The following is a 72,089-nucleotide window of genomic DNA, read 5'->3' as shown; positions in this document are numbered from 1 at the left end:
AACTCCTGATCTCACTACGCAGCACAGCCTGGACCCTTTGGAGGGTAAGTGGAGGCTCTCCTCTGGCCACGCTTGCAGAGAGGGTCAAGCCCCATTCCCGGCAGCGCTTTTACCCACAGGTGGCACAGGGCCACTGGAGGAGGAGGTCCCAGGCTGGGCACTGGTGCCAGGTGCAATTGCCAGATGAGGTGGGAGAGGTGGGTCTGCTGGGACCCACCTTCCCAGTTGTCCTATGCTTAGCAGTATTTAATGGCATTTTGGGTTAGTAACAAACAACACCATTCCAAATTATTTGTAGCAGCATGCATTAGTATTCCCATTAACCAAACACACATGAATTCCAAACGTTGAACAGCAAGCATAACACATGCATATTTAGAACAACAGTGGACATTCCAATAGCATGCAGAGTTGATTGGTGGCAACAGGCCATCAGGTTTGGATATGTGAACAGAGCACATGCATCAACGTACATGCAAATATGTATAAACCAACAGGACAAATGTCCATAGGAATTAATTGTGAATACATATACCCAGTTTGGTGTGGAATGGCATCATTTGTGAACATAACATAGGGGGGTATAATATTACATTAACAACTTAAAATACCTATACGTATACTGTACATTCCTACTAGATGCAGATATATATCCCCTACATGTATTAGTACAGTTCCCTGTATGTAACCTTAGAAATGTTAGTGATGGAGATGTTACTGCTACATTAATATACATTCCATTTGTATTCATATATGTTCATATCTGGCTGTGTTCAGGTAAAGTATCCTGCTACATCTGAACAGTTACGTACAGTTCTAGCAACACACTGCCATTTGTGGGATCACAAGCACAAGCTGCTCATGTACCAGATTAACATGTACATACTATACATGAAACAGCTGAGGACTATAAATATTCTTCTGAGATACTGGCATTCCCATCAGCCAGTTTATATGGGCCTAGACAACTGTGGATGTTCAGCATTTCATACAACTATACTATCTCCATAATGCAAGGGTACAACAACATATCCAAAATGTGGGATGGACACAGTCCAGGTATTGTACTTTATTAAAAACATTTCACTCTTTGGTTGTGGCTGTCTCATTCATTTCATTATGTAGTGCATGCAGTATACCTTTATTCCAGACTTCTTACACCTTTATTGGTAGCTTCAAACTCTTTCTCACACTCTCTCACTTATTTTATATTTACATCTCAGGATGGTACTTAATTCCAGGCTTTATTAACATTTATTACTGGGTTACAACAATCCTTTCAAGCTGAATCACTTATTTCATATGTCAGTATATACAAGGATGTATTCATGATTTGTCTGTCCTTTATTGATGGATTAGAACACTCATTTTCAGGCTGAAGCAGTTATCTGATATTACAATACAGGTGGAAACTCTATTTGAGACTTGTTTACTCTTTATTAATGGATTACAATACTGTTTTTCAGGCTGCATCACTTATCTGATCTTAGAATACTAGCAGAAGCTTTATTCTAGGCTTATTTGACCTTTATTACTGGGTTACAACACTGAACTCTTTTACAGGCTGTCTCATTATATTCTATAATAATACCAGCTGAATAATTACTAACCTGCCTGGTGGTGCAGCCTTACCAGCCTATCAGCATAGGCTTGCTGATTCACGGAACGAACACCTGCAGCTGTAATATAAATGAAGGGATATTGGAACATACCTATCCATACTATAGGCTAGGATAGCATTTCTTACATACTTAATTACATGGATACTTACTCAGTAGTGGGGCATTGGGCATCTGACGGGCCTCCTGGATCCATTGGTTCAGTTGGTCCTCCTTACGTCGCTTCAGGCCCGCATGATGGTGATGGACCTGCTCACCAGTCCTAGGAATGCCTGTGGCACTGATAAGATCATGTGCCAACTGGTTCCACGCCTCTGCCTTGTATGCTCCCCATTGAACCTGGCCCTGCATGAGTCGGCCTTCATGTTGGTGGACTAGGAGCCATACCATATATTTGGACTCCTCAATGCCCCACCTTTGTGCTCTAAAGCGATTGCCCTCTCCGACACCTGCCATCCTGACTGCAAATGGGTACCACAATCAGTTATGGCGAGTATTCCTGCCAATGGGGCTTAAATATGCCGCATTTCCTGCACTTTTTTGTGACTGACCATTTTTGAGAATTCTAAGCTGACTGCAGACCTGCTTAGTAATGGCTAATCAACCATTTCTAAGTATATGTATGCTAATAGTGGTTGCTTCTTCTAAGCTGTCATGGCTTAGTGGTTCTGTGCTTTGATTATGATGCACAGGGTCCTGGGTTTGAGCCTTGTCACTCTTTTATTTTAATACTGTATAGACAGGCTAGGGGGTGTAGCTGCGTTTAAGCAGCCTAGCTCTACGTTGCTCCCTGGTGCCCTACCGTGCCCTGGTTGGCGCGGCGTGCACGTCTGCGCAAACACATTGTGCTGGGTAAAGCGCTTTTAAACTTTGGGCAACTCTATTGCGCTGGGTAAAGCACTATTAAGCTATGGGCAACTCTGTTTAGCTGGGTAAAGCACTATTAAACTATGGGCACCTTTGTTTAGCTGGGTAAAGCGCTATTAAACTATGGGCACCTCTGTTTAGCTGGCTAAAGCTCTATTTAACTATGGGCACCTGTGTTTAGCTGGGTAAAGCATTGCTTAACAGCAGGCTATTCTATATCTGGGTCCTTTAAAAATGTATATTTTGTTCACTGATACATTGGCCATGTCACTGCTTTTAATAAAATTTTAATCATATGTCTGGTATTATTTCAAATACTGATTTAAACATAAATAAGAAGGGGAATGGTGGGACTCGAACCGTGAATGCATCCTCTTTGCGCATACACTCTGCCATTATACCATTGCAATTTGGTGGGATTTGCATAAACATTCTTTCTTATGCTCTTCCATGTTGGAATTGCTAACTATAGGTAAGCAATGGGCACACCCGCGCACACACGCGCAAATACGGGCAGTTATATCGTGGATTTAAAAAAAAAAAATTAAATATTTTACTTTTTATAACTGTGATTGGGGTTTACAGTGTCATGGAGTGTGGTGTTGGGTGCAAGTACATTTGAGCGAACTCGCTCTTGTGTGTTGCCATTTTGCTTTTACTACACTTGCAGGGGTGTGGACATTTAGACTGCTTGGCAGTCGGACACGCCCCCTGCTTTCATACTCGGTCCGTGTAATAGTTACGGTTGAGTCAGCATGCCCTCATGAATATTCATGGCACGCTGACATCATACCATTCAACTGCAGCCTCCAAGTAAGACTCTTTGGGCAAGGTGCTGCTGTTTGCACCTACAGAGACCATGCAGGGAAAGATCTTGTAGTGCACGCAGATGAATCTGTTGCCCAGGACTGTAGAAACAATCAAGTCTGTCATAGGGCCACAGATATTACCCAGGTTGCCGAGAAAAGAGCTGTTCTGTTTGCATTCAATGACACTGGTGTTAGAGCACCGTATGGTACTCCATATACAGTTTACTTCATTTACAACAACTGGCACGTTGTTCATAAGCATCTGTTTATATAGCTGTTAGCATATACCGTAGCAAACTCTACGGCTAGGTATTCACCAATCCTGCTGTCTGTATCTTTGAATCGCACATACCCTGCCCGTACCAGGTCATCATGCAGAACTGCTTACCACAATGTCACTATGATTTCAGAATCCTAGGGTTTGTCAGAAAGCTTAGAGAGCAGTACTTTTCCTTACATTTTTCTTTATTTGCATCTGTAAAAAATAAACCTGTGTTTTTCAGGTCTATCTCCAATGACTCCTTGGATTTACTACATGTGTATGCATGCGTACATATGTATGCATACATATGTATGTATAACATATATGTATTCATATATATATATATATATATATATATATATATATATATATATATATATATATACATATATGTAGCTCTCTCTCTCTCTCTCTCTCTCTCTATATATATATATATATATATATATATATATAGATAAATATATATACATATATGTAGCTCTCTCTCGCTGTCTCTCTCTCTCTCTCTCTATATATATATATAGATAGATAGATAAATATATATACATATATGTAGCTCTCTCTCACTGTCTCTCTCTCTCTCTCTCTATACATATATATATATATAAATATATATATATATATAGAGAGAGAAAGATAGATAGATCCCCTTCAGATGGTTTATTTTATTTTTATTTTATTTAACATTTGTTAACCGGGAAAGTCCGACTTGGAACAAAGCCAGTTTTCAGCGGAAGCCTGGGGAGAAATGCTCCAGATGCATTTTTTTTTGTAAGTGGGAGGAAATCGGAGCACTCTGAGAAAACCCACACGAATGCAGGGAGGACATGCAGACTCCACACAGAAGGCACCCCAGCTGAGATTCAAACTGGGAACCTCTTGCTATGTGGAGACAACACAACCGCTGCACCCCCTGCAGTCCCCACACCACATGCTAATTAAATATACCAACTCTGAGACTGCACTACAGTGAGGAAAATGGTAAATTTCCAGTTCCACGCTTTGCGGCGATCTCCATTCAGAATGTTTGAGGTTTCAAAACTTCAATCATATGGTCCTCGGCCATATGATGTTCGAAGATTTGGAACTTTGTTCATCTGAAGGGGACCCATATATATATATATATATATATATATATATATATATATATATATATATATATATATATAAATATATATATATATATATAAACACATTTGATATATATGTATATATATATATATATATATATATATATATATATATATGTGTGTGTGTGTGTGTGTGTGTAGAAAATGTGTATGTATTTCTCTATATTTATCTCTCTCTCTCTCTCTCTATATATATATATATATATATATATATATATATATATATATATATATATATATTTATGACTTTTTATGATAGACATATTTGTGGTCTGTATGTGCAAAAGTTCTTATAATCGAACACTCCTTATCCCTTGATTTTCAACCTTTCAACTGCGCTGCCTCTGAGATTCTGTTACAGCAGGGACTGGGAATTTACCCTTATTCCATTGTTGCATATAATTCTCAGTGTGTCTGGGAGGGGAGGTATGCAGGGGGTTGCTCCGTTGCAAAAAAAAAAAATTCTTTTTTTTAGAATTCAGTCATTCTTTCTTTAAATTCACTCTAAAAAAATCACTCCTTTGTTGTCTGCTCTTTGATGCTTTTGCTATTTATTTTAGAGTAATATAAAATTTATATATATATATATATATATATATATATATATATATATATATATAGATATAGATATATACATCTAAATATGTTCAAGTGTGACAGTAGGGACAGCAGTGCAACAGCTGCATGTAATCAGAAAGCTTATATGAGTCCAAATCTCTAGTGCTGCACAGCATCAATGGACCACAGGAAAAAAATGCAACATCAGCTGAAGAATAAGTAAATATTATTGTGCCATGACATGTGGCCACGAGTACCACAGCAACATCAGATGTGAAATTGCAGCACAGAGTATGCAATGTATTGCAAGGGCTGCATATGTGGAAATGCAGAGCCACTAATGGTGCAGACAAATAAAGCATGACAATTGTGGAATGTCACAGGTACTGCAGGAAAGCCACCACAGATTTATGAAAGTAAGTAAATAATCCACAGCAGTGGTCAGTGAGCAAATATCATCCAGCATAGTTGATCAGACATAGGAATCCATGTGTACTGTCTATGGCAGAGAGTACATGCAACAGGGACATTATATAGTATCTGCAGCACACCCAAAACAGTAGCGTGGCCACACCAGTGCCACACAATCCATGGCAGACAATGTAATGTAAGAAAGCAGCATAGGATTCAATGTCTGATGTACAAGACTACTAATGAAGCCATATGATATGTAATGAAATGTAGTGGTATGCATACACAGAAAGATGAGATATTTCTGCTAGTGTAGTACTCCAGGTAAACACTTGGATCCCGGGAACTACCACCCCATCAGTCTGATGAGCCTGATCTGCAAGGCCATGGAACGTACAATCATGGAACTTATAAACAAAGACATTGGCAACCTTCAAACACTGGACCCCATGCAGTTTGAGTTCGTGAAGGGCCAATCTTGTCACCTGAACCTGATTGACTTCTTTGAATCAGTCTCCAGAGCCGTGGACAAGGGTAAGATGGTCCAAACGATCTATCTGGACCTCACTAAGGCCTTCAACACCATCCCCCACTCTGGAATAATAATAAATAAATAATAAATAAACTTACTAAGCTGGGCATTAATCCCTACATCACTCAATGGGTTGCCAACTGGCTTACTGACAGAACCCACACTGTAAAAGTAGCAGACTCCAAATCCAGCTCCAGACAAGTGACAATTGGAGTACCTCAGTGTTCAGTCCTGGGACTGCTCTTGTTTGGCATCTACTTCTCTGAAGTACAGGCCAAAAATAAGGGACTCTGGATAACAAAGTTCGCAGATGACTGCAAACTGGGAGCCATTATTGAATCCCCAAATGATGTAGATATTTTACAAAAGGGTCTTACAGAAACAGATGCTTGGTGCAAGAGCCATGGGCTCAAGCTCAATGCCAAGAAATGTATAGTTATCCCCTTTGGGAAAAACATGTACCCATGAATTACCACATAGGTGGCAGTACACTAAACAATGAAAGTGTGATAAGAGACTTAGGGACACAGGTGGACAGTGGTCTCATCTTCGATAACCACATCGCCACAACAGTCAGGAATTCCTTCTATGTGGCACACCTCATCACTAAGGGCTTTTCTTCCAGAAAAAAGGAGGTCATTGTCCCACTGTACTCATCTCTCATTAGACCCATTATAGAATACAACGCCCCATTTGGTATGTACCTCTCAAGACATCTGCGACAACTGGGAAGGCCACAAAAATACCTCACTAAAAGAATCACAGTCCTAAAGCAGATTCCCTATGCTGACCATCTAAAAAAACTCCAACTATACTCTGTGGCATATTGTCTACTCAGAGGCAATCTCTTCTTAACATACAAGGCCATGTCAAACCCATAGCTGTTGGACATGCTACACTTAAAGAAATCCCAATCCCTCAGAGACACATGCTCCAAGGATCTAAACCTTGTCATCACAATGAACAAAACATGCTGGAGGGATAGGTTCCTGGCCCAGAGACTTCCCAGACTCTGAAAGAGACTGCCCATGCATGTCAAGCAGAGCGCCTCTTTGGCCCTCTTCAAAAGGAACCTTGATGATTGCATGGGAGATAGGAAATTCACCCAAGGGATCACAACAGTCGCCCTGCTAAACAGGGGTCCAAGGAAGTAAATACTGTGGGAAGAAATAGCCAGGGAATTGTTATGTTTAGGCTTGTATAAGCCTTAGGGCCGATAGTCTAGTACTGACCTATGAACACGTATGGATGGGAAGACTTATGGCAGCAGTTTTGATAAACATGACAATTACAATATCAGACAACTGTAGTATAGAAAGTAAATACCTAAATATCAGATACATATGTGATGATGTTTGTGTGATTACCGTACTTGTCTATAGGGACCAGACATTAGCAATCTCGGTGTGTAAATAACTACACATCACATGCTGCACTCTTGTGCACACACCACCCAATTAGCAACAGTCCAGTCCTTGTGGCTACACATAGTCAGCAGTCTGTATGCAATCAGGGACTTTCAAGGTGCATTTCATTAGAAAGATATGCATAGAGGAGGCATACAGCAGCACTGTACATAGAATAACCAGTACACCTACCACAACCATTAGTATATGCATAGTGGAGGCATACAGCAGCACTGTATACAGAATAACCAGTATAACTAGCACAGCCATTAGTATATGCATAACGGAGGCATACAGCAGCACTGTGTACAGAATAACCAGTATACCTACCACAGCCATTAGTATATGCATAGCGGAGGCAAACAACATAACTGTGTACAGAATAACCAGTATACCTACCACAGCCATTAGCATATGCATAGCAGAGGCATACAGCAGCACTGTGTACAGAATAACCAGTATACCTACCACAGCCATTAGTATATGCATAGTGGAGGCATACAGCAGCACTGTGTACATAATAACCAGTATAACTACCACAGCCATTAGTATATGTGTAACAGAGGCATACAGCAGCACTGTATACAGAATAACCAGTATAACTACCACAGCCATTAGTATATGCAAAGTGGCGGCATACAGCACACTGTATACAGAATAACTAGTATACCTACCACAGCCATTAGTATATGCATAGTGGAGGCATACAGCAGCACTGTATACAGAATAACCAGTATACATACCACAGCCATTAGTATATACATAGTGGAGGCATACAGCAGCACTGTACACCGAATAACCAGTATACCTACTGCAGCCATTACTATATGCATAGTGGAGGCATACAGCAGCAGTGTGTACATAATAACCAGTATACCTACCACAGCCATTAGTATATGCATAGTGGAGGCATACAGCAGCACTGTATACAGTATAACCAGTACACCTACCACAGTCATTAGTATATGCTTAGAGGAAGCATACAGCAGCACTGTGTAGAGAATAACAGGTATACCTACCACAGCCATTAGTATATGCATAACAGAGGCATACAGCAGCACTGTATACAGAATAACCAGTATACCTACCACAGCCATTAATATATGCATAGAGGAGGCATACAGCAACACTGTATACAGAATAACCAGTACACCTACCACAGCCATTAGTATATGCATATCAGAGGCATACAGCAGCACTGTGTACAGGATAACCAGTATAACTACCACAGCCATTAGTATATGCATAGCAAAGGCATACAACAGCACTATATACTGAATAACCAATACACCTACCACAGTCATTACTATCTTCTACACAGATGTGCATGTGTGATAGCATATATGTGTTCACTATGATAGTTGGGACATGAGTGGACTTGGGTCCTCAAGCATAAATTGTCTATAAATAAGTAGAAAAGTATATGGGAAAGGGCAGAATATGGAATTGAAAGTGACTGACATGCTGCAGTAATGTACTTAAGTGCAAAAATGCATGTAGAAATATGAAAGAAACATGTATGATAGCATTCTATGTGCACCTCCAAGTCAATAAACATATATGAACAGCAGAGTGCCAGTACACATATCTAGAGTGCAGAATGTGTACTATTGCTATGTGTACTGTGCAAAACCTAAAATATCTTTATATAAAAATATATCAGGAAGAGATCAGTGGATATTCACAAACTTATCTGAATTCCAGGCACAGTCACTAAAAAGGAAACAGTATAAAAACTGGTCAACATTGTTGCAATATAAGGTCACCACAATGTTAATTATACATAGTGACACAGTATACAGCATGACAAATGCAATCATCACATGTGATAGCTAAGGCTGTAAATTGCACCTCTGACTGCAAGGATAATACATATGAGTTACCACGATACTGATTAGAGATGTGAGCCTATTCCTAATGGCAATTGTAAAATAATAAAATCTGAACAGTGTAATGCTATGATTCTATCCCAATAGCATGGGGCCACAGAGAGCATACAACAATGAAAGCCCTATGGCACTATAGCAGTGTAAATGTACATGTGAGAGGTTGAATTGGGAAAGTGTCAACCCATATGATGTCAATAGCTACTGATAACATATTTGCATAAGCAACATATGCCATTATATTTGCCACAACCATATATGCAACAAATAAATGAAGAGTGCATGACATACACACAAAGGCATGGCAGATGGACATGCGTAAGGAGCAGACAGACAGTACTAATATCTGAGAAGGACTGCTGGTGAAGTTGACCATCCCAGAGAAGGTTAAAAAAGTTATATTGAAGGCCAGTCACATTAGTCTCCTCATCTCCCCAACATGTCCTGGAACTCAATTCACATCAGTACTTAGAGCACCTCTCATATGACTAGTCTCATCTCCCCACAAAATATAACATTCATAGGCCTAGAAACATCCACAATACAAGCAGGAATGATGGCCTGGTGTGCAGGTGGTGAAACTGTCTCTGTCTCATTCATGCCACTCTCTACTGGTGTTAGCCTATTTTGGCTTCAGAATCATCTCACAGGTAGGCCGTCCTCATGTGAGAAAACTGTAAAGAGTAGACTCTATACAGCATAACATTTTACATATATATTCATAAATAGCACGTCATACTTTTCTTTGCAAAACTGTAGAGTTGGAATGCATGTATCATGTCATTTAGAGTCTCTAATGGAAATGTACATGCAAAAGCAATGTCTAGCTATATCTATAGCTATATATGTATGTATATGCATATATATGGTTATATGTATATTAAACACATTCATTAACAGTGTAATACCTGCAGCTGGCACACTGGAGACTGTATACAAAATAAATGGAAAATATGAATGCAATACACTGCAAACCTGTATGCCTAAGTACATGGATAACATGCATTTAACTGTAACAGTTAACATGTTATGTGCTTGTGTACTGTTCATGCAAATATATATCAGAATCTGGATATGTGGCACAGTATGCTACACATAACACGTGGAATGGGCATCCACTACTGACAACAGTTGTTGTAATATGTATGATACAGGGTATTATACAATTACATGTTCAAGACATATGCCAGTGGTGGACATCAGCAGTGTTCTACATATAGAAATGCAGTTTGTACCATGTCATTTGTTTATCAAGATGGTTCAAACATAGCTGTACATACATGTTGATAGTATGTGCAGAAGAGGATAGTATGTCAAGCATTTTGTCCACACACCTACAACACAGGCAGTGTCTAAGACCACAGTTGCTTGTGCACATGTCATCCATGTAATGACATGATGTAGGACATGCTATGTAGTGCAGTAAAGGTAGCATTGCATCCACTGTCTATGACACACTGCTTGTTGTTGCACCTGCCTGCATGTATGATCCTGCAGTGTCACAGAATGCAGCTCTGCACATTTTATTTATTTATTTATTTATTTATTTATTTATTGACATTTGTTAACCGGGTTAGTCCAACTGGGATTTTGTCCCATTTTCAGTGGAGACCCGAGGAGAAAAGCTCCAGATAGTACAATAATACAAAACATTACAGTAGTATACCAGCACAGGAAACAACAGAAATAAAACTAGTCTTACAGTAGTAACAAATAGAAAACAACCATAGTTAGATGCCAGCACAAGTTTTTTTTTTTTTTTTTTTTTTCAGATACTATGTAACTGTGGTAGTGGGGATAGAGTTCAAGGTATGTCCAGGATAGACTGAGTGATTTCAATGTGGGGGGAGGACAGAACTATGTAGGGTCATAGCTGGGGCAGATTTTGGTATTGAGTAGATGTGTCTTAAGTTTCTTTTTAAATAGTGGGGTGTGAGGGATTGAGCGAATGTCAAGGGGTAGTTTGTTCCAAGCAATGGCCACCAAGTGTTTGTAGAGTAACTTACCTACTGACTTATTTGGGTGGTAGATGTCAAGCAATTGTTGATTAGAGGTTCGGAGAGGTCGAGATGGGGTGTAGACAGAGACAAGATGAGATAAAGATGGAAGGTTGGATGGTTTAAAGAGCATAGAGTGTAGCATGTGAAACTGATAGAGATGTAATAGTTGAGGGAGTTCTAGCCAGTGTAGAGACTTTAAAGCAATGCAGTGGTGTGTGTTATTTGGGGAGTTGGTGATGAATCTGGCTATTTTGTGGTAGGATTGTTGGAGTTTATTCAGGGTAGTTTTTTGGATATTTGTTATAATAGGAGCAGCATAGAGGAGTGAGGGGAGGAGAAGTGCTTGTCCTAGGGTGAGTCTAGCCTCGGGACTGAGATATTTTTTGTTTCGGTATAATAGACCTAATTTCTGATGTGTTTTCTTTATACATTGTTGTATGTGTTGATTGAATTTTAATTCATCATCGATAATGACTCCTAAGAGTTTTGTGTGGGTGACAGGTAGGATAGTTGTGTTATTGTGAGACTTAATGACAAAGGAGGATTTATGATGATTAAGAGAGTGGGGCAGGAAGAGTAAAAGTTTGGTTTTAGTAGGATTGAGAATCAGTAGATTTTCTGAAAGCCATTGTTCAGTGGAAAGTAGAGGTGTTTGGGTTAGGGAGTTTAGGTTAGAGATATTGTTGGCTGTAGAAATGATTGTGGAGTCATCTGCATATTGTATGAGTGATGACTGATGACATGAGGTGAAGAGATCATTGGTGAAGATGTTGAATAAGAGGGGACCAAAGATGGAACCTTGTAGAACACCAGTGGAGATAGGTAAGAAAGGAGAAGTGGAAGAGCCATTTATCTGATTGTTTGCGTTCAGAGAGATAGCTAGCAAACCAGTTGAGTGTGGAGGTGGAGAGGTGAAAGTTTGTAAGTTTAGATACTAGTAGTGGGTGAGACACTGTATCAAAAGCTTTGGAGAGGTCTAGAAAGAGACAGGAAGTAAGTTTATTGCTGTCCAGAGATTCAGCAATGGTGTGAGTGAAGGAGAGTAGAGCAGTAGTTGTGCTGTGAGAGGGACGAAAGCCATGTTGAGTAGGGGTGAGTAAGTTTTGATTGAGAAGGTGATCCATAACTGGGTGTGGATACATTTTTCTAGTATCTTAGATAATGGAGACAGTATGGCAATAGGTCGGTAGTTTGAAGGGTCAGTGGAGTTACCTCATTTGTGGAGAGGGATAGTGTAGAAGGATTTCCAAAGGGTAGGAACAGTAGATTCTAGTATAGATCTATTTATTAATATTGTAACTGGGTAGGCAATGGAAACAGCAGCAAGTTTGAGGTAGGTAGAGGGTAGTTTGTCAGTAGAGGGGGAGCAGGGTTTGAGTTTGAGCAGTAGAGATTTGATGTAGGAGATAGGAACAGGCTTGAAGTAAAAGGGTGTAGTGTTGGGGGTGAGTGAGGGGTCAGGTAAAGAGGAAGAGGTAGGTTGAGAGGGTAGGAGATTTTGGATGGAGGAGATAAAATGTGAATTAAGTAGGGTAGCTGTTTCCTCAGGAGTTGTGTTTGGGTAGGGTGAGGGGTTAGAGGGACTACCAGGATAGAGGATGCTGTTGAGTGTTGTCCAATATTTACGAGGGTTTAGATTATGATTGTTTTGACCAGAGCTATAGAATGACTTCTTGTCAATTATTGCCTGTTTTTTAGCAAGATTACGTAGTTGTTTGCATTTGAGTAGAAGTGGTGTTTGTTTAGATTTGCTCCTGGCTTTCCAGACACTGTCTCTTTGTTTCATGATAGACTTAGTTCCTTTAGAAAGCCAAGGAGCATGATTGGATTTCAATCGAATCTTCCTAGAGGGAGCTAGGGAGTCCAGAGTATTTAGGAAAATGCTGTTAAAAGTGTTAACAGACTCATTTAGAGGGAGTTGTTTAAGGATGGACCAGTCTATGTTTTGTAGTAAGGAGTTAAACTGTGAAGGATTAAATGTAGATAGTTTTCTACAAAATTTGAAAAGGTAAGGTTTAAGTGTGTGAAAGTTGTATCTTAGAATGGAGGTAGGGAGATGGTCACTAAGGAAGTCTGATAAGGTTGAGGGCTGGTGGTAGTGATGGGGGGTGTTTGTGAGAATCCAGTCTATTATGGAGCTGGAGGCTGAGGATTTGTGGAAGTGAGTTGGTGTAGAAATGAGTTGGTGGAAACCATGAAGATGAATACTATGTAAGGGAGAGTCAGTAGATAGTTTTGCCCAGTCTATATTGACATCTCCAAGAATGAGTGTTTCATAAGGTATGTTGAGGGTGAACCAGGATAGGATGTTTTCCAGTATGGGTATATTGTTGCCCGGAGGAATATAAATGGAAGCTACAGCTAGTTTTTGTGGGCATTCAGATGAATATTTAGAATGAGAGGTTCAGCAGGGTGGAAGTTGGGAATAGATGTGGGGTAAGGTGATAGGTTGAGGGTGTTAGACTAGAGGATGGCTACACCAACACCTTTCTTTGAAGGTCTGTCAGAGCAGTAGATGTTATAGCCAGGAGGGAGAATTTCACTATTACAGATATGTGGCTTGAGCCAAGTTTCAGATAGGGATAGGATGTCAGGGATTTTGTAAGCAATCCATGAGTGTAGCTCAGTGGTTTTATTAACTAAGCTTTGAATATTCAGTGAGTAGAAAGTTAGGTGTTTATATGGTGGTGAGTTATGAGATAGGGGTAGTGTGTTTGGTAAGTTGTTAGTAGAGAGTTCTGAGAAGGAGGTAGATAAGGTAGATGTGGGGGATGGGGCAAGGGGAGGTGTAGAGGGGCCTGGGTTGGGGTGGATGTCCCCAGAGGAGAGTAGGTCTTTTGAGAGAAGAGCAATTAATGTGAAAGGTTGATAGTATTTGGATGGTTTGGGTTTAGTTTTATTAGATAGTTTGAGAATGTGAGGTATGTGTCTTTTATATAGAGTTGAGATAGGAGTGTTAAACAGGTTTGGAGAAATGGTGAAGGAAGAAGCTGTAGGAAAGATGTAGACTGAGTGAGAAGTTGGAGAATGGAGGAATGGATATGTGAGGTGGTAGTGATAGGAGGTGGATATACAGAGTAGAGTGAGTAGTGTTGCAGATATAAGTAGATGCAACATGTTTAGTAGTTTGGATTGGGAGTGGGGAGAGGAAGTTAGGAATGGAATGTGGGAGTGGAGATAGGCAGGAAGTGGAATTGTAGTGGGTGGATTGGCAGGAAGGGAAGGGATGGTTAAGTATAAAGGAAACTGTACTGGGGGTGGGTGGGAATGGGGGTAGGGTAGAGGAGCGAACTGAGCAGGGCTGCACCAGCAAGGAAGAACCCAGTAGAAAAACAATCAATCAGTGAGAAGAGGAGAAAGAGTGAGAAAAGAGTGCAGGGATTAACTTATAAGCAGAGGTAGTGGGCCAGAGAGATAAGGTAGCAGGGGGTTAGAAGCAAGGCACAACTATAGAAGCTAAAGGGAGAGCAAGGTAGGGCAAGGAGTAAGGGGGAGTCTAGGATCACTTGCTGTGTTAGGGAGGACACAAGCAGATAGAAGGAGGTATGGTTATAGGGAAGAGAGATCTGGATTATGGGGGGGGTGCTTAACAGTGGGGAGGAGTAGGGCTGAGTGGGGGGTAGGAGGACTGAGGGATTAGCAGGTTAGAGTAGGATAATGAGGTAGTGGAGAGGGGGTGGTCAGCAGGTAAGCTAGAGCCAGCACAGGGGTAGCCCTGAGATTACAGGCAGCATAACAATGTTCCAGGTGAGTAGTACATACATTGATTAAGTCCACTAGGAGAGGACACAGTCCACAGAAGTTTGGCAGGAGGTGGCAAATCCAGGCAGTTAGGGCCAGGAGAAGATGCAAGGTAGAACAGGTAGCGTTAAGTAACTTTGATTAAGTCCACTAGGAGAGGACACAGTCCACAGAAGTTTGGCAGGAGGTGGCAAATCCAGGCAGTTAGGGCCAGGAGAAGATGCAAGGTAGAACAGGTAGCGTTAAGTAACTTTGATTAAGTCCACTAGGAGAGGACACAGTCCACAGAAGTTTGGCAGGAGGTGGCAAATCCAGGCAGTTAGGGCCAGGAGAAGATGCAAGGTAGAACAGGTAGCGTTAAGTAACTTTGATTAAGTCCACTAGGAGAGGACACAGTCCACAGAAGTTTGGCAGGAGGTGGCAAATCCAGGCAGTTAGGGCCAGGAGAAGATGCAAGGTAGAACAGGTAGCGTTAAGTAACCTGTGGCTGGATAGGCAACACCTTAGGCCTAATATAAGTTAACTCTGACTTGTTGTCAGATTGACTATACAAAATTCATGGGGGGCTGTCACAACAGATGCATGCGGCTGATGGGTGCACTTCAAGGTATGTATTAAGAGGTATAAGAAATTTTTGGGCAATATTTTTAGAAAAGTTATATATTCCAAATCACTGTTGCAGTATAACAGCCATTGCCATGACTGGTTGAAAAGGAATGTTATTTAGGGCCAAATGACTATCTATCATCTGATGTTACTTGATGAGAGGTCTCAGGCAGAAATAAAGCATCTAATATATCTTTATAAAAAATAACCCAAAAGATTATTAGAGGAATTAGCTGAGGAAATAAGAATAAGAAAAGATATTGATTGACTTCCCATTTTATATAACCCATTCATATTAAACATAGGAATAATTCTCAGGAAGCTATTAAGACACAGAATGCCAATTCTATTGTCTTGAGATGCTTCATAGACAGAGGAGAAATAAAAAGAGCGATTAAAATAATTGATTACAATTAAGTTATACTTATGTAGGGAACCACGGTCTTTATAAAGAACAGCAATGGAACTCAGCTTTGATTTTAAGTAGATCAAACAGCAGGAATATTTTAGAAATCTGTTTTAATGGAACATATTATTAAGAAGAGGGTGGCTGCGGTGGTGCAGTGGTTAGCATTGTCACCTTATAGCAATAGGTTCTCCAGTTCGATTCTCGCCTGGGGTGCTTTGTGTGCAGAGTCTGCATGTTCTCCCTGCAGCCATGTGGGTTTCCTCCAGGTGCTCCAGTTTCCTCTTACATTTCAAAGACATGCAATAGGTGGATTGAACACGCTAACCTGGCCGTAGGTGAGAGTGTGCGTGTGGTGCAAATGAAGGACCATGGCAGGGCTAGCCACCTGGTGGTGTAAACCTTGGCTCGAGTTATTGTACTGTGTCAGGGCTAGCCACCTGGCAGTGTAAATCTTGGATTGAGATGATTGTCATGATGGAAATGACACCCTGATTCCATGTGTAAAAGGGATTGAGGGTGGATGGATGCAATATATATAAATGATTAATATGTAAGTAGTTGAGATATATTGACAAGGATCCCAAGAATATGCTATCTAACTTTCCTAGAATCACTGATACATAAGGAAGATTTGATTGTGCATCTAAAGGTTTTATAAGGCATTTTACATGGGAATACAACAAATTTATGAACATATATATTCCACTAAGGGATGCAACCATAGTAATGTCTTGTAAAAACACACAACACAATGCACACAATTTACAAAAGAACGTGTTCTGGAAAAAGTAAGTATTAATGTGAGGGGGGTGATTAGGAGAACAGATAAGAATACATGGAACTGATGTGGCAGTTTCATATGTATGCCAGTATTTATCGTGGTCTCGTCGAGTGTCTATCCATTTCAAGTATTTTGAAAATGAGAGTGACACGATTATAAGTTTGTTGTGTAAATGATGAGTTTCCTTTCTTTTTGTTATGTATTCATTCAATGTGTATTAGACATACTTATAGCTATCCTGTTAAAAATCATGTCATTGTATCTTTATTAAATCTTCTTGGTCCCAGTTGGGACATTATTTAACTGGCCTGGCTGCAGACTGCCCCACGTCCATGTTGTGTCTACTAGCTTATTTCCTGCTCCCTGGACATACTTCAGTACTGCTGGGTCTGGTCATGGATTTTAAAGGTGTACTTGGGAGATGCTCATCTTTGCTTCCATCCTGGTGGTGGTGGGGTTCTTTATATATAAATATATATAAAATCCCAGTCCAGGTTAGGCAGAGTCCCTCACTGACTCTCTTCAAGAGGAATCTTGATGAGTGGATGGGAGATCATAGGTTTACCCCGGGTATCACTTCTGTGTCACTGTTAGACAGAGGCACAGTATACTAACCTCGAAAAAGGGCATAGCAAAATTAATTTAAAATGGGTGGCGAAAGCCAAACACACTCTGGCTAGGCTTATAAATGCCCTAGGGCAGATAGCCTAGTATGAACCTATGAACCTATGAACCTATATGACCTACTCACTCCCTTTCCTGCCTCCTGCATTTATCTATAATGTCCTCTATTACATCTGAGGTCAACTCTCTTCTTTGGACCACACCTTCCATAGGGGAGCATCATTAACAAACATCCTTCAACCTGGTATAGGTGAGCCCATCCCACCCAGCTGTTCAATTATTCATCCAAGCAGCTAAATGAACCCAGGCTGAACAGGCTGCAGTCAGACCTTTATTCCTATATCCCAGCAGCTTATATAACTGTAGATTTAAGATTTTTTGTGTTCTCCCTCATGGAGTAGGTATTCATTTTAGTAGGCTGATTTTAACAGATACCTATAGACTACTTATTTGATTCTTTTGAAGCAAATACATATAGACTACTTGTTTGATTCTCTTGAAGTATTTTTAATTGTTTACAGATCAAATCTCTCAATAAACAGTTATGTATTTCTCACTATGGTTCATGTTTTTTTTCATCTATCTGTTGAGAGTTCTTTATTTTCTTGTTATAAATTTTTATTGACAACTCTTACACTGAATTTTGAGGTCATGTAGAAATGTTTTTGTCTTTATAGGATCATAGGAAGTTACTAGGCTACTGGCTCTGAGGCCCTTATAAGCCTAACCAAGAGTTTAGCCCATGTTTAGACAAGTCATCACCCAATGCTCATGTCTAGCAGGACATGGATGGAATCCCAGGGATATATTTTCTGTTTCCCATCCAGTTATCCAGGTTGTGCTTAAAAAGGGGTAAAGAGGTACTCTGCTTGACATGGAGAGGGAGTCTATTCCACAGATGGGTGAGTCTGTGAGACAGAAATCTGCCCCATCAACAAGTCCTATTGATGTCACTGACCAAGTTGAGCCCGTGCGTGTGGGTTACTCAAGTGGAGCTTGACTTGCAGATATGCAGCAGTCCCATCAAGCCGGGGTCTGAGATCACCTTGTATGCCAGACAGAGGTCACCTCTGAGGAGTCTGTATGAAATTGAGTAGAGGGATAGTGCTTTTAGTCTATCTGTGTATGGTAGATTTTTGAGGCCCTGGATTCTCCTGATAAGGAACCTTGTGGTCTCTCTAGCTGCTGCATGAGCTGTGAATGTTACATGCCGAATGAGGCACTGTACTCAATAATGGGCCTCATAAGGGAAGAATACAGGGGTATTATGACCTCCTTGTCCCTGGATGAGATACCCTTACTTATGAGGTGGGCCATGTTGAAAGCCTTCCGTACAACAGAAGCAACACAGTGGTCAAAAGTCAGGTTGCTATTAACCTGGGTGCCAAAATCCCTCATGACTGATTGCATGATTAGGACATTGTTATTAATGTGTTAATTTGTGGGGACGTCACTCTCCCCAAAGGGGATGATGACGGATTTTTTGGTATTCAGCTTGAGGCCATGTTTCCTGCAGTAGTCCTTTGTTTGGGTTAGACCCTCCTGGAGGATGTCCACTTAGGGGAATTGATGACAATGCCCAGCTTGCAGTCATCTGCAAACTTGGTCAGCCATAGCCCACTGATTTTGGCCTGCACCTCAAAAAAAGTATATCCCAAATAACAGAGGCCCCAGGAACAAACCCTCGGCTACACCATTCATTATAGATCCACTGCTTGAGGTGCCTTTCCTTATTTTGACTAGGTGGGTTCTATCAGTGAGCCAGCTAGCTACCAATCTAGTAACATACAGATTGATGTCTTTTTGAGAGAGTTTATCTATTATGCCCAAGTGGGGAATAGTGTCAAAGGGTTTGGCCAGGTTAAAGTAGGCAGTTTGCACTGTCTTCCCCTTGTCCATGACTTTGGTGACTGTTTCAAAGAAGTCGACCAACTTTAACAGACATGATCTCCCACTGATGAAGCCAAACTGTGTGGGGTTGAGTGTTTGGAGGTTGCCGGTGTTCCTGTTAATGAGGTCCATGATAATCCATTCCATGGCCTTGCAGATACGGCTAGTTAGACTGATGGGTCTATAATTTCCCAGATCGGTGAACGCTCCACCTTTGTGCAAAGGGATGACAGTGGCTGTCCTCCACTCAGCTGGGATGAAGCCGGTACTCAGCTTTTGTTGAATAAGGCACCTAATGGTGCAGCGACTTCCTGCCTGAGTTCATGTAGGATGCAGCCTGGGATGTTATTGGTCCCATGGAAGCTGTATTTTGTGCCTTTGAGATAGCAGTGATGACCTGTTCCCTAAATATAGGGGAAGGGGCAGGAACTGGGGATGTCCTGATTTACTGATGGAGGGACAGAGGGGTAAAGTTTTCACTGAATGTGTCAGCCAGCAAGTTTGCTATATCTACGGCACTTGTATATGTGGTGACCTTGACCACCAGTTCTAAACAGATCTGGGTGCTACCTTTGAGATTACAGACATATGTGAAGAAGGCCTTATGATTGTCTCTAGTAAATGTGGCCAATCTGGACTCGAATTTTGCTATGGAGGATTTCACTAGTACTCTTATTAAGCTAGGGAGAGATTGCTTACAATTGGGCACCTGCTCCTTCTTGGTTCTGGACAGCAATTTTTTCTTTTTGTTCATATCATTAAATAAATATGTATCAACATTTCATTTGTGGATTTAGAAAAACTGTATCCACAACCATGGCCAAACCAGCACTGTTAATATTACATGCACAATGAGCAGCAATGTTAATCATATATGCATGCAGTTAGAAAGATTAACCACTGCAGCAGTCAGAGTAAAAGTAATCATAAAACACAATTATCAGAGAAATGTAATACATGTAAACTGATGGCAAGAAAAAAAAGGAAAAGTAGACCTCAAGGGAAACGAACCTGTGACATTCCCACTGACTGTTTCCACAGCTGTGCATTAGCAAGGTCAGCGACTGCACCAGTTGGAATAAAAAAGGTCGTAAAACACACATATCTGGGAAATGTAACACATGTGCATACTGCAAACTGAACAGTTGTAAAACAATATATAGCCTCAAGAGGATATGAAATTCCTAACCAGTGCACTGATACACTCAGCATAAATATATGAGAACACTGAACCAACAGAGGGGTCAAATAACAGCAGTAGTTGCACTTTACTTCAAACAGCTATACGTAGTGAGACTTAGCTCATTTTTTGGGACTGATTAGCCTGTGCCAAAGATTTTTCATTATTTTTGCCATAGGACATGGGCTGATATTCAGCTGTGATCGTAGATGTTTAACTTCTAGCTCTCTCTCTTATTACTACCTACACATTTTTTTTTTCGGCATATTCCATACTAGTATGCTCATGTTACACTCAATTCTCATAATCCCTTATTACTGTTCTTTAATTTATTTATTAACTTCTAAAGTTCACACAACTTTATCTGTATATTTACTTACTTCATGCCTAATACCTTGGTTCAGCAATGTATTGACCTTAGTCTTATCATATTTCTGCTTAGTTTCTTGCCATACTATGTGAACATTTCCATATATGTATTGTATTGTATTTCTGTCCATTCTATATATTCCTTTATTGCATGTTATATAATTACTTCAGAAGTATGTATACTTAAAATGTGATCTGTGTTTATCTTTGTTCTTACTATTTGTTTACTTAAACTTTTTTTTGGGGAGATTTTCTCCTCGGGTCTCTGCTGAAATAGGGCTTCTAAGAATCCAAACAGACTAAGCTGGTTAACAAATTTAAAAATAAATAAATAAATAAAATATGTTGCTCTCTGCCAACTGTCTCACAACATATAGCCACAGAAAGATGATTTTAAATAACACATTCATTTTTAGCATGTGTGGTGTTCATAGGTTAATAGGGGTTTACTAGGCTAATGACCACAAGGGCATTTTGAAGCCTAGCCATACATCCTAAATCTCTGATGAGTTCTGATACCCTTGATAAATATAAGTATGGGCCTGGGAGATGAACCATTTACAGGTTACCTGTTTGCATCAGATACATAGGTGCCAAACCATTGATGAATTTGCAGTTTCCCATCTAATTGTCCAAGTTGCACTTGAATTGGATCAGGGAGGAGCTCTGTTTTACATGGATGGGGAGCCTGTTCCATAGATGGGGTAGTTTCTGGGATACATACCTATCTGTCCAGCAGGTCCTATTTATATCACAGGCAAGGTTTAAGTCTTTAGAATAAGTAATAATGGTACTGTTTGTTTTGTGGATATGCAGGAGGTCCATCTGAGTGGGGTCTGACAATGCCATGTATGCCAGGTGTAGATCTCCCCTCAAAAGCCTATAGGAGACAGACTACAGTGATAGGGCCTAAAGGCAGTCTGCATAGGACATATTACTGTATTGTTTTAGTGAGAAATCTCTGTGGATGTTCCAGTTGTTGGATATGCCTGGTTAGGTATATACCGAAGGGGGCATTGTACTCAATGATAGGTCTGATGAACGCCGAATGCAGTGGAACAATGACTTCCTTGGACTTAGATGCCATACCTTTGTTTATAATTTGTGTTTATTTCTGACCATGTCACGGACTGGAAATGGGAGTACAGGACAAACAGATCTAAAAAGGGGAAGCAAGCAGATAGCACAAAACAAGGTGAGCAAATATGGAATGAACAAGACTGAGGTAGAACAAAAGCCCATATCTCTCAAACCTCAATCCCTGGCATAATTTACATATTGATGGTAGGGGGTTCTTCTTTCAGAGAAATGGAATTAAATCTCTACCTATGTCACTGACGTACTGTAGACCAGAGAATTGACAAAACATGCCATAGAAAGAAGCACCACTAGAAAATGCGACTGGAAAATTATTTTTAGGGCACATGATAGAAGGACCACAAAAGTACATCAAAATGAGTTTGAACCCCTGCCTTTGGCAATGCCATTCTCTTGACCAGTGCATTAGGAAGTGAAGTCATACAAGAATTTATAATGAAGAAGTCAGAAAAATACATTGAAGAGAAATGTTAGAACAGTGTTGAAGTCTGTTAGTGAACATTAGAAATCAGCATGCCACCCATAAGGGGATTTCTAACCTTTTGCCAGTGTATTGACAATATACGCACATTGCCACATGAGTAGAAAAGGCAATGGAAGCAGTCACAAACATGCTTCAAAGGATTTGAACCTCTACCAGCCAAAAATGATATTCTATAAAGCAATGTATTAGCAAGTAAAGCCACAGAAGACCTTATCGTAATGTAGTCAGACATCACACATTACAAGGGAGTGTTAGAACAGTGTGAAACACTGTAAACTGAGCACTGTTAGCAGATAAACCTCAGGGGATCAAATTACTCCTTCTAGTTTATTGACAATGTACACATCACTGTAAAACTGTTACATGCATGCACTATTTTTACCCTTTTTTCATATATGCATTGTATGTGGTTAGTGCTTGGTACAAGCTTCTTGTCAGACTGCAACAAAGTAGACCTCAATGGATTTGAACCCCTACCCGCTAACTGATATCTCCCAGATCAGTGCTTTAATAAGGGAAACCAAAGAAGAACTTATAATAAAGTTGTTAGAAAATACATATTTCAAAAGAGTGTTAGAAAAATGAGACTGAGAAATGAGCACTGGCAAACAACATATAAACATATGGAGATCAAAACCTTCATGCTAGTGTATTGACTATGTAAACATTACTGGAAAACTATGACATGCATATAATATTTTTTACCTAAGGGTTGCCAATAAACAAAGATTTCAAAGGAGTGTTAAAACACTGTGCAAGACTGAAAAATGAGCAATATTAGACATCATATATAACCATCAGAGAATCATAACCCTCTACCTAGTGTATTCACTACATACACATCATTTCATTGCAGCTATAAGCCCCCAAAGCTGTTACATTGGAACTATTAACTTTATTTTATTTTAGTATTGCTTAGTGATGCATATCAACAGTCAACTCAGTTATGAGATGGATGCCAAGATGTTAGCTTTTTCAAAGGATTTGTCTATTTTTACCATAGGAGGAAAACTGCTATTTCTTTATGTTTATACATGGACAGTGTAGTTGCGCTCAGCCAGCTGTTGCCCAATGTATGGCCATAGATACATGATTGTTGTTGTTTTATAATGGGCTGGATTCACGAAGGCTTACACAGAGTCTAAGAGTAGTGTAAGACTCCGTGCAGCCTTCACGATCCAGGAACAGCCCAAAGTCCGTGTAAGAGTCAGGCTAAAACGGCTCTTACACGGAGTGGGCGTGGCTAAGCTAATCAGCCCACTTGCAGCCGAATAGCATGCAAATGAGGCTGATTAGCGATCCAGGAAGCCAAGAACAGCCCGTGTAAGAGCCATGTTAGCTGCAGAAATGTACTCAGTTGACAACTGAGTACGTTTCTGCAAACACGGCAATGGAGCCATGTCAGCTCCACATAAAGGGTGCATATGTTATAGGCAGCATGCCAATGGCCAAATATGTGGCCATTGGCAAGGCAACCCCATGCAAAAATATTAAAAATATAATTTTTTTTTTCGGCAATTGCCGATGTGTAAACCAGCGCAGCCCCAGCGGGCTGCGCTGCATAAAACATAAAAACGAAGGTTTTAAACCTACAAATGTAGGTTTTATGCAATACATGGAATGTCAATGGAGGGACCAGCATAGGAAAACCAACATGGCCACCGTGTAGTGGTTGCCAAGGGGGGAAGCCAAGTCTAAGAGATGTAATTAAGCATTAGTAGGCAATCTGATGCAAATGAGGGTAAGGATACTGAATTCCACTGTCACATAGCAAATGAGCACATTCTGAGTAGTGTAAGCGTTACAGAAGGGGAAGGAACAGAGTAAGAGATAGGTGACATCACAGGGGGGAATGGTAGAAAGGGATGGAGTTCATTGGAAGGTAGAGTTACATGACAGATGTCAGAGAGATATCAAGGAAGGAGGTGTGCCACTAAGTAAACATGAGAAAGTCAAGAAATGGAAGGTGTACACTGTTGCCTACACCAAAGTTTCTTGCTGGACGGTATGACTTGCGTGCGCCATGAAGCACCAGTAAGGCGGTGCGCGTGTAAGGCAGTGTACGCAGCGTGTAAGGCAGACTAAGCATGTGGGAGCGTGTTGGGAGATGTTTAACACCGTTTGCTGGCGTGCAGCGTTTTAATCGAATAAGCAGATCCAAAACTGTGTAAGTATGTGTGCGCGCGTGTAAGCCACTGTGAGCGTGTTTCTGCTGGTTTGCACACGGCTCCACCCTGAGGAAACAGAGAGGAAAAAGGAAGCAACAGATGTACTAGGAAGTTAGCAGGGAATACTGCTGGAGCTAGCAGGTGAAAACAATTAGATGCAGGCAATTACACAGGCAGAATAATAGGCCAGCCCAGCACTTAAGGCTCTGCAAACAGCAGTGCAGAATGTTTCTCTCAAGAGACACTGCAAGACAGGAGTTAAGTTATCAGAAGTGAAAACTGAAAAAGCTGAACTCAGAGCAGAAATGTTAGGGGCTGCCATAGCTGTCATAATGAGACATAGGCGACTTGCTGAGGGTGGTGACAATGCAGATGGTGCCAGACAACCCGCAGTGAGGAGACGGAGAAGAGTGTACAGGCCCAGGGTCACCTACCACGGGTTACATGAGCTGGAGATAGTAGAGCGCTATAGAGTGGACAGAGACCTCCTGCAGCAAATAGTGGAGCTGTGCAGGCCACGCCTCACACACAGAACCAACAGAGGGGAACCCATCTCAGTGGAAACCAAGGTATGTGTTGGCCTAAGAATACTAGCAACAGGTACCTTCCAGAGACCAACTGGCGATATGATGGGGATATCACAGGCATCAGCTTCCAGGGTACTGCACCAGTTCCTGGATGCCATGTCAGCACATGTCGGTGATCATGTATACTTCCCCAATGCCCGTGAGGTATTGGCCAGCAACATGTGTCTCTTCCAGCAAATAGCGGAATACTCTGAGGTACTGGGTGCTATAGACTGCACGCACATACGCATCAAAGCACCAGCAGGAGAGTGGGGTAGGGCCTACATAAACCGCAAGGGCTTCCCCTCCATCAACTGCCAGGTCGTGTGTGATGCCCAGGGCATAATAATGAATGTGTGTGCTGGCTGTCCTGGGAGCTACCACGATTCCAACATCTGGCATTTGACGCAGCTGTACCAGACATTTGCCAATGGGGACATCCCGCACGGACACCTAGTGGGGGATGCAGGATATGCACTGGAGCCGTGGCTGATGACACCCATCAGAAACGCACACACACCTGAACAGGAACACCATAATGAGGAACACGCACAAACACGTAATGTAATAGAGCGTGTGTTTGGGCTGCTCAAGTCACGGTTCCGGTGTCTGGACACATCTGGTGGAGTCTTGCAGTACACACCAACTACATGTACCCAAATTGTCATGGTATGTGCTATGCTACATAATATGATCTTGCGAAAACAGCTGCAGCAGGACCAGCATAAGGCTGGGCCAAACAGCCCCCCACCATCGCCAAGGCCACCACGGGCACAGCGTGACTCGGAGGAGGAACAACCTGAGCCTGCCCCAGTAGGCAGAAGGAGGCATGCCCAGTATGCCCTGGCCTTGGCAAAGAGGCAACGCATAGCACATACATTGGCTCAGTAGGAACCTTGGGAATGATACCCCTCTCTGACTCCCTCATATAGTAACAGGGATGCCTAACGTGACACAACCTGCTCACAAACATGTACAGGGAAGTGTAATATGTGCATCCGACAGAGGCAGCCCTGCAGCACCACCTGAGGCATGAATGCTATGTGTTAAGTAATGTAACACCAAGTACCATATGCACACCTGAGGAACCCGACTAACATCCTACCCTCAACAAGCAGCATGCCACAACATGACAACGAGATGATGAAGTGCAACAATTGCTGAAGTAATGCAGTTAGGCAAAGGGGACCCACTGTGTGCCAGTCTGGGATGACATACTGAGCATGACATGATGCACCACCTGCTAGGACTGGCGTGCACCTATCAGTGCAGGCCGTATGGATACTGTCAAAGGCTGTTGTCACGCACAGTGTGCCCTGAATAGGTAAGGCTCAAAACACAAACCTATCTCCATAGGTACCAGAAGGGATAAGAATAAGATAAGGGATAAGTTCAAACAGCAAGATGCATGCAGTCTAAGCCCACCCAGTATGGAGAATGTTGATAACTGTGCTGTAACAGAAATCTGAGTCAAGGCTCACAACAGCACCCTAACACTACCAGGTTACACCTCATACTGTGCTGTACATCCTCAAAACTTGGAACAAGCTACAAAAGTAGGGTGACTAGCAAGAATTGTCAAGGATAAACACACCCCCATGTTGGTACCACCACAAAAAGCAGCATGGACTAGCCATGCTCAAGTAACAGTGGCTAAAACTGCCCCCCAGTGTATAGCCTGCTACAGAGTACTGGCCCAACACCAGGAACTGCATCCGGCCCATGCTGGAATACATGAATATATCAAGTCCTCCAAACCACATTATATTGGGCGACTGCAAATACCCAGACACATAGACTGGGAGCATTATACCAGCTGCAACAGTGTAGGACAAAAGTTCATCGAATCCACAAACCAAAAGGCCCAGGAACAACATACCACCCCCACAAGAGGGGCAAGCATACTGGATGTGATAATCAGCAACATGGGTACGGGATGTCAAGATGAGAAGTGTATTGCTCACTGGTAAAACCAGACCATATAGTAATCACACTGGATATACAAATCCTGACCACAGTCCCTGTCCGGAAAATCACAGTGGAAAACATGTGCTAAGCATTATTTGCACACCTCCAAACTGATGTGGAATCCATGAAAGGTCCCGTGCAGGTGCAAAATATGGGCCACGCCTCAGAACCTGTAATACAGCCATTCCATGAACACTGCCAGGAATGCTTGGATTATGCAGTCCCAAATTAAAACAAGACACAGTGCCTAAATCTGGCATGGTGGACACCAGCCATAACCAAAACATGCAAGAGAATGAGGAAGCTACTACATGATAGAGCAAGCATGAACAATGAAGTAATTACTGATCAGTAGTATGGCAATATAATCTGTCCACACATGCAATCCAGTAAGGCCAGCCACAACAAGTGGAATCTGTGAATCCTGAGTCAATGTTACACCTGCCCCAAGTACACAGACAACCCCCAACTCCACCCAAGAAATACAAATATATGTGAGAGATGCAACCATCCATCCAAACCGGAGGCAGAGCTCCCCCAACTCAGTACACCCAAAACAAGTCAGTAGGAGAAGGTAACCACACACACCACAAACACATACCCACATAGACCTATCACAACTGCAAACCAAACACATAAACACAGAAATACATTCCCGGAGGCAGAAATCACACACACAGCACACCAACAGAGGCCACTAAAGCAGACACCCAATGAAACAGCCTCCAAACATAGCACATGCAACACATAGCACACAAAGCTGGTGTGCCAAACAGTCACAGGCCAGAAGGAGAAACAACATGCCCGATACAGTTGTAATAGGTGACTCCATAGTCAGACACACTGCTGTCCCACAGCAGACTGAACAAGGGAAAGGGTACAGTAAGCTGCCTGTAGGCCGCCACAATATGCCACATAACAGAAATATGTAGGTCACTCCAAAGCAAATAGAAATATGATGCAGTCATAGTCCATGCTGGTGTGAATGACCTGAGATGTACTGCCCTAGACTACATGTAAAGAGACACAGATGAGCTATCCGATTATGTAGTCCAGGCGGTATGACACTCACCGTTTGCAGCAACCTACCCTTACCAAGAATAATGCCACAGTACAAACATGGAATGATCAGTCATAGCAAGTAGCACACTTACTGGTGTCATTCCAAGGGGATCAATGTCTGTCTGCTTGGGATGTCATGCTTGACAAGCCATGCAGCTGCCCTTGGGATGGCCTGCACCTGTTACCCTGGGCGTCTGAATAGTGGATAAGGCCTTTGCCACCTCCATACAGCCTTTTGTAGGCAAGGCTGAAAAGACTGACCCACCACCGAGAAAACATAAGTGGGAAGAAACATAAGGAAAATGCTGACCAATGCCAGATGTGTACACCCCAATATGCATGCTCGAGGCCATCCCCAGAATAGAGAACATCGATGTCTGTGCAGTGACAGAAACCTGCTGCAAGGCTCCTGACAGCACACCAGCACTACCAGGTTATACCACGTACCATGTGTCATGGCCCCAAAACCTGGAACACTACATAAAAGGAGGTGAGTATCCATAGGCAGCACAGACACCCATACGTCCAGGTAACTGACAATGCACAAGGCAGTGGAGTTCACCCATGTGCAACTAACTGTAGGCAAGACTGCTGTGCAGTCTGTAGCATGCTACAGACTGCACTCTCACACACAATAACCCCCCCCCAACCGTCCTGAAGACACTGGACAGTATGAATGTCCCACCAAATACCAAACAAGGTACCACGAAATACCACATAGGTGGTAAACCATTATGTATGGAAGGAGTAACCAGGGACCTAGGGACACAAGTGAACAGTAACCTGTTATGTGACACCCACATTGCCAATGTGGCTAGGAAGACTGTCTACATGTGACACCGTATCAGGAAAGGAGTCACATCTATGGCAACAGAGGTCACTGTGCTCCTATACTTTACCCCAATCACACCCATAATCCAGTACAATGCCTCATATGGGATCTACCTTACCTGACACCTGCAGCAGTTAGAAAGACCTCAAAGGTACCTCACCAAGAGGATAAAGTGTCACACATATATGTCATATGCTGCCTGGCTGTAGACACCCCAGCTGACTCCAGTCACAGACTGCCCACACAGAGGCATTGCATGCCTGTTGTAGGAGGCCATGCCCAACACAGGAGTAATGGACATGCTCCACCCCAGACAACACATATCCATTGGAGCTGCGAGAGTGAGAGATGTCAACCTCAACAAATAATGAAATAGGATGTGCGGTGGGACAGATACATAATCCAGAGGCTCCCACACCCTGGACCAGAATCCCACTCCATGTTAGGCAGAACCCCTCACTGACACTGTTCAACAGGAATCTTGCCAAGTGGATGGATGATTGTAGAGTTACAGTGGGGGTCTTCACTGTGTCATGTCCAGACAGAGGCACAGCAAAGCAAATAATACATGGCCATAATATCCACATAGCAAGGGGTCTCAAAGCCACACACACTCTGGCTAGGCTAACAAATGCCCAGGGTGGATAGCCTAGTATGAACCTATGAACCTATGTAGATACAAATTGTACAGGACACGAAGGATAATCCCAAGGCTTACACAACTGATGGTAGGAGCCATGTTGGGAATTCACAGATATGCCCTGAATCACACAAATACCACAAACACACACACATATTGCCAACATACATCCCGACAGGTGCAGTGCAAAGCCCCCCACCACCAGACATGCAGAATATCTATCCCAGCAGACTGCTGGCGCCCTGACATAGCAGATGCTGAGGTAACAGACAACATCTCCAAAGCAAAACACACAGCAGCAATGGTATGAGATGGTGACCTGGGCTTAGTGCAACATGGAGTCTAAGATGAATGGAATGCCAAACCACACTACTGCTCAATGTCAGCCGTACCACAGAATATGTACCCAAAGAGCAGTGTACAACAACAGTGGTCCTTCTCAACAAAGGTGTTGCCTGAATGGATACTGAACAGTACTACCCCAGAATCCTGTGAAGCCCAGATTGCACAGCTATGGAAAGGATCAGCATGTACCACAGACATAAGGATGTTGGGGACCTACTGACACCGGACCCAACCCAGTGTGGCCTTCTCAAGTGCAGATCCTGCCCCTAACCATGTTTGACTCAATTGAAACAGTCATTAAGGTCATTGATGAGGGCAATGTGCTCCACACAGTGTATCTGGACCTTGCAAAGGCTTCTATACAATACCCTACATGTTCAGTATAGATAGGCTCACCAGCGTAAATATAAACCCACATGTCAGTAGAGGGTTGCAAACCAGACCAAGGACAGAACAGACATGGTCAGACATGCTTCAGCCATGTCAGACTACAAACCAGATATAACTGGCATCCCACAAGGCTTTGTCCTGGTATCTCCCTCGTCTGGTATATATGTCCCATAGGTACAGGCAAACATGGAAGGACTGTGTCCTAACATGTTTGCAGAGGACTACAAACCGCTCACCACATATGATCCACCAGCTGACACATGCATCCCACAAAAGGGCCACATAGAAACAGACAACTGGTGCCATAGCTATGTCAGCAAGCTAAGTGCAGAAGCGTGTATAGTCAACCCCGTGGATATACAGTAAGTGCCCACCAATCACCACATAGGTGTTAACCCATTATGTAGTTAACATGTAATGAGAGACCTGGGGACACAGGGTGATAGATATCCTGCATTGGACAAACATGTGCTGTAGTGTTTACAGAAACATACCATATACCCACCTAATCATGAAGGCTGTCAGATCTACATAAGGGGAGGTCATTGTGGCTCTGCAGTCCTCCTGCATCAGTGGTACAATCGACTACAATAGCCCCTGTGGGATGTACCTCAGCAGACACCTCCATCAACTGTAAAGTCCCCAACAGTACCTCATCAGGAGTATCAAACAGCCTACACAGATGCCATGTGTTGCCTGTGTTGCTGGCATCAATAAACATGCTGCACATAGTACAATCTGAATGGCAGTGAGCTATGCACATGACAGACCTGAACCCCAGCACTGACTTACATAGGACAAGCTGTACTGTGTGATCCATAACACAGAAGCCACTCCCACCCATGAGTGAACCCTCAGCACAGGCTACCCATAGAGTCACTTATCAATCTTCCTCAATAGGAATCCTGATGGGTGGACGGGAGATGGTAGGTTTATCCTGGGTATCACTGTCATGTCACAGGTAGACAGAGGCACAGTATACTAACCATGACATATGTCATGGCAAACTCCTCTTACAATGTGTGTTGAAGGACAAACACACTCTCCAACTTGCATTAGACATGGACTAGGGCACATCGCTAGTGTTTGCAATTGTACACCTATGTTGTGGAATACACTAACAATGTTGGACAAGCCTGGTGTAAGTAGTTCATATCTGAACAGAATGCAACATGGTCATATGTACACAACTGGCCCCAACCAGGCTGTTGTGCCCACTATCGAAATGTAAAGCAGTGATAGCAGTAAAGCCCAGGTTACTGTCCACCACAGTCAAAGTACTACCAGTACACTATACAGTACTTCAGTGTTAGGTCAGTGTGAAAGGATGTTGACAACTGTATGCAAAGTATCCCATGCAAACACTGCAGGCACAGTATAATCCTGTTGTGTTCACACACAAAGCAGTTGTACAGTAACTACACAACATGACACACAACCCACAACCATAAACGGGTGATAGTTTGTGAAGTTCACACACATCCACAAATGTGGTGGGCTGCAGAGTCCAACATATGGAATGCTCACACTGGGCATGCTCACACACTTTGACAACATGCCATGGGAAGGCTGAACTGGGCATGCTCACACACTTAGTTTGTGAAGTTCACACACATCCACAAATGTGGTGGGCTGCAGAGTCCAACATATGGAATGCTCACACTGGGCATGCTCACACACTTTGACAACATGCCATGGGAAGGCTGAACTGGGCATGCTCACACACTTAGTTTGTGAAGTTCACACACATCCACAAATGTGGTGGGCTGCAGAGTCCAACATATGGAATGCTCACACTGGGCATGCTCACACACTTTGACAACATGCCATGGGAAGGCTGAACTGGGCATGCTCACACACTTAGTCCAAATCTTGGTTTAGCAGTTGGACACACATATCTGGTATTGTTATGTGTTATGCCAGGAACCAACCACATTACAGCAGTCTGCCCAGTGCACACAGTTAAATGACTACAGAGACATACGTGATATAGTGGATCCCTCCCATATGCAAACATTTTCCACAGATGCAGAAGTTGTTCATACCAACAGGGAATGCTATGGCAATAAAGATATGCAAACAGTCTATCAGCAACAAATAATGTGCATTTGACAATTAAACATAATGGTGTAGAGGTCAACACTAGGCTGTTTGCCCTAGGGAATGACAGCTTAGCCATAGTGTGCTTGGTGTCTGCCTCCCCACAGGATGCACATTCCCCTTTCCAAACACAGATGATGTCAGCACCCTATAAGTACAACAGGAGAAATGAAACTTCCCAGTAATCCGAATAGCGCGCTCTGCTAATGCGTCCGTCTCAAGTGTCATTACATAGTTAAGTAGGGGTTTCAAATCCTGCAAGTGCTCAGTGTGTGTGTGAGGTTGGTGTGTGTGCAAGTCGTTGTAAGGGAAATGTCCCTTTTGGCAAATAGGAAAAGACACTACAGGATGCACATTCCCTTTCTAAACACCGATGATGTCAGCACCCTATAAGTACAGCAGGAGAAAGGAAACCTCCCAGTAATGCGAATAGTGCGCTCTGCTAATGCGTCTGTCTCAAGTGTCATAACATAGTTAGGTAGGGGTTTGAATCCTGTGAATGGCAAGTGTGTGTGTGAGGGAAATGTCCCTTTTGGCAACTAGGTGAACAGACTACAGGATGCCCATCCCCTTTTCTAAACACCGATGATGTCAGCACCCTATAAGTACAGCAGGAGAAAGGAAACCTCCTACTAATCCGAATAGCTCGCTCTGCTAATGCGTCCGTCTCAAGTGTCATAACATAGCTAAGTAGGGGTTTGAATCCTGTGAATGGCAAGTGTGTGTGTGTTTGTCTGAGGGGGGTTAGTGTGTGAGGAAAATGTCCCTTTTGGAAACTAGGTGAACAGACTACAGGATGCCCATCCCCTTTTCTAAACACCGATGATGTCAGCACCCTATAAGTACAGCAGGAGAAAGGAAACCTCCCTGTAATGCGAATAGCGCGCTCTGCTAATGCGTCCGTCTCAAGTGTCATAACATAGTTAGGTAGGGGTTTAAATCCTGTGAATGGCAAGTGTGTGTGTTTGTCTGAGGGGGGTTAGTGTGTGAGGGAAATGTCCCTTTTGGAAACTAGGTGAACAGACTACAGGATGCCCATCCCCTTTTCTAAACACCGATGATGTCAGCACCCTATAAGTACAGCAGGAGAAAGGAAACCTCCCAGTAATCCGAATAGCGCGCTCTGCTAATGCGTCCATCTCAAGTGTTATAACATAGTTAGGTAGTGGTTTGAATCCTGTGAATGGCAAGTGTGTGTGTGTGTTTGTCTGAGGGGGGTTAGTGTGGGAGGGAAATGTCCCTTTTGGAAACTAGGTGAACAGACTACAGGATGCCCATCCCCTTTTCTAAACACTGATGATGTCAGCACCCTATAAGTACAGCAGGAGAAAGGAAACCTCCCAGTACTGTGAATAGCGCACTCTGCTAATGCGTCCGTCTCAAGTGTCATAACATAGTTAGATAGGGGTTTGAATCCTGTGAATGACAAGTGTGTGTGTTTGTCTGAGGGGGGTTAGTGTGTGAGGGAAGTGTCCCTTTTGGCAAATAGGATAAGACACTACAGGATGCCCATTCCCTTTTCTAAACACTGATGATGTCAGCACTCTATAAGTATAGCAGGGGAAGAAAAAATCCCCAGTAATGCAAATAGCGTGCTCTGCTAATGCACCCGTCTCACGTGTCATAACAGTCAGATAGGGGTTTGAATCCTACAATTGGCAAGTGTGTGTATTTCGCTAAGGGGGGTTACTGTGTGTGAGGACAATGTCCCTTTTGGCAACTAGGTGAACAGACTACAGGATGCACATTCCCCTTCTACACACTGTTCAGCAGACGACCATGGCTCTGGCACAAGTTGTCTGTTGCTATGATGCCCCTTTGGAAGATGCTTGTGTCAGCTGGGGAGTCGATTATGGTGTCCAGTTTGCAGTCATCTGCATATTTGGACAGCCACAGTTCATCCATGTTGGCCTGTACCTCCAATAAATATGTACCAAACAAGAGGGTCCCAGGACTGAGCCTTCTGGGACACAACCTGTAACTGTTATGGGGTCTGGCATGGCTCCAGCAATGCTAACCATGTGGGTTCTGTTCTTGAGCCACTGTGCAATCCATCTAGTGACATAGGGGCTTATATTTAAGCTGGTGAGCTTCCTAGAATGCCCAAGTGGGGTATTATTGGAAGGCGTTTGCAAGGTCCAGGTAGGCTGTGTGAACCACCTTCCCTCGGCAATGGCCTTGGTGACTGTAGCAAAGAAATCAACCGGGTTACACCCGGTAGTGCTGGTGTGCTCTCAGTAGCCCTGAACCAGGCATCTGTTACTGCACAGATATCGATGTTTCCCATGCCAAGGAGTGTTTTGGGTGCATGCATCTGGAGGTTTAGACATCTGGCGTTGGGTAGCATTGCTCTTAGTGTCTTATCCCTTGTGATACCTATGAAGGTGGGTTTGTCATTTGAGACCTGCCTAACATAGGCACTATGGGGGTAGCAAGAGCCTTTGCTAATATCTGATAGGCCAGGGGTGACAGGTGCAGGCTGTCCCTAGCAAAGCAGGTAGTTCAACAGGAGATGAATGTGTGAAGGTGTAGTGCCTGTGACTACTTAGCAGTAGCATATATGACTGCTCACGTGGACACATGCCAGGCAGGTCATATGCACTGTGTCACAGGCAATGTACATGTGAACAGGTCAAACAGTGGCAACATGTCAAGTGGGACATGGCCATACATATAGTAGGCTATGCAGATGACACTAGGAGTCCACAGAAGCTCTATAACTATGCATTGCAGGTGTGATCGGTATTCCAGGGTAATTGCAAGCAAACATGCATGCAAACAAAGATACAGTGAACAGGGCTCCATGTAGTCCATTGTACAACAAACAAGCTGTACCAGTTCCATAAGGTAACACTGCAAATATGCAGGCGCTATGCACATGTACATGGAAATACACTGGTCAGATGGCTAGGGTCCAGCCTCAGTGCACACAAGTGTACGGAACATGCATGTACTGTCAGGATGTACAATAACTGGATAGAAACCCATGTGCCCATACCTGCAGTAATACACATGTCAAATAACAGACACCGAGCCTTCTCTCAGTGGTGCCATACTTAGTAGGATGTATGCTCCTGGCCTGCCACCACAGTATCCCTGACATATATGGGGACTCTCCCTCCTGTGACAGTTAGTTATGTGTGTTGGTGCTGTCTAGCATGGTATGAGATGTGTGCATGCAGTGCTAGTGTGCTCCTGTGTGTCCTGTACCAGTTGTGTAGTTCTGCACACATATCAACATCCTCAAACATCTGCATTGCAGAGTCTAGTGTGGGCAACATGCCACTTGCAATTTACATGTCCATCATTGTGTATTACTACATTCATTACCCATCCCTGTGCTACCTATGTATGTAGCCTGCTGTTGACATCATTACCACCAGTATGCCAACATGTGCAGATGATACACTATGGTACTTACCATGGGTGTAGACAACAGGACATGACAATCACACAAATACTGCATCAGGCATGCTGTGATATACCCACAATTAATTCAGCACACAGTACTGTTAACAACATGATACTATTACTACACATCTATGTGGTCACCCTGTGCATCAGCAACATGTTAACCTGCACCTGCACAGTTGTTACAGAATGCAGGAGGTGGCACAGTTTCATCATATGCACAGGGTGTGAACTTGGTATGCCTGGGTCAGCCACCCATACCACCAATTGACATGTATGTGTATGTGTGTTGGTGAGGGACAGCAGTAGAAGGTGGGGCAATGTTGATGCAGTGTGTGCGTGTATGCGGTAGCCCTAGGTGTTGTCAATTTGCATGTGTGTATGGATGCACACAGTTCCACCTCATGGCTGCCATATACTGGTGTTTGTGGACAGCCACAGACTGTACCTGCCAGGTCATACAGATCAGTGTCTCTGGCCACGGACACGGTACCTGTGCCTTGCAGGGTGCTACGGACCGTATCCGGTACCAACCCAGACTGGGTACTGTCATCAGAAGCAGGTGTTCGTTGACTGGACACAGATCCCTGTCGGGCCTGGCCAGAGCCATGTGCACGTGGTCTCCTGGGGTGGTCTGATGACAGCACAGACCCAGCATTGCTGGGGCTGCTGCTGGCACTACGGGGGCGGCCCTGTTGTCGTCCGCGCCGACTGCCAGCTGCTGCTGTTGCTGGCATACGGCCACGTCGATGCCTCAACCGCCCACCATCACCCTGGCTCATGGACATGTAGTTGTGGAACCGGTCTAATATGTCCCCACAACGTCTGTCTACGACATCGGTGAAATCACGGATGGCGGCCGCAATGTCACGCATACTGTCAGTCATGGCTGTGCGACATGCTGCCAGCTCCCTCAGACCCTGTCTGGTGTACCGCTCCATACGTGCCTGTGCCTGCATGACAGTCCGAAACATAGCCGAGGTTGTAAGACCTCTGTGGGCACGTCTGACAGGGGCAGTACGCCCATGGATGCTCCCACGAGAACCCCTGGACATCTGTCTGTGTGGTACCATCTCTGGGCCATGCCCATGGCTGCTGTGTGGGGAAGCATGTGCCGCAGATACCACATTACCCTGGTCAATGCCCACTGTATGCTGTCCATCACCTAGGGACAGTGGTAACAAGGGGTGTATTGGCAGGATAACTGTGCGCATTGATGGTGTCGACAGCTGTGTACTGTCAATTGGCTGACCAATGGCGGACCCTGGCATACCTTCCTGTGCCATTACACCAATGTCATCATTATCAGTACCCACGGCACCTGACTCAGGTTCCCTGCTACATGACACCAGAGCAGCAACAGAACCTGTGGGAAGGAAACAGGAAACACAGTTTACAATGTCTACACATTACCAGCGATGCACACATGCACAGGTGCACACATGCACACATGCACACATGCACACATGCACAGGTGCACACATGCACACATGCACACATGCACAGGTGCACACATGCACACATGCACACATGCACACATGCACACGTGCACATGCACACATGCACACATGCACACATGCACAGGTGCACACATGCACACATGCACACATGCACACATGCACACATTCACACATGCACACATTCACACAGTTTCACACAATTGTACAGTACTCAGTATGCGTGATATCGACACACAGACACAGACACACCTACATGCATACAAAGAGCACTACTAAGTGTGCCAAATAGTACTATTACTATCAACACTTTTACAGGTATTGTAAATAGACACTCACCAGCATGGATAGGCTGCAATGCAGTGATACCAGAGGGTCCTGCAGACATGAGGAAACTAATGTTAGTGGGCACAACTGTGCCAATGTTACTGAGTATGATACAGGTCAGGAGTACAACAGTCGCCTTTCACAGGTCTGCAGCTAATATTGAGGATATCACGCTTGCACATTAAATACTATGGTGGCAGCTACGAACCAAGGACACACCACACACATGCATTAACTACCAGTGTACACAACAGTCAACTACACATATGACATATTACCTGCACGTTCACTGTCCTGCTGCTGTGTGGCTCCAGCCTCCATCATGATGCATGTCTGCTGCTGTTGTTGTTGCAGGTGGACTGGAGCCACTACACTCAGGAGTAGTCCCTCCAGTCTGGTGAGTGTGGGATGTGTAGCCACCCCACCACCTGTGGCGACCTGTTGCCTGTGGATATCTGACGCACGCTGACGGACATGTCTGATCAAATCACTGCAGTGATGTCGTACCTGCTCATATGTCCTATTATGCATGCCTATATCATTTACCCGACGGACAAGGTCCTGCCACAGTGCAGCCCTCACCTGCTGATTCTGGCTGGTGCGGGAAAGAGTGTTGCATAGTCCCGCACCAGGCTCTGGTGTATCTCCTCATCCTCAGCCGCGGAGTAGGTGGGATGCCTTGGGTGGGCCATGTACCTGAGAAAGAAGATAACCTGGTATCAGCAATATATGTCAGCAGACTTTGGCACACATACTACACATGCTACTTGACTGTTATGATACCACATATCTCACATATGTAGCATCTGTCTGTCTATTGGTGGATACACATGTAGATGGCCAGGTATCAGTGCTCGGCCAGCAACTGTGCAACAGTACCTGCCAGGCTCCATACGACATACTACCAAACACCAGCAGTCAGAACACCAATTCAGGTCAGGAGCACCTCCTCATTCTGGGGGTTTGTATCTAGGTACTGTATGGCGTACATCGGCGAATACTGTGGGCTGACCACACCCTGCTTGCCCTGGATATACATATCCCACCTCCACCACCAGCACAGATGGCTACAGTGCACAACATTACAGATACAGACATTACACTTTGTAACAGTGATATGGTATCCTTACAGCCCACTGGGCCAGTGGCAGAGACAACCCACAATGCTGACCCCTACACAATTGCTTTCTACAGACATCTCCAAGAATGCATGGCTCATGCATTCCCATATATGGCCAAGACACTATCCACAAAGGGACAGCATCCTGTCTGGCGGACCCCAGCCATATACAGATTGTATTACAGAAGATGTAAGCTACTGCAAGACAGAGCATCAGTCACTGAAGGGAGGGCATGTCTGAGCAGCACTGGTAAGGATCTATTTCCCACCATACTGACTACATGGGCAATGTTGAGTGAGACGTCAAGCGTGACACTACAGATGACCAGGAGGCCTACCTGAGTTATGTTAGCGACCTGGTCAGGAGCCATCCTCTATGCCCATAGGTAGTACACAACACATATTTCACTGACACCACAGCTAGATGACATTGTGGCGGACAGGTTCAGTGCAGGTGTCACCCTGCCCTCTCCCCTGTAATAAGGCATAGTTATCCCAGCTGACCCTAACCTCCAAGTCATCACAGATGTCCAGGTGAGAGACACCCGCAGGTCAGCAGAATACACGACATGGATGGGACCTGCTGGTATCCCCAGTTGCATGCTACATAACCTCTGACAGGAGCTAAACACACATATAGAAGTGCTATGTTACACTACCTTGACTACAGGGTATGTACCTGTACACTGGCGCACAGCACCAGTGGTTCCACTCCATGAAGGAGGTACCTCACCATACCAATACAATACAACACAATACATGACATTGTAATACAATACTATACAATATGCTAATGCCCTGTGTCTACAGCAGCGTACTGTTCTGCTAACCTGACCATTGTGACACATGTGGTGTGATGGTACCTGCTGCCGTCACACAGTTACACAGGGTGACTCATATGGCATATTACCTATCTGACTAACATTCAGCAGGGGTATGTGTGACATGTACACATGGGGAGTCTCGCTTCTTAACACTGTGTGGTTTGTTGCAGGGTGTGTCCTATCTGTGAGTTGGAATCCGTACCTACACATGTGCACACTATTGCAGTGGCACAGACGACACACAGCAGACATTTAGGTTGTGGATGGTGGGTGGTGTTACAATGGTTGTTGGACATCTGTCATGGGTGTGACCTCCATATGTGCATCTGGGGGTGGTAACCTCTACGTGGGTAGCATATGTGTACTCTGTGGTGTTGTCAGTCACTGTGCATTGGTAATGTGTTTGGGTGCATTGTCACAGTGTTGTACATGTCACTGTGTCCTTCTCCATATCTGTTGCTGTCATGTGAGGTCCATACCATGGCATCCATTATGTGCTGTGGGGGGTACACCGACCTACATGTCCATGCCTGACTCACCATGTCTGCGGACACATACCATGTGCAGCTATTCCAGGGATAGTGTGCCACTGTGACTATCATTGGGGCCACTATTGTACACATGTCTGACCCTGCCCACCCCTGACACATGCAGTGGTGGGCGGACACTCACATATATGGTGGTTACTGGTGTAGGTGATCTGGAATGTGGTATGTTACTCCGGATTTGACACTGGTGTTCACTCCGTGCCTTTGTCACCAGGCACCTGTTGCAATACATCTGTACACATGTGCCTCACTCAGACTCTATATACATCTCTCTCTCTCTCTCTCTATACATATATATATGTATATAGATATGTCTATATGTATATAGATATATATATATATGTAAATATGTCTGTATACATTTGCACATATATATATATATTGATGTACATATTCTGCTGTAGATGTGGAGGGGGGGTGCAGAGGGGGTGTGGGCGACAGGGGGGGGGACAGGCTGTGTTGCAGGTCATCATATACAATCATACCTGTAGGTGGTCAGATCAGTCTGTCTATGTATATGTATCTACATATATCTATCTCTGCATGTGTGCATTACATAGATATGTTGCTACAATATTCTATCGACATCTGTCTATGTAGTCCTACATCTCTCTCTCTATGTATGTATACATATATGCATATCATATGTATATATATACATATATATATATATACACATACATATGTTGGCATACATACATAGCCATATGTTAGACAGGTATATCAGCATATTTGTCTACCTTACTGTATACACACACTAACATACTGCTAAACATACATAGCTGTGTAACCTAATTTGTACATGGCAGTACAATCTACAATCAAACAACATTTATATGTGCACATAGATGCTCACACATACAAATGTATGTACAGCCTTCACTGATAGGTGCTGTATGTCTCCTGCCCTATACACATCTTCATATACATATGGATACAGACCAATGACACATATGGAGGGTTCACAGTATGTACACCTTTATAGTATTACTTTACAGTACCTGTGTTTGTCACAGCTGCTTCTGCTACTGTCTGGCTCTCTGTCCTGCTGCTCCACTTCCCAGTTGTCAGCTTCCAGGTAGCTGTTGCTGAGGGATTTGTTTCCGTCTGCTTAGTTGCAGTCTAGTCCTCTCTATCTCTCTCTCTCTCTCTCTCTCTCTCTCTCTCTCTCTCTCTCAGGGTGCAATGAAAGTATTGCATGCGTGGACATGGAGTACAGCATACTTTTGTAGGTATCTGCATATGCCCATGTGATGGCCTCTGCACCAATTGTTAGCCAGCATTTGCTAATTGCATGCAGCCTGTTGTGTACTGATTGCAGTTCTCACTGTGATTTCAGAACTGTGCTATAAAAGGGTGTGTGAAATAGGTGTAGCCCTTTCAGATGTTAAGGGCAGGGACCATGCTGTTATGCTGTGGACAACATTCTGTGAGTGTAAAGGTTGGTATCTCTCATTTTTCTCGGTGGGTTGTGGATTAACATTCCTCCATTCATTTCTCCAGTTTCCTGTACTGACTGTGTATGTACATTAACAACTACAACTACTACTATTGTTAATGTGTCTGTGTGTGTGTGTGTGTGTGCTTTCCTTTCACCTTTGCTTGCACTCTGTTGCTAAGGCTTCAATAGTTGCCCTTTACTGTCAGTACTGGTATGCCTGCTAGGTGTCTTGACTGTAGTGTGCTGCTGTAGCTTTCCTATTTTCCATGTACATTCACACCCTGGAATGCTTGCTATATCTGCTAGGGTGTTACAGCATGCAGTGTGGTCTGGCCATGGTGTGGGCCTTGACATCTATTAGGGTATGTGAGTATGCTGCTGAGCAGGCCCCAGAGGCTTTCAGGTTCATCAGTTATGTGCCTCATGGAATGGTACATATCAGTGGGGTACACCCATTGAACTGTCTGGTATGCTGCAGTTGTGACTGTGGGTTAGCATGGGCATATGTATTACTACTGTTTTTCTGCCATGCAAGTGGTGAATACTTTCCAGACTCCATAGTTACCATTGCATGTGTTACACCTTTCTGCCTACTGTTTGTACATTTCACATGGGGTATGTGGTACATCCCCGTAAGACATTCACTGTTGCTATGTCTAGGTCCTTGACTATGCAAATATGGTGGTGTTGGACCCGTCATGTGTACAGATATCTGCAGGCTGTCCACATGTCTGCCTCATATTTGGTCAGTATCTCATGCACACCTTTATCTGGCAAGGCAGTCTGGGCTGTAGTCAGAATATGGTGACAAACATTCCTGTGCCAGACTGCATACCCTTCCAAACATCCCACAAGGTGTAGACCCTGTTACTTTCTGAACTGTCTGCATTTGTTGTAACTTTATTTGTAATGTGTCCCTGGTTTTGGGCCTTTGCTCCACATATTTTATTACTTGGTCCGGATGTGTTCCTGTAAGAGGTTGTGGGGTATGGGCAGTGCTTATCCTGCTATGAGTATGTGTGTGTCTTGCAAGGTGCTATGGTGACATTATTAACTACTAGCTTCCAACTAGCATGGCTGTTTCTGTTCACACACTACTATTATGGAAATCCACCAGTTTTGTTTGTGATTCTAAATGTCATGCTTTGTGTACTACACATCTATATTCCCTTTACATTCATTCCTACTGTTAAATGATATATTTACTTTAGCACAGTGTTTCTATATAAGAGTCATGGCTTAGTGGTAAGTCATGCAGACTATAGTTGCCAAGGTCCTGGGTTCGGGACTCACAGTGGGATTTTATTTTTCTTTGGAACTGAGTACAGGACCTGTCAATCAAAGTGACTAAGGCACTTTTAAGCAGTTGTAACTGGGTTAGCGCTGGTTTGTGCGGAGCTCACGCATGCGCACTGGCGGTTAGCTCCACGCACACAAGCGCACACCCGCTTACAACCGCTTAAACGTGCTTACTCTTGCGCACACCCGTGCTATTTTCTTTGAAAGAAAAGAAAACGGGGAGACAGGAAAGTGGTGAAAATGGGGTCACAAAGAGGGTAAGACAGTAGGGAAACAAGCTTGGGATGTGCAGGAGGGATGTAGGTAAGGCCCATAGCTGCCCATTTCTTCAGCAGCAACAGCTGTGCATATGTATGTAATTTGGTGTGACATTTGAAACCTTCCACCCCTGAGAGAGGTGTCAGGACAACAATAATACCTGTTGTACAGCCAATTGGAATTGATGGGTTCCATGTCCAGTAGACATATGTGCGGAATAGGCAGCTATGTATGGGGCGTAATTTTTTTGTGGGTACAGAGTGCCCTTTTTTTTTTTTTCAGGTGAGAGTGGTATGTCAGGTGAAGGTAGTCGGTACAGCTGGGGAGGTAGGTTGGGTAGGTTAACAGACAAGACAAACAAGACGCATACAGGGGCCGTGTATAACACGTGTGGGGGGGTTACACAATTGACGGGGACGGAGGTTTGGATGTCCAGAGCCCATGAGCCCACAGATGGCAACAGTGGAACTGATATCCCCACCCATAGGCAGTTGCCACTGTTCCTTCACTGCCCAGGACGGGGCTGTGCTGGGGGCTGTGTAGGCGGGGCAACGGGCATGCCCATTAGTTGCGCCACCCGTGCCTCGAGCTGGCGTAGGGGCTCAAGGACAGAGTCCCGAATCTCCCTACGCACCACAGTCCGGACGCTATGGAGGGTGAGTGGTGGATCTCCTCCGGCCACACTTGCAGAGGGGGGGCGAGCCCCATCCCCTGCAGCGCTTCCACCCGCAGGTGGCACAGGGCCACCGGAGGAGGGTCCGGACTGGGCACTAGTCCCAGGTGCACTCGCCAGCTGAGGTGGGAGAGGTGGGTCCGCCGGAACCCGCCTTCCCTGTCGTTCTATGTTTTGCATTATGTCATGACAGTTTGGGTTAGTGACATATAAATACCATTCACAGTTAGTTGTAACAGCATGCATTAGTATTCCCATTAACCAAACACCCAGTTATTCACACCATTGAACAGCGTGCATAGCACATGCATAATTTGAACAGTAATACACAGTCCAACAACATGCAGGGTTGATTGATGGCAACAGGCCATCAGGTGTGGATGTATGAACGGGGCGGATGCATCAACAGACATGCAAATATATATGACCCAACAGGACAGACGTCCAGGGGTGGTAATTGTGATTGCACATACCATTTTCTCGTGGAATGGGTTATAGATGGTTAGAGGGTGGGGTAAATCAAACATATTATTAACACCTTCGAATACAACCGCATATGCTGTACATTTCTAATAGCTACAGTGATATACACACTACTGTTCTAACTACAGTGTCCTATATGTTAACTACTTAACCTTGCAGATGGGACTGTTACTGCAACATAACTCTACATTTTATTGCTGTTCATACACATTCATATCGAACTTTGTGCAGATACATCATCCTGTTAACTGTGCTTTCTATACTTGTAGACAGGTGTGGATGTTTGGTATATCAGACAGTCATCCTATCTGCATATTTCAGACTGGGAGCAACATATCCAGATTTTGGTGTACACATTCCACATGCAGCAACACTTTGAACAGATGTTTCTGTTTGGTTCTGAGTCTCACATGCATTTAATTATGTCCTGACTGCAGTATAGTTTATTCAGGGGTTATTACTACTGTAGTGCTGTATTCCTGACACTTTCTCACACTCTCTCACTTGCTTTCATGTTACTATTCAGACTGGTACTTCTAGGCTTTATTGACATGTTTTAACAGTAGTTATTACAGTTTTTTCCAGCACTCTCACTTCTGTCATGTTTCAGTATTTCCACAGGGATATATTTCACACATGTGATTTCATCCTCTTCTGCAGCTATACTTTACCTGCTGCTGCAGGTTGTGTACTATTTTCTTACAGGCAGGGCAGTTTTATTTCAAAATATGTGTTGGACAGTCTCATGATTAGTTTCAACTTACAGGCTGGGAACTGTTGTAATCAGGCAATACTTGCATACACTTTCACACTGTGACTTGCAGATTTAATTCCTTCCTGGCTACACTGCACTCTTATGCTGACTGTCATACATTTATATATCTTTACAGTTACTAGTAGTGGATTACTGACCTGCCTGGTGGCGCAACCGCACCAGCCTATCGGCATAGGCTCTGCGGTTCGCAGAACGGACACCTGCAGCTGTAATATAAATGAAGTAATATTGGAATACACATCTCCATGATTTCAGGTAGTTTAACTTTCTACAAACATAATTAATTTATACTTACTCAGTGGTGGGGCGTTGGGTGATTGCCGGGCCTCCTGGATCCAATGGTTCAGTTGGTCCTGCTTACGTCTCTTCAGGTCCGCATGGTGGTGACGGACCTGCTCACCTGTCCTAGGAATTCCTGTGGCACTGGTGAGTTCATGAGCCAACTGGTCCCACGCCTCAGCCTTGTACGCTCCCCAGAGGACCTGGCCCTGCATGAGTTGGGCCTCATGGTTGTGGACTAGGAGCCAGGCCATGTACCTGGACTCCTCAACACCCCACCTCTGCGCTCGAAAGCAACTACCCTCACCTACACCTGACATTCTGCCTGCAGGTCTGTTCTACAATCGTTTATGCTGTGTATTCCCACCTATGGGGCTTATATAGTCCGTTTTTCCCGCACATATCTGTGATTGGCCAGTTTGGAATTGTATCAATTTCAGTAAACCTGCATTGTCATGCTGTAGTTTGTATTCATTCCTATATATGAGCTAATATTGCATTTCTAGGTACTGCTATCATGGCTTAGTGGTTCTGTACCTTGACTATGGTGTATAGTATCCTGGGTTTGAACCTGGCCACTGCTTTTTATTTTTCATGACTGTCTGGACATGTTGAGGGGTGTGTCTGTGTAAAGGCATTTTGGATACGGCTTGCTCACCATTGCCCGTCGGTTAGCTCGTTTGCGAGGTGCGCAGCTCCGCGCAAACGGGGTACGCTGGTTTAAGACTCATTTGGCTATTGGCACGCATATGCCGCTTAGCTCAATTAGGGGCACATATATTTAGCGTGGTAAACCACTGCTCGGCTACAGACACTCATTTTGCACCAGTTAAACCAATGCTTATCTACGGGCACATAACCTCACTCTGTTGAACTGTAGCTCAGCTATGGGCACATCTGGCAGTTTATATTCATTTCTTAGCTCACATTTATTCAATATAAATAGGCTATTACATTGCATTTTACATATATTCTGGTTTTATGTGTACATATATGTGTCAGGGACTTGTTTCCTGCTTATTTTGCGAAAAAAAAAATTTGTGTTGTGGGGGCTCGAACCATGAATGCCTGCTCTGCAGCCGGCATCTCTACCGCTTCGCTATTGCTTCCTGGCTTATTTTGCATATTTAGTTCTTATATGCTTTCCCATTGACTGCTAACTGTAGCTGCGCTACGGGCACGCCCGCGCAAACGAGCGCACTCACGGTTAAACATCTTTACAATTTAAAAAAAATTTGACATGTTCATTTAGATTGTTTTATGTTTAATAGTCTGTAGGGGCATGTGTTGTGTTGTGTTTATTCACATTTCCGTGGACTCTGTTGTGGGTGTCTGCTTTGGGCACTTTTACACTTCTGGGGGCGTGTCCGCTTACAGGGCTCTGCCTACGGACACGCCCCCTACTGTCTTACACGGCCGTGTTCGACTTAGGTGTGATTCAGCATGCTCTCATGAATATGCAGAGCATGCTGACATCATTCAGTTTAACTGCAGCCTCCGTGTAAGAGTTATAACTCTTACACGGAGGCTTCGTGAATCCTGGGGAATGTCTTTAAGGGCCTGCACATGATGTGATAATTTATTTTTGATAAGATGAAAAGTGTTAATAGGCATAGGACAGAGATGAAATAGGACAGCAAGTGGGACAACAAAAGTTTAGGAGATAAGAAGTGAGAAGGATGGAGTTGAGTGAAGAAAATAGACATTGAAGGATAAGAATCCATGTCTTTAATATTGATATGAATCATAAAAGTATGCTAGTAATGGCAGTTACTGATGTTGTCCAACTTTAAGGGATCATTAAGAAGACACATATCTAATATATGTATTACATTTGAAAGGTGTATACGGACTGTTGTTAAATAGCATACAATCCCCATGAGAGTCAAACACCCCACCAGTACCTTAATACACTAGAAATAATTTCCTGAGTACACTGAGTGACTAGAACAGCTCAAATATTGTAGGTATGGGTGTTGTGTTTATTTCTGAACTCAGTTGGAGGTTGGAAATGCAAATATAGAACTGAGATCAAAAGAGGAAGCACACACAGAGGGTAACACACAAGATGAGCTAAGATGTAATTAGCTGGATAGAAGTGAGTTAGAAGCATATCTCACAACTTCTTAACTCAACAATTCTACATGATTCAATACTTACATTTTGCTAGACACTGGTAAACTCCATGACAGAATGTGCACACTGATAGGAATGTTATGGGAAAGGAACACCTGATATCAGGACAAGACGATTACACCCGCATGGCTTTGAAACCATCCCTGATTCAGTCACATTCTCCATAACAGCATTATAAAAGTATGCTACCTAATCATATGTAGGGAAGGTACTGGTAAAACCTACAGCAGAGCTATGGATCATAGGATAGTGCAGTTGTACAGCAGTTGGGAGGCACAGTGGTGCAGTGGTTAACATTGTCACTTCACAGCAAGAGGCTCTCCAGTTTGATTCTTGGCTGGGTGCATTCTATGTGGAGTCTGCATGTCCTCCCTGCATTTCTGTGGGTTTCCTGTGGGTACTCTGGTTTCCTCCCATATTACAATGACATGCATCTGGAGAGCTTCTCCCCAGGCCTCCACTGAAAATAGCCTGTGTCCTAGTTGGACTTTCCCAGTCAACAAATGTTAAATAAATAAATGAATTAATTAATAAAAGAGAAATATAGTTGAATGTAGTAGAACCCATGCCTGTGTCACTCTTACCCTCTAAAGGAGAACATTAGCCAAGTACGCCACTAAAAAACTCAGAGAAAAGGGGTAAAAGAAAACAAATAAAAGAAAACATTGCAGGAGAATGAAATACAGTTGCATGATGAAAACATAATATTGTAAAATAACATCCTATCCTCAGGAGATTAGAACCCTGTACCCAGTGCACTAAGAGTTAACTGAACATGTCATGAATAGTTTGAGTCATGCAGATCTTCAAAGGTCAAGCCTTCACTTAAGTTATAACAACCAAGTGACACCTCCAGGTTTATCTGCAGCTACATTCTACTGATGCCGAAAACCAAAACCATGCTGCATGCAAAATATTAAATGATTTTATCTTAAAGCTTACACAATGGCAAACTCAAATGTATTTTTAGTTGACCTCTGTCTTGTGCAGGTAGAGATATTAGCTATTGTTCATATAATATTTATTTATATTGTTCATAAATGTTATATTTTTCTAAATATCTCAGCAACTGTCTACTGCAGGCAGAAATGCTTAGCCTCACATGAATGTTCTCAACTACTTGAACAAAATACTCCCAACTGTATTTGTGTACCTTGGGTGTTTGCTAAGATGTTTTAAGTTGTTTACAAAATATTACAACTTAATAGTTAATGAGTTTAGTGTGACTTATAAAATTCAGTATAAGAACTAGACCTTAAAGAATGCTACCACTATAAACATAGTTTATGCTGAAGAGTTTGCCGTTTGCACTTCTTTAGTAACACATATGGCTCCAGAGATATGAACATTTGTTTGAAATGTGATAACATGATTTGACTCTATCAGAGGCAGGAATGAGTTATTTCCATATTGTTTTGTTGATGTGCATCTATGATAAACTCATTTGTATGGCTGATGGCAAGATCTTAGTGATTTCAAGTCATTCTTCTTCATGTTTGCCATAAAACAGGAACTATAATTTCTACATTGTTATAGATCAGGAGTAACATTGCTTTATGCCAACCATTGCGCAATGTGTGGCAATAAAAAAAAAATATATATATATATATATATATATATATATATATATATATATATATATATATATATATATATATATATATATATACTGTATATACCATTTTGGAATGTATGTTATATGTTTATCTATTCTTTTACCAAAATAAAGGTTGAAATAGGGGAATGTAAAGGGAGATGAAGACAGATGACAGAACACAGGGTGAGTAAATGAAGAATAAAAAGTATGAAGGCGGCAGAGGAGCCACACTACTCTACTTCTCTGCTTCTTAACTCAGTCTTCGTGGATGAATTACACACAGCTGTAATTATTTCATGACCAAAATGTTCAGTGATTTGCCAGAATTGTATGTTTTATGATGAAGAATAGTAGCCAATCATTCGTACATTAAGTAAAGATCTGTGAAGTTGGGTGATATGGGTGGGAGTACTTTTTGTAGGAGGTGTGCATTTTTGTTTTATTATTGAGATCACAAAGCTGGGGAAGAAAGTCAGGAAAGTTAGAAGTTATTAAGAAGAAAAGGATAGGTTACAGAGGAAGACAAACATGACTGATGGGGTGTGGAGTAACACAATGAGGGAGGCAGAACAGAATGGTGAAGTAGACATCAGACATAAAGAGGGCATGCTATGAAATGTGGTGGACTGTATAACATACAGACATGGTTTGTAGATACCGACTGTACCAGCGTCAACAAAATGGAAGATTACTCATCATATTGGGTCCTGCTTCAGAAACTGGAGACAGCAATGGGGAGGGACATAACTCAACAAGTTGCTAGTGCATGGTCTCTGCACAGCTGAGAAGGGCATCAAACCTCCTTTCCAGAAAGTCATGCAGAAGGTCTACCTGCCCCTGACAGGTGACACAAATGTCAGCCTCCCCCACACCTTACACTGCTACCAGTAGGTAACAGAGTACCATTCTCCAGTGCAGGGCTACTTGACACAGATGGTGCAGGCAAGGCAGAAAGTGGGGGGACAATTCTGGTAGCATAAGATCAAGTTTTACTGGGTGCTTCTGGAGGTGGTGGTGGCAGCCCTGCTACTGTAACTTGGTGGGGGACAGCAGGCCATGCAAGTATTGTCAATGCAGGTTTTCTGCTGCTGCATATATTAACAAAAATGGAGACATAAAAATGTATGAAAGAGGAAGAATGGTGACAAAGAGAGTTGGGGAAGAGACATGCAAAACCCATTGTAATTGCTTTTTTAACTATTGTCATGCTTACAATACACTGAAGGAAAAAAATCTGATTGATCAATAAAAGTGTCAAGAACAGGGACACACATTGGGAAATATGTATATGCTACACTGTGAAGTGCACAGCAAATTACTAATTATGGCTAAGATAGACATGTACCTTGTAGTGGTGCAATTGTATTACTGTGCTTACACATGTAAAATTATGTGTTGATAAGAGTGCAGGCTTTTTTTTTTTGGGGGGGGGTATTGACCCTGCAGCCATCCTAACAATCTCAGTGCACATACACTTAATTTCATGAGACATTTCTCTCATTATAAGGGGTAACATGCAGAAGCAAACATATAGCACGTCACATTCATACTAAATTCAGTAGTGTGACAGTACTAGCTGATGTTTTCCTGCTGTATAAATGTTTAATATTTTTATTTTTAATTACTGCAAATGCCAATATGCAAACAGACAAATCTTTCTTAAATGTAATTTTAATTAACCTGTCTCTCTCTTAGGCAATATAGTCAGTCCCTATGCATCTCCCTGTTCCTATCAATCTCTTTGGGGGCTGGAGATAAAGAAAGAACATAATGGGAAGTTGTATGGTCCATACACTGGCATAGTGTTTATATAGGCAAATGATGTTATGTTTACAGTACTGAGGTGGTGGTCATGCCTTAGTTCCATCCTGTCACAGGCCAAGGAGTTCAGGCATGGAGCAAATAAACCTGTTGTGGTGATAGTGCTGTTCTCTCATGTGTGGGATGCCAGTAGCATGGATGACAGCCTTGGCCAAACTATTCCAGGCATCAGCCATATACTGTGACCCAGTATAGCCTTCCTACAGGAACATGAGGCAGTACTGATTATGAAAGATATACAGAACATCTTGGACTCTTCCTCACAACATGTCTGACCTCTAAGAGGAGCACTACCCTCACCTTCTCTAGCCATAAGATATCATGGAATCTGAAAAGGGAATTTTTACCTAAAATGACTTCTTTTTTGTTTCAGCCTTCACATGATAGGTGACAAAATAATAAAATATAGGTCCTATACTACTATGGCTCTGATGGCTCTTTAAGGTGTGAAACATGGCAGGCCTCCATCCCTCTGTTTGCTACTGAGAATATATGCTCAATAGTTGTCTCCATCATCAAATGTCAATTATGGCTAATACTTGTATCCATCATCAAATGGTCAATTATGACTCAATACTTGTCTCCATCATCAAATGGTCAATTATGGCTCAATACTTGTCTCCATCATCAAATGGTCAATTATGGCGCACTACTTGCCTCCATCATCAAATGGTCAATTATGACTCAGTACTTGTCTCCATCATTAAATGGTCAATTATGGCATGACAATTTATTCCAGTCTGACATAATGTTAAATTATTTACCCTTTATTGACCAGGTTAGTCCCACTAGGCCAGTGGCCTCTTTTCAGGAGAGACCTGAGGTGGTATTTATACTACCAGGAGAAATTTGGCCAGGACATCAGGGAACATCCCTACTTTTTGGAGCTGCTAAATTGTGCCAGATGAATCCTATAGCAGTAAGAAAAAATATAGAGGGAAGCAGCAGCATGGAGGAGGAGAGAAATGTTTTGTAGAGGTTGGAGGTGGAAAATGAGAATATGGAGAAAAATGTGTTTGATATGGAACTTCAGAATGTAAACAAAGATTCCTGTCTTGTGGATATTACAAATGAGCAGTGCTTAGCTAACTCCATGGAGAAGGAAGTAAGTGAGTTTGTTTAATTGGTGCAGATAACAGAGCTGGTATCAGGTGGGCATACATATACTGTTCTGTTAAAAATAATCAAGCAGGATGGTCCAGGTGATAGCGCTACTGTTTCATGAGGTAAGATGGATGGCAGATAACAATGGAAATGCTGAGGATGGTAATTTGTAAAAGGAACCAAGTAATGTTGCAGCAGAGAATGCAGCAGTTAAAACATGCAGTAGTGACTGAAAGTAAAAGGGGAAAGCAGCCACAAACAATGAAGGTATTAGATTTTGTGTGCAGATAATGCAGTGACTAAAACATATGCAGCAGTGACAGTAGGCAAAAAAATAGATTAGCAACAAACTGTAAGTAAAAGTGCTTTTCTCTAAAAAAAGAGAAGGCCAACTGTCAGAATAAGAACAAAATAATGATCCCATGATAGGCAGATACTATGTGCGGAACAATTTGGTAACTGTTTTGGGATTTAAAGCTTGAAAAGTTGGTCTTTTATGCATATTGGGGCAGAGACTTTTTGTGACTTATGTGAAACTAAGGGATTGATGATGACATTTCTGGAACTGAGAAATAAAAAGGACACATCTGAGGAACAATTATTTGTTTTCTGGGAATAATGTAAATGTTTAAAAAATATTACTTTGCAGTTTAGAACTAATGAACCACAACAAGACGATGTTAATAAATACATGCAGTGTTTGTGAAAAACTGTTTATAATATTGTGAAAGTTAGAGATGAGGGGAAATTTATGCAATGGAGAGAGGGGTGGAGGTTGGAAGCTGTTTTCAAATGTGAAACAAACATGATGAAACACGTGCCAAGTGTTATTTTTGCAGCTGGTCATAGAGAGACTTTAAGATATGCTGGTCAACCTAAATCATGTTTCTTTTTAGGGGACTTTTCACATTTAATTATCGACTGTGTCAAGGTATAGTGTAACCAGTGAGAGGAAAAAAGACATATTGCAAGAAGGTGTGTGCCTGAATGCAGGTTGTGTAAATAAAGGGGACACTTTTGGATGGATTGTTAAGACCAAACCATAAATAAAAGAAAAGGGGAAAGGGAAGAAACATATACAATGGATGACATCAGCTGGGGAGTAGGAGAACTAGGTGAACAAGAGTTCTAGAAGAAGAAAAAATATGGAGGGGAAAATGAGGGGGGAGGAGAGAGGAAGCTGGAAGAGAGGTCAGGCGAAGGGACTGATACTAGTATTTTTTGAAGTTTTAGCCAGTGAAAATTTTGATGCTGAGAATCATGGATTGTTTGTCCATAAACCCAGGAAAAATGTTGAAGGATGAGTAAAAATAAGAAAACAAACGTTTAAAAATATTTCCCCTGAACCTGAAAAGAAGAAAAGCAGCCATTTTAAATTACTTTTGGAAAATGTGAACAATATTATCAGCACTGTAGGAAAGCTAGGGATACTTTAATGACGGGATACATGTGATGTGAATGTTATTCTGTTAGATGTTGTAATATTCCTGACAAGTGAAGAAAGACTACCAAGAGAAAAATTGTAGGGTGGAAATATAATATGAAACTTAGAAGTGAGCATTTTTGAGGAATGGCTATGTTGTGTAAAAACTATGAAATAGTAGATGTAATGTTGCTAAGCATGGGAAGGTTAAATGATATGGATGTGAGGTGGAGACAGCATGTTAACAAAATTATAGCATTATATGCATATATAACTAGAAAGGAAAGAGACAATCTTTTTTGTCAGATATTAGACTATGGTGGTTAACATGACAATTACAGTTGCCTGGGATGTTAATTTGTGATTTAAGGGGGCAATGTAAAAAACAAAGTGAAAGATGTAAAATACAGAAAGAGATAGTGGTAAATTAATTGTGTGGAACAAACCTCAATGGACTTATAGAATGGGGACACTTGGATCTGAAATTGATTATTTTGTATTATTGCAACGTTTGGGGGTAGCAGAAAGTGATACAGTTGTGACAGGGTTTTGAGATCATTTAGCAATTTGGATTGAGGTGATGGAGGAAATGGGGTATATTAAAATAGGAAAGAGAATACAAATGAATTATGGGATGAAATTGGAGAGCAGGAAGTACTGCAGTTATGGAAGGGTAATATAGCCACGGAGCACATCTGTAAAAGCTGGTCTGAATGGTGGATTGAATTTAAAAAGAAGTGTAAAATGTGTTTTCTTTAATGGCAGGACAATGAAAGAAAGTAAAAGAAAGTGACATATGGGAAAATGTACTGAAATGTATTAGAGAATTTGAAGAATAATACAAGAGAGTATTATGATATGGAAAAAGAAATAGAGAAAAAATAAGGCACTACTGTTTAGGCCAAGATATTGTTTACAAGAGAGAAGGGAAGAAGTGTCTGCATAGTTGGGTAAAATAATAAATGAGGATGTTAGTATAATGAGGGAAATGAAAAATGTAAAAGGATAGATAAAAAGAGCACAAGTGCAAATTATGAGTATTGTAGTACAGCATGTGGAAAATATGCATAAGGGTACAAAGAAGGAAAGTAAGAGTGAATATACAGTAAAAAAGTAAAAAAGTTATGTCAGTGTCAGGTAAAAAAGAATGTTTTTATGGCTCCTAGGCATGATCTGACCTTTATTCTAACATTTTGCACAGAAGTTGAGTCTACAAAGTCTTTAGCAGAGGCTTCCTGAACTCTATGGTTTGATTCCTCAGCCTTAATTTGCTTACTATATGACTATGAGCAAGTGTTGTGGAGCAACTGGGAAATTAGACGAGGCTCATCAATGGTCTCCTTGTCAATATGCCTAGTAATGAACTATGATACACATGATAGGTCTGATGAATGCCGAATAAAGTGGAACAATGACTTCCTTGGACTTAGATACCATACCTTTCTTTATAAGTAGCGCAACATAGAATGATTTCCTCACCACTGTAGACAAGTGGTGATCAAAGGTTGGATTACTATCTATATGTTTCCCTAAGTCTCTGACTACTGGATCAACTCTAAGGGGTGTGTTGTCAATATGATAGCTACTGGGGGTGGATGACTTCCCAAAGGATACTATTATGCATTTCTTGGGATTTAGTTTTAGTTCATGGCTCTGACACCAGTTGTTTGTCTGTGTCAGCCACTCCTGGAGAACATTTGTGTCAGTGTGAGATTCAATGACAGCTCCTAATTTGCAATCATCTGCAAATTTAGTCAGCCAGAGACCACTGACATTGGCCTCGACTCCTGAGAAGTAAATGCCAAGAAGGAGTGGTCCAAGGACTGATCCCTGAGGGACTCAACTTGTGACTAGCATCTTCGTAGTGGTGGACTCCCCAATTCTAACTTCCTGAGTACTGTCTTTGAGACATTTGGCTATCCACGGGGTGACATACGAGTTTGTACCTAACCTCTTGAGTTTGTCAACAATGCTCGAGTGGGGTATTGTGTCAAATGCCTTGGCCAGGTCAAGGTATGCAGTATGAATGATTTTGCCCTCATCCATTGCTTTGGTGACCTTCTCAAAGATTTCAACCAGGCTGAGTAGGCATGATCTCCCCTTGACAAAACCAAACTGGGTTGAGTCCAGTGTCTAGAGGTTTACTATATCTTTATTGATCATCTCCATGATAATTTTTTCCGTGGCTTTACATATAAGACTTGTGAGACTTGTGGGTCTGTAGTTTCTAGGGTCTGTAGATGTCCCACCTTTGTGCAAAGGGATAACTGTTCCCTTTCTCCATTCATGAGGCACGAAGCTTGCTTGGAGGCTACAGTTAAATAGTAATTCCAGGAGCCCTGATCGGTCATGTTTCATGCTATTTAGAAGTCATCCTGGGATATTGTCTGGGCCCATTGATGCAGTGTTCTTGGTCTTAGAAAGAGCATAAGGACCTGTTCCCTAGTGATAGAAGGGGGAGTTATATTTGATGATATTTCCTGAGGGAAGGTTGAGGGGGGAGAGAGGAATAAAGCTGGAGCTGAATTTATCAGCCAGGTGATTTGCTATATCTTCTGGCTCAGTATAGGTGGTTCCATCTACACTGAGCTCTGCACACAGATCTATGCCTGATATACAGGGCATTGTCAGACCCCACTCTGATGGACCTTCTGCATATCCACAAAACAAACAGCACCAGAATTACCTGTTCTAAAGACTTAAACTTTGCCAGAGATATAAATGCTACCAGCTGGAGAGTTGGTATGTATCACAGAGACAATCTCTTCTGTGGAACAGGCTCCCCATGCATGTGAGGCAGAATTCCTCCCTAACCTAATTCAAGTATAACTTGGACAACTGGATGGGAAACCGGAAATTCATCCCTGGTTTGGCACCTATGGACACAGGTAACCTGTAAATGGTTCATCTCCCAGGCCCATGCTTACACTTATCAAGAGTATCAGAACTTTCAGAGATTTGAGATGCATGGCTAAGCTTAAAAAGGCCCTTGTGGTTGCTAGTGTAGTAAACCCCTATGACCCTATGCACACACACATATATCTGTCGATCTATAGCTATATATATATATATATATATATATATATATATATATATATACACACACACACACACACACACACACACACACACACACACACACACACACAGAAACATTCCTATATCTATCTGTTGCCCAGTTTACAATGTCCCTGCCCTCATAAATTAGGGATTATTACAGTAAATCAATAGTGCCAAATGTTAAAAGAGTTGCATTCTTCTTAATGTTTAGGAAGTGCATTGCAATGCTGCACCTGTAACTCTTTTATCTTTTTATGTTATTCAGAGTCATATTTAAAATTTCTCCCTGGTGTTATCTATTGCTTATCCTGGCTTTGTCAGAAGACTTCAACATGCCCATTTACTTTAGAAGTATATCAACCACCCCACATGGACACACCCAATACCTCCCACCTGTCCCTGATTTTACAGAATGCTCCTGCTTTTGCCTCTTACACCTGTTTTGCCCCTCATAACACGCAGACCAGTTCAATCTGTCATTTATGCCAGACATTGGAGTTCTGTGCTTCTTATTGTTTAGAAAGTATATCAGGATGCAAGGCAATCCCTTCCTTTTTGAAGTCCTTGTTTAGCACAAAGGAGTAAAATTCTTCCTGGTTAAGTGATGCTCTGCATACCAAGGATGCAGTTTTGACATCTTTTCCCCTGGTATTTTTTAGTGATGCATGGTGAGATTTTGCTGGCTTCTAGTGTTAGAGGACTAAAGCACTGCTTTCTGTGCCTTGGATGCAAGCTTGGAAGTGCTGTCCCTCTGTCTTCTCTTAAGCATTGTGGGTGACTTAGAGTAATACCTAAAAAGTACCCCTGCTGCCTACTGTTACCCTGACCATACATCTTTTATATTGCAAAACTGTTATTCTGTTAACTTTTTTAAATGACTTTAAATTTATATTTAAAGAGTATCCCTGGTGATTAGTGTTCCTTACCCATACATGTTTTATGCTGTAAAACTGTTGTTCTATTAACTATTTTTAAGTGATTGTTGGTTTATATGTATGGAGCATCCCTAGCATCTAGTGCCCCACCCCCTCATTTTGCAGGATTTCCTCATTAGTCTAGGGAAAATTTAGAGATGTGACAACCACCCGCACAAACATGCACACAAACATTCACATATTCATGCACTTATACCCACAGCCACCCTTCTTATGATTGTATTCAAGGGGACACACACACACACACACACACACACACACACACACATTCATTCATACACACACACACACACACACACACACACACACACACACACACACACACACACACACACACACACACACACACACAACACACACACACACACACTCCACCTCTTCCTGTTAAATTCCCCAGCACTTACCTTTAATGTTACCACACCCAATCAAAGTAATGGGTGAAGGAAAACTTTTGGCTGAGTTAATTAACATAGCAGATCTAACTGACTTATGGAGCGAAACAATTCTCTGAATCACTCTGCTGTGTAAATGCTTTACTGCATGCAGGAATTTCCTGGGGACAGCATATGGCTAATTAGCATCGACCACTCTCCTGGAATGCCTCATTAGAATATAGCTAAGCTGAGGAAACCTCACTCCCCCAAGGTAATCATGCAGACCATGCAGTATCATCGCAGAGGTCTGATCTCTGAATCAGAAAGTGCCCACACTTGCAATAACAGCTGATTTTAGGGTTTACTGCTGGTGGTGGCCCTTACTGAACCATGCCTTATAAATTATTTTGTCTCAGTCTGTGAGGGAGGATCCAGTTAATCTGACAGAATTAGTATTAATGGCTGCACTGATGGCCGATTCCCCAAATTTATTTATCCTAGATCTTTTTGACATTTAGAGAAACTTTGGATAATCATACTGAAAACATTTACAATGATATATTTTACTTTTCAGGGATTATCTTTCAAAGAAGCTCTCATTCAACTGCCTTAGCTTGCAGGGAAGAACAGCTCACTTTGTTATGCTGAACCTGTTCAACAAAGACCTCTAGCAAATGTAAAATGCTGTCATCTTTTAAACAGCACTTTAGGCTGCATGTGTTTTAAATGCACCTTTCAGTTAAACTAAATGTCTCATCCTGATACATTAAATGATATAGCTCATGTAGCTTACATTTAATTACATATCCAGTCATACCCCTCATGTTGAAGTGGCAAGTGTATTGATTAAGATTATGATGTGTTCTTTGATTATGAGTTTCACCATCTATTCAGATTTCTCTGTAACCGGACATCTGAATGATGTCATGTAGGCAATGGGTATTGATTTGTATACGCATTCTATACCTAGAAAGCTTACTTGGCAAGCAAAAACAACAAAAAAAAAGTCGAAAGAAAAGCTTACTTCTTTACAAGAACACTTACGTATTGTGGTTTCACTGCTATATCATCACATTTGTTAATTCTTAATCTGAAGTATCTCACTTGCAAGAACTGATTGCAAATCTGTCTTTCTAAGAAGAAAGAAACTTGGACTAATGCATTTAGCATGTAAATACAGTTCATCATCATCATCATCGTGAACCCTGTTTTTCCCATTTTCTTCATGGGTTCCAAGTGCCATGTCTACTGTTACCATGTCATTTAACTCAATGTCACACTCCTATCTTCTTCAACAGTTATACATATCACAAGTTTTCTCACACACAGTCCATCCAGCTCCTTAATCTCTTTACTTGCTGCCATTGTCTGCACTTGCCTCTTTCTTGTCTCTTCCAAAACTTCTTCGCCAAATTTCCTAGAATTTAGAAACTCAAATGCTATGGAACAACTTGCTACCACTCCCACAAGAGGGGAAAACATACTGGACCTGATCATCACCAACATGGGGACTCTATACTCCAGACCAGAAGTGTATCCCTCACTGGTAAGATCAGACCATAAACTAATCTCACTGGATATTCACATCCCGACCCCACCCCCTGCCCAGAAAACCACAGTGAAAAACTTCTCTAAAGCAAATTTCACACTCCTCAAAACCGAGGTGGAATCCTTCAAAGCCCCCGGGCATGTGGAAAATACGGCCCAGACCGCAGAATCCTTTATAAATGCATTCTATGAACACCTTCAGGAATGCATGGATCATGTAATCCCAAATAAAACCAAGACCCAATCCTCCAAAGGCACACATCCTGTCTGGTGGACCCCAGCCATAAACAAACTATACAATGGAAGGAGGAAGCTACTACATGATAGAGCAAAATCCCAAAAAGGGAAGGCATCTCTGATCAGTATTAGCAAAAAACTACGGGCACTCATAAAATCGTCTAAGGCCAGCTTTGAGAGAAAAATTGCACAGGACACTAAGGATAATCACAAGGCTTTCTTTAGTTATGTTAGGAACCTGGGTGGAAATTCCCAGATATGTTCAGAATTAGTCTAAAATGACAAAAAATACACTGAACCCACAGACATTGCCAACATCCTAGCTGACAGGTTCAGTGCAAACCCCCCCAACCAAAAGGGCAAATATCTATCCCAGCAGAGTGCTGCCCCCCCTGACATCTCAGATGCTCAGGTAAGAGCCGCCCTCTCCAAAGCAAAAAACACAGCATCAATGGGACCAGACGGTGTCCTGGGCTGCATTCTACATGAATTCCAAGAAGAGCTAAACCCAAACATAAAACTACTGTTCAATCTCAGCCTTACTACAGGATATTTACCCAAAGAGTGGCGTACAGCAACAGTGGTCCCTCCCCACAAAGGTGGTGCCTCAACAGATCCTGGAAACTATTGCCCCATAAGCCTGACTAGCTTGGTCTGCAAAGCTATGGAAAGGATCATCATGGACCTCATAAATAATGACATTGGGGACCTACAGACATTGGATCCTACCCAGTTCGGCTTTGTTAAGGGAAGATCCCGCCTCTTAAACCTGGTCGATTTCTTTGAAACAGTCACCAAGGCCATTGACGAGGGGAAGGTGGTCCACACAGCCTACCTGGACCTCGCAAAAGCCTTTGATACAATACCCCACTCGGGCATTATAGATAAGCTCATCAACTTAAATATAAACCCCTATGTCACTAGATGGGTTGCAAACTGGCTCAAGGACAGAACCCACATGGTTAGAATTGCTGGAGCCATGTCAGACTCCAAACCAGTTACAAGTGGCGTCCCACAAGGCTCAGTCCTGGGACCACTGTTGTTCGGTATATATTTCTTGGAGGTACAGGCCAACACAGAAGGACTGTGGCTGACCAAGTTCGCAGATGACTGCAAACTGGGCGCTATATTGGACTCTCCAGCCGACACAAGCATCCTCCAAAGGGGCCTCATAGAAACAGACAACTGGTGCCAGAGCCATGGCCTCAAGCTAAATGCTAAAAAGTGTATAGTCATCCCCTTTGGCAAAAACAAAGTGCCCACAAATTACCACATAGGTGGTAATCCATTAAGTACAGAAGAAGTAATTAGGGACTTGGGGACCCAAGTTGATAGCAATCTCTCATTTGACAACCACGTGGCCAAAGTGGTTAGAAAAACATTTTATATAGCCCACCTAATCATGAAGGGATTCACATCTAGATCAGGGCAGGTCATTGTGCCTCTTTACTCATCCCTCATCAGGCCCATAATTGAGTACAGTGCCCCTTTTGGGATGTACCTTACCGGACACCTGCAGCAACTGGAAAGACCCCAAAAGTACCTCACCAAGAGGATCAAAGGGCTCAAACAGATGCCATATGCTGCCTGGTTAAAGAAACTTCAGCTCTACTCAGTGGCATACCGCCTGCTCAGAGGCGATCTGTGCCTGACGTATAAAGCCATGTCCAACCCGGAATTAATGGACATGCTGCACCTCAAAAAATCCAGATCCCATCAAGCTACGCGCTCGAGAGACTTGAACCTCAGCACTGAAATAAATAGGACATGCTGGAGGGACAGATTCATAACCCAGAGGCTCCATTCACTCTGGAATACAATTCCAGTCCAGGTTAGGCAGAGTCCCTCACTGACTCTCTTCAAGAGGAATCTTGATGAGTGGATGGGAGATCATAGGTTTACCCCGGGTATCACTTCTGTGTCACTGTTAGACAGAGATCTGCTCTTATGTCCTCATTTTTTGTCTGCCGCACAGATTGCATCCTACCACTCACCTCAGCCATATCATCAACATCACTTCTAGCTTCCTTAACTGCTTTGCCCTCACTTGCCAGGTGGCTTCTGTTCCATACAGAAGTTCTAGTCTCACCATAGTTTCTACACCTTTCTTTTCAGCTTCTTTTGCATTCTTCTGTCACAGAATACCCCTAATACTTGGTACCAGTTGGCTGCAGCCCCTCAGATTCTAGATTTGAGCTCATTATTCAGGCTTCCCTACTCTTCAGTCACCCTCTCCTACATATTTGAAGCTGTTAACCATATCGGCTATTTTCTTTTCTATCTCAGTTTTTTGCCTCTTCTGATTTTCCCCATTTGCTGCCATGATGAGTATCTTGTCTGTACTCCATTTTATCCATGTGCCTTCAGTTTTTCATGCTATTGCTGTATCATTGCTGGAGTTCTTGTTCAGAGTCTGCTTGTATTGTCACATGATCTGCAAACAACTCATTTCCTAATGTACTCCATCAACAGTATGAACAGCAGTGTGCTCAAAGCTGCACCCTGATGCAACCCGCTACCACTGGCAACCCCTCTGTGAGACCAGACTCTGTTTATACGTATGTTATGGGTCTATATGCAAGCCTGCACTAATTCTACCCATGGTCTGATCGAATCAGCTTTCTTGGGACCTTATAAAAAGAGAAAAGCAGCACACAAGCAGGTTCAGGTGTCCAAAGTACAAAAGAAAAACACAAAATCCACCAAGAAAAGCACTGGAGCAGCTAAGAAAATTCTTTTTTAGTGTAGTGAAAATTTAATGTTTGCTATTCTTCCCAAAGACTTCGTCAGAAATGATCTTGGTGGATTTTGTGGTTTCTTGGGACCTTGTCATGTCTTCTCCGAGTCTAGGAATGCCAGGTTGAAGTCTCCTTATCTCTAACTTCTTCTCCACTATCTGTCTTACTGCAAACATACAGCTACCTTTACATTAATTTAGGCGGAGAGGCATTGTGGGTCCAGTCTTTCATAATCTCATGGCTAGAGTTTTCCGTTCCAAGAAATATTTCACAGGTCTGTCTTTATAAATAAAATGAAATGCAGAAACAGTACACATACACATTGTGAACTGAAAACTGCATAATATATTTGGTGTTCTATATGTTAAATGTAAATGTCTCATACAGTTGTTTTTATCTAGCAATGATGTTGCAAGGCTGCTCTCCCTACAGTCACAAGATAAGTCATTAATTAAGCTCTGCAAATATTTAACCAGTGTACTTAAAGTACAATGGCAAGTTTAAGATACCGCCCCAATTTAAATGTAAAGGATTTGTAACCTACATAAATGTGATTCACTGAGGCAAAGAGCCAAGAAGATAGCCTGAGACTTTGCAAAAAGTTGGATCCCTGTTTGAGAGACTACTGAAGCTCTCATAGCAGTCATTTTGTTTATTTCAGCATGAATTGCTTGGAAAATAGTGAACCTATACCATGGTCCACCGATTTGTTGTTATTAATTTAACTGGAATTAATAATCATATATGCTTCAATGTCATTTGTCACTCTAATGTTCATGTAAGACATTTTGTGACAGACGTGTGCTTTGCGCCATCCTTTGTTGCAGTAGCTGTTTTTATGAGGCTAAGTTAGACTTCCACAGCATTATTTCAAGACCAGAGATTAGTATGAGGCTATAAAATATACCAAGAAAGTAATGATAGCTGTGTATTCACCGACACAAAAACTTTGGTACACAAGGATGAGACGTGGAATCGATAACAGTTACAGAACACAACCAAAATATTGACATCTTGCTCCCTGTGAGACAAGAACATTTTGGAGAGAGAGAGAGAGAGAGATAGATAGACAGACAGACAGACAGACAGAGAGACATTGCTAGTGGGAGCTCAGGAAGAATATTTTCCTTTCAGGAGTGTGACCCACTTTAGATATAATGCCACCTGTTTAACAATTAGAAGACCTAAAATAAGGGATGTTATAAAAGATTTTGGCATAACCTATAATGAAAAGGCCTCATTCAGGCTGTATGCTATAAGAATTGTATAGAGCACTACAGATGAGGCAGACATTTTCGACACTTGACACTTACCAAAGCTTAAATGAGCATGACACTTATCTTATTTAAAATTATTGCATGCTCATTTAATGTTTTGAAAAGAATACATTCTACACATTCTTTCTTTGGGTAGCCCATGTCAACGCATGTTTTGATTCCTTATAGCTTAGGAATAAATATTAAGTTTAGCTGAAGCTGTGTGTGTGTGTGTGTGTGTGTGTCTGTGTGTGTGTGTGTGTGTGTGTGTGTGTGTGTGTGTGTGTGTGTGTGTGTGTGTGTGTGTGTGTGTGTGTGTGTGTGTACGCGCATGTGTATGCCTCTATGTTTCTATACTTGTGTGGCAATTGTTTGGCTATAAACCTGAATATTTTGTATGAACTACCATTAAAACTTTCTGAAGTAGTCTATTTGTTTTCACTTTAATTTTAAAAGACTGTGATACACTGCTAATGAAAATACAAAATAAGCATTAGACTTACAAACTGGTAATGGAGAACAAAATATGGTCTGCAGTTTGAAAGCTAAACGTTTTGTAAACATATGCTTCAGACTTTGCTACAATTTTCCCAAATATGTGTGTTTTGCAGAATGTCCCCTTGTTAGAGTGCTAAACTGCAATGTTTGTTTTGTTAATATTAGAATAAGATTCTGAAATAATACTCTTTTTTTTTTAATTAGATATTTCGAAAGTTGTTTTAATTGGGCGAGTGCAACTAATAGTAGAAGCAGAACAGAATTTAAATGTTTCAGATGTAACAAACACACTGGAAAACCAAGTAAGTGTCTCTTTTGCTAGCATTTCAAGGCTTCTGCTACTAAATAACAAAGACATTAATGTGCAAAATAGTGCAGATTTGCTTTTCTGTAAATGAATGGTTGAAACTAACACAGAATCGTTTTCTTGGTTTCCATCACATTTGAATGTGACATGCGTGACGTTTATATTTTGGTAAAAGCTTGTATGAGTTGTGCTTTTATTGCAGTACTTTCAAAGTAAGACTGATAATTTAAATATCTGTTTTAATGTATTGAATTTTTTTCACATACAAGCTATATTTGGGATTCAGAAACATTTGCCACCATTGTGGTAGGGGATTGTGCAGAATGTGTACAATTCAACAATGCACTGAGCACGACTTGGGGATGTGGAAGAGCGTAACCACTTGCATTGCATGCTGTGGTGGTATAATGACATGGTAATGGGCAACATTATTAGAAAGAGTGCCTAAGTATATGTAAACGAGCAGGGAAACAATACGATAGAGTGAATCAAAATTGTACACAGTCTAACACATGAAGCTCCATCACCAGTGAACTTGACCTCATTGAAATTCCAAAGTTAATGCAGTGGAGCAGTGCCAGAACTTTCTAAAGCTAGCCACAGCTGTAGAATATGTCTAAAAGTAACAGACTATTGCTCGTGCTAGTAGCTGTGGTGCACATCATCATTCATGGAGGTGGCATGTCATCCAGCTGCCCATAACATTTTATGCTATTAATGACACTGACAAAACAGACCCGTACTGTTTGGATAAAGCCACCGTACAGGAGCTGGTGATCACATGTCACCCTCATTTGAAGGCATGTTCATGGACTACCTGTCCCACATTGGATGTTAAAGTATGTGTGGATTTAACAATACTAGCTGCAGAAGACATAGCAAGATAGATATGTGTCCGAAAGACTCCCCTATCTGTGGAATAGACTCCCTCTCCATGTCAAGCAGTGTACCTCACTAGCCCTCTTTAAGAGGAACCTGGACGACTGGATGGGAAACAGAAACTGCACCCCTGGGATCCCACCTGTGTCCCTGCTAGACAGAGGAAGCAGGTACTGACTTTGTGGGAACATGGGTGAAATTCTTGGCTAGGCTGATATGGGCCGCTGGGCCAATAGCCTAGTATGGTCCTATGAGCCTATGAACCTATTATACCTGACATTTGCCTCAAAGATACTGGACCAGTTCCTTATTGTCATGCCACAGTACATTATGAAGCACCCTGTTGTTTCCTTGTACTATACAGGTGAGAGACAACAGCATGTGGAGTTTTATGATAAGGCCAATTTCCCCAAGGAAGTGAGAGACATAGACTTTACCCACAGTAAAATAAAGGCACCACTATGTGAGCTGGGTAGAAAACATGGAAACTGCAAAGGTTACCATGCCATTAACTGTCAGATGGTCTGTAAAGCATAGGTTATTATCTAGAATGTTTCAGTAGCCAACCAGGCAGCCACTATGACTCCCACATTTTTCACATGACTTGTATTAGCAGCTTGAGAGGGGTTACTTTCCCAGGGGCATCATATTGGTGATGCTAGAAATGACTTGAAGCCCTGGTTGATAACACCTATCAGAAATGCCACTACTGACAGGCAATGCATACAGCTATGCCTAGTCACAAACTGGGGTCATCGTGGAACATATGTAAGGGTTTAAGGGTTGCTAAAGATATGCGTTTGCTGATTGGTTGCAGCTTGTAGTGCTCTACAATATGACCCTAAAACATGTGCAAAAATGTTCTTAGTATGTGCAATTTCACACAACATAATATTGGGAAATGGAAGTCATTTGCAGGAGGAACTTCTCTCACTACAACAAACATTAGAGGGTGAGCCAGTTGAGAGGTCAGAATAGGGCCAAGTGGCAAGAGATAACCATATCTGATTGAGGTGGGTGTAGTAAACCATGGCTTTGACCAACATGCAGTGACTGGCACACAGCTTTGTTTCATAGCAAAGCATATGTTTTACCATAAACATGATGTATGCAAAACACAAGCAGACTGTGCTTACCTATTTATAGCCTGGGCAAACTATACATTAGAGACAAACAACTCAACTGACAAAGTACAAAGGACAGAACACAGCTACCATTGTTTCCACATGTGAGTGTGGAAACATAAGTGCACAGTCTGTTCAACAAAGATAATGCATGATTGTTGCAGAAACTGAAAACAGCATTCTATAGTGTTGTTCTGAATGGATGTGGAAGGGACTACTGTGAAATTCTTTGGGAAGGGCCAGAGTCATTTTTCTGTGTGTGTATATATGTGTGTGCATGTGTTTGTGGATGTCTGCATGCATGCACTTTATTCAGTAGTTGTTGCAGCACTGTTTCTGGATCTTCAGACAGGTCTTAGTCACTCATGGAAGATGTGTGGGCATCCGTTGCATGCCCCTACCCATGGGAGATGCTTCTTCTTGGAGTTTCACAGGTAATACCAAAGCCTCGGCTAGAGGTAGTTGAGTTGCATGACATTAAGCAATACCCCCTACCAGACATGGCACTGCCATAAACACCACTCACTTGGCGATGTCCTGTGCTGCCTATATGGTCCTCCACATTAGATGTTACTGAGGAAATTTTGGTGTTATGTATCCTTTACCTAGGTCTTTCCCATCCATTTCGGCCAACTAACCTATGGAACATGTCAAGTATGTCATCGTATGGGAGGTGCACTTCCATAATTAATTAAATATGCTCTGCAGTACATGGCCCATCTCCACAAACACCAAGGAATTGCTAGCCTCTGCCGCTGTGATGACCCTGAACACTTGCTGGGTTGGGTACATAGAGAGTTCGGGGAGGGGGGTACTCATGGAGCCTACGTCCACTAATATGCTCACCCAGGCAGTCATCCTCATGCCCTGTGAAGCTAATGACAGTCAATGAGTGCTGTGCCTCTGGGAGAAACACTTTCCTGACTTCATCTGTCAGAATCAACATGTCCATCATTTGGATTCTGTGTATCCTGTGTGGTTTATGCAGGTATGTATCCCATATCTGTATGGTCTGTTTTGCACAGTCTCTGTATCCAGCACTGACATGTTGCTTCTGGACAGTACCAGCTGTTCAATGCCATCATAGTCAGAGTCAGGTTCATATCCAACATCAGGCTGCGGAATATCCAGAGAGCACATCACTCCAAAACATTACACCCAGGATACATTATCACTAACTAGCTTCACTATCTTGCCAGTGCAGAAAAACAGGCACTTTGAATAGTTCCAGTACTGTAAAATATAACCGTACCTTGTGCAGGTGTCCATGTCAATTGCAGCCTTAATGTACATATTTAACAAGAAATATACGACTTTACTGTCATGCACAAAACAATATTAATAAGAAAATGTATCTTAACAATTCAATATAATACAATACCAAGCCACACCTGGGATGTTTCAAATGGTCACCCCTTAAACCATGCAGGAGATCAGCTCAAAGGTCCAAAACACCACCATGGGAAAGCAATGATTCTGGTCTCATATGTAAAATAGCAAGAACCTACTCCTTCTCTGCTAATGATGATTCATGTGAAGGACCACCTCTCATTTTTCTACCTTCCCATGTAAGGCAGGCAGTATGATTCTGTGCATCACATCCCATTTCTATGACCCTGTATCCTACCTTCTCATAGTTTTGGTCTTGGCCACTGATAGCATTAATGCCTGACACATCTTTCTATCTCATATGGTCTCGGTTGTGATGGTCAGCATTCTCCTGGCTGAAAAATCACCGGATATGGAGATGGATGGCCTGCAGCAAGATTCCATTTTCTGTATGGGAGAGCTTGCAATTTTGTGATATACTTTTCCAGGTAAGACACTGTGTAGAAAAAGAATGCACTGTATGAGTATGGGACTTAGAAATGTCTGTCAAATGATAGCATCTGAGGTGCATTACTCAGTCCATGTCACAGTCATGCTAGTATGGAGACATAAGAGGTTGATAGGCTGATGTACCTGTGCCTCCCATCTAAAGAATTGCAGCTGTCCTTGGCAGCAGCAGCAGCAGGAAACTGCCTGCTACCATACAACATGGCCAGAACTGCAGTGTATGCTCAGATATGGAGCTGCAGCAGGAAACTGCCTGCTACCATACAACATGACCAGAACTGCAGTGTATGCTCAGATATGGAGCTGCAGCAGGAAACTGCCTGCTACCATACAACATGGCCAGAACTGCAGTGTATGCTCAGATATGGAACTGCAGCAGGAAACTGCCTGCTACCATACAACATGACCAGAACTGCAGTGTATGCTCAGATATGGAGCTGCAGCTCTGTCACTAGTTTTTGTCCACAACACTGACCCCTGTATAAAAACAATCCAAGGACAAAATTCAGAGCAAGGTGTGCTGATACTTGATGCCTGACCTAGATTAAGCATACAGTGGATATAAAAAAGTGTACACACCCCTGTTAAAATGCCAGGTTTATGTGATATAAAAAATGAGACCACAATAAATAATTTCAAAACTTTTCCCACCTTTATTGTGACCAATAACCTGTACAATTCAATTGAAAAACAAAAAATCTGTTAGGGGAAAAAATATAAAAAAATAAAAAACATACAATAAGTTGGTTGCATAAGTGTGCACACCCTTAAACTAATACTTTGTTGAAGCATCTTTTGATTTAATTACAGCATTCAGTGTCTTCTTGGGTACACACCTGCCATCAATTAAAGAGACTCTGATTAACCCAAATAAAGTTCAGCTGCCATAGTAGGATTTTCCTGACATTTACTCAGTTGCCTGGTACAACAAAAGCCATGGTTCACAGAGAGCTTACAAAGCAGTAAAGGGATATCATTGTTGAAAGGTATCAGTTAGGAGAAGGGTACAAAAAAAAGTTCCACGGCATTGGATATACCAAGGGACACAGTGAAGGCAGTCATCAAAAAGTGGAGAAAATATGGGACAACATTGATGGTAGAAAGAACTGGACTTCCCTCCAAAGTTGATGAAAAGTCAAGACGAAAACTGGTCAGGGAGGCTGCCAAGAGACCTACAGCAACACTGAAGGAGCTGCAGGAATTTCTGGCAAGTATTGGTTGTGTACTACATGTGACAACAATCCCCTGTATTCTCCATATATCTTGGCTATGGGGTAGGGTTGCAAGATGGAAGCCTTTTCTTACACAGAAAAACATCCAGGCCCGGCTAAAATTTGCAAAACAATACATCAAGTCTCCCAAAAGCATGTGTGAAAATGTGTTATGGTCTGATGAGACCAAGGTTGAACTTTTTGGCCACAATTCCAAAATGTATGTTTGGTGCAAAAACAACACTTCATATCACCAAAAGAACACCTTCCCCACGGTGAAGCATGGTGGTGGCAGTATCATGCTTTGGGGTTGCTTTTCTTCAGCTGGAACTGGGGCTTTAGTAAAGATGGAGGGAATTATGAACAGTTCCAAATACCAGTCACTTTTGGCCAAAAACCTTCAGGCAGCTGCTAGAAAGCTGAAGATGAAGAGGAATTTCACCTTTCAACATGACAATAACCTCAATCATGCATCCAAATCAACAAAAGAATTGCTTCACCAGAAGAAAATTAAAGTTTTGGAATGGCCCAGCCAGAACCCAGACCTAAATCCAATAGAAAATCTGTGGGGTGACCTGAAGAGGGCTGTGCACAAGAAATGTCCTTGCAATCTGACAGATTTGGAGCGCTTTTGCAAGGAAGGGTGGGCAAATTTTGCCAAGTCAAGATTTGCCATGCTGATAGACTCCTACCTGAGAAGACTGAATGCTGTAATTAAATCAAAAGGTGCTTCAGCAAAGTATTAGCTTAAGGGTGTGCACACTTATGCAACCAGCGTATTATATGTGTTTTATTTTTTATATATTTTTTTTTTCCCTAACAGATTTGTTTGTTTTTCAATTGAATTATACGGGTTATAGGTCACATTAAATGTGAAGCTTTGAAATGATTTATTGTGGTCTCATTTTTTTATATCACAAAAACCTGGCATTTTAACAGGGGTGTGTACATTTTTTATATCCACTGTATCTCCCCCAGTGTGCTCAGCATTTACGTCCATGCTGCTCCGCAATCTAATAACAACAGCTGACCTATGCACTGAGAAATGACCATGGTATTCTTCACAGCTGAAGACTGCTGTACTAACCCCAATACTTTTTTAGCATGACACTTTTAAATGCTGGATTAAAATATTACTGTGAGGTGTGCCTATATTTACCTTGTTAATTAAGAAAATCTGCCTTGTTTTCCATGCGTAGTTTATCCTTAGTTCAGAATGTGTATCAAGATAGTGAAAAGGTATTTCCCCTACAAAATTTGCCAAAGTAACACTTCAGTGAGACATTGCACCCTTGATCCCCCATAGTAAAGTGTGCTAATCCTAATTCTGCCCCTAACACTAACCCCAATTCTAACTGTCCACCTTACCTTACAAAAAAAAAAAAAAAAGAGGCAGCGCTGTGTTTGGCAGTGGCTACTTTGGTTCAGCAAGGAAATGTGCACTGTTTCTCCTATTCTATGTCTAAATTAAGAGGCAAAACTAAATCAGGTAAGATTGCTAACAGTAAGTTAATTTATAGTGGAGAGACTATTCTGGAAATTCAATCCTCAGTCTTGCTGTGTAACAGGTTTGATGAGCTGCTGTCTGTGGGGCCTATGAGGCCTACAGCACTTCTCAAGTTACAAGAGCTGGGAATATTACTCAAACATGGAACAAAATGCCTGGTATGTACAGAATCAACATTACTGGATCATGGTAAGAGAAAGAGATGCAAGAGTTGTGAGAGAACATGCAAAAGAGGATCTAGGGCTGGAATCACTGCAAGACTAAAAGCAAATCCCTACAGGCCTGTACTCCTATCCATTCTGCTGGCAAACGTTTGTTCACTGGAAAGCAACATGGACTATATATGGCTGGAATTATCCACTCAGAACAAGGTGAGGAAATGCTGTGTGCCTATTTTTACTGAGACTTGGCTAAACTGTAACATTAATAACAGTGCAGTCCATGTGGAGGGGGTATCAATTTTTTAGAGCAGACAGAATACATTCTCTCAGTGTTAAGTCCAGAGGGGGAGGGGTTTGCATATACATCAGTCTTCTTCTTCTTTCAGCTTTTCCCGGTTAGGGGTCACCACAGCACATCACCTGTCTGCTCATGATTGGCAGTGGAGTTTTATGGTGTCGAGTTGCCAGCCCAGCGCCCAACCTTCCACAGAAGGCACACACATACACGCACTCATGCCTAGGACCAATTTAGAGTGTCCAATCTACCTACAGCATGTCTTTGGGATGTGGGAGGAAACCGGAGCACTCGGAGGAAACCTGCATATACATCAATAACAACTGGATAATCCAGAGTTTTTGCCACTGAAATGAAGACACTTTTATTTACCCAGGGAATTTAACATCATCTGCATCACAGCTGCTTACAGTC

Source organism: Protopterus annectens, chromosome 2.part1 (assembly GCF_019279795.1).
Source record: "Protopterus annectens isolate FY-2018-M chromosome 2.part1, PAN1.0, whole genome shotgun sequence".
NCBI classification, from domain to species: Eukaryota; Metazoa; Chordata; order Ceratodontiformes; family Protopteridae; genus Protopterus; species Protopterus annectens.
The sequence above is the reverse complement of the archived record's forward strand: the minus strand, read 5'-3'. Positions refer to the sequence as shown.